General features: G+C 41.8%; 2 protein-coding genes across 3 annotated transcripts in view; both read right to left on the minus strand.

The window, feature by feature from the left end:
* Positions 1-1345, minus strand: part of gtf2a1 (general transcription factor IIA, 1) — an 11070-nt gene extending 9725 nt beyond the window's left edge. For both annotated transcript variants that reach the window (XM_067482128.1, XM_067482127.1), the window contains exon 1: positions 1127-1345. In XM_067482128.1, the coding sequence (XP_067338229.1) occupies positions 1127-1156 (30 nt within the window). In that variant the 5' untranslated portion in view covers positions 1157-1345. The remainder of the gene's footprint in view (positions 1-1126) is intronic.
* Positions 1346-4944: 3599 nt separating this feature from the next.
* Positions 4945-59530, minus strand: ches1 (checkpoint suppressor 1). Its single transcript, XM_067482155.1, has 6 exons — positions 59045-59530; positions 33956-34555; positions 23608-23759; positions 16099-16157; positions 10042-10150; positions 4945-8904 (listed from the first exon to the last, which is right to left on the minus strand). Exons 2-6 carry the CDS (start codon positions 34535-34537, stop codon positions 8349-8351), a joined length of 1458 nt encoding a protein of 485 aa, XP_067338256.1. The 5' UTR covers positions 34538-34555; positions 59045-59530; the 3' UTR covers positions 4945-8348.
* Between the last annotated feature and the right edge of the window lie 12559 nt (positions 59531-72089).

The raw sequence follows: 72089 nt of genomic DNA on the forward strand, positions 1-72089 counted from the left end.
CACCGTCCACGTTATCCGCAGCACGGACCTCGGAGTCGCTTTCCCTCCCCTTCGGCCTGCCGGCTCCTCCACTATTTAAAGCACACTCTGGTGTTTATATGTAGAGCCGGTGACGTAGCGTCGAGTAGCACCGTCCCATCCCGGGCAGTCTATATTAGAGAGCCAATATGGCTGTATAAAACCAGGCAGCGGAAAGGAGGAGGGTCAGACCGGAGAGCGGGCAGACGTGGAAGCCATTTTACGGAGCGGCGAAGTGTGCGCCCGACAGCCTCGTACTTTGAGCTTTTTGTGTTGCGGAATGTGAAGGATCTTTTCGGTGTAATATTCTTGTGAGTGGTCAGCATTTGACTTAGCAGCATGTTCTTGTCAGTAGGGAGGAAATGTAACAGAAGATGGGTAAAAGTGGTGGCTTGGGGGCGGCTAGCCTGCCTTCTGGTCGTGGAATGGAGGACAATGAGGCGTTTGACTGAACGTAGACGACTCAGAGCTTAAGGACACTTTTAATAAAGAATCAAAACCGGCTAAAGTCTTTCGCAGTGGATGATGGCAAGGTGCTTTGCGTACATTTGTATTTTATATAGTATGCGAAATAAACTACTGCGTTCGCATTTAGCTTACGTTACTCTTTAATAATATTACCGTCATCTAGCCACACAAAGCTTTGACCTTTAAGTTAAAAAGCACAAACATTAAAACCCGCTCATTCAGGCCCTAAACCATTTCAATCAAACCAAAAAATAAATAAATGAATAAAAATTCCAAAACCCCTCAGACTCTTGCAAAAACAACCAACTGACTGACGTATCAAGGTAACACACAGCCCAACTTACCACCTACAAATTGCATTATCACCATTCCTGAATTTCGAGACATAATTTCAACCATTTTCGGATTTTTTTACTTTAGTCATTGCCCCTGCAGGAAGGCTTCATCCTAAAGAACTAGTTTCGAAAACTGAATAAAATGGCCGATTGACTGAAGTATTCATTTTATTTACCATAACAGTGACGTGTTTTGTTAAAGCAGGTCCATTATACTGCAATTAAATAACACCAGCTCGCCCAGAGCTTTCTATTAACTTTACCCCCGTTTACCCCGCTGACAATCCGGAGAGATTGATCCTTACCACTGGGTTCGAGTTAGCCGAGCTCGCCATTATACGCGTAGTGTACAAACCACACGGGAATAGGCGAGAAATAGAGCCAAAAATTACGAAAAACGGCTTAAAACAACTGGGAGCGATATTCTAAAACAGCCGGCATCACTTTTGTAAATAAAACACAGTTTCAGCGGTCTTATTTACAATCCCGGGCTGCGATTACCCAGCCGTCCTCCTTCCGTCGTTGTCCTGCTTTATATACTGAGCGATGGAGCTGCGAGTGCGCGAGACATAGGGCAGGGTAAAGCTACACTTAGCGCGAGATCTCGTGTGGAATATGCTGACTAAGCAGTACAGCTGCTGCTGCTGGGAAATGTAGTCAGATGTGGCAAGACGGAAATAAATGATTGCATTCGTTCCCAAAAATCACATTTAACAATACAGGTAATAAATAGCTGAAAATAAAATGTAGTTTGTATACAGTTTTTTTAAATATTGGTAATACGTGTGTTATACATGTTTTGTTACTGTGGTAGCTTTTGTGAATAACATTATTTATAGTCAATACATAGTAAATGCATAGGCTGATATTTGATACTACAGAAACATAACCTCAAAAGGAAAAATACATTTAAAACATGAGCTTAAGCTTTATTGAGTGCTATGTGATAAAAGCCAACTGATTCAAAAAGAGCTGGCTTGTGACAGGAAACAAAAAGGGGGCACTGTAATACAATTTTGAAATCCCATTCCTGTGTAAGTGGGTTTAGCCTCACTTCGCACACAATGTGCATTTACTCCAACAAAGTAATGAAAATTTCAGTGCCAGTGCTGACCAGGGCTCCCTGGAAACATTAGGCTATAAGATTCTTTTTTTCAACTGTTTAAACTTTGATCCCACACTCAATGATTAGCAATGAAACTTGCAAACATAAAAAGAAAAGCCATCATTATTCTGCAGCAGAAATTCTCAGGTAAAACGAACAATTCTCAAAGCTCATTAATTCCAACTAGATTTCTGATTAAAAACGAGATGTATTTTAAACATTATAAAATGTGATGGTGTTGATACTATGACTATAAAGTTTATTGAAAATAGTTTACTAAATTAGGAGGATCCTGTTTCAAAGTGATGCCAAAAAACTAGTCCATGCATTTGTTACCTCTAAGTTGGACTACTGTAATTCCCTACTTTCAGGATGCCCCAGTAACTCCCTGAAGTGCCTGCAGTTAATCCAAAATGCTGCAGCAAGAGAGCTGACTGGAATTAGCAAGAGAGATCATATTTCACCTTCACTACCTTCTATCCATTGGCATCCCATTAAATTTAGAATATATTTAAAACCCTGCTTCTTACATATAAAGCTCTGAATGTTCAGGCTCCATCATATCTAAAAGACCTCATAGTACCATATCATCCCAATACACCACTTCGACCTTATGCAGGCCTACTTGTGGTTCCCAGAATTTCCAAAGGTACAATGGGAGGTAGAGCCTTTGCCTGTCAAGTTCCTCTCCTGTGGAACCAGCTCCCAGTTCAGATTCAGGAAGCAGACCCCCTCTCTACTTTGTCTAGGCTCAAAACCTTCCTCTTTGTTAAAGCTTATAGTTAGTTATAGTTATGCTGCTATTGGCCTCGATGCACTTTCCTCCTCTTGTCCCTCTCTCCCCTCCTTTCACCCCACACCACACCACGGTAGGACATTAACTCTGTGTCTTCTTTTCCCAGTAGTTGTCCATCTCTGTCTCCCTCTCTCTGTCCCTTTCTGCAGGTGTTCCCAGCTTTGGAGCTGTGTGTTTTCCAGTGTGCAGCTACTGGTCCCACCAACCTGCCCGATGTTTTGTTGTGAATTTTGTTGTTGCTTTTTGTTGTTTTTTTTTCTTTTCTCTCTCCACTTTCCACTCATCCCAGCCGGTCAAGGCAGATGGCCGCACACCCTGAGCCTGGTTTTGCTTTAGGTTTCTTTCATTAAAGGGAGTTTCTCCTCTCCACTGTTGCCTATGGCTTGCTCCAGGGGGAATTGTTGGGTTCTCTCTATACATCTTTATAATCTTGACTTTATTCTGTAAAGTGCCTTGAGATGACTTTGTTGTGAATTGGCGCTATATAAATAAAGTTGAATTGAATTGAATTGAATTGTATCTCCAGTGTAGATACAGCGTGGATCTGCTTGATGCTTTGTGAAACTTGTTTTACAATAGTTTTACACTGATTGAGTTGATTGGAGATACATTTTAACCACTGCGAGGATGTAAAAGCTGACACGGTTGTAAATAAAACCAAAAGTGTAAATGTTGGAATGAGTGCATTAAGGATTTTTTCATCCACCTATCAATTTTTTGTAACTGCTCATCCGGTTTAGGGCTCTGTGGGGGGGGGGCAGATCTCCAGTCTATCTCAGGACCACACTCACATTCACACCTATGGGCAATTTGGAAAATGTGGCACCTGTATTCGTCTGTAGGCATCTTTCATGTAGTGTCACTTTGCTGCCACTAGAGTGTGATCACACTACACACCACAACTTCAGAAACCAAACACATTTCCCAATTCCATGACACACACACACACACACACACGCACACACACACACACACACACACACACACACACACACACAAAACAATTCACTTTGTACAGCGTGCAACAATTTTAGATGGAATCGAAGAGGAGGTGTAAGTGAATCTGTGGATGAGTTGTGTCTGTAGGTCTTGTCTGATTAATCAAAAACACACCTGCCCTGACTACCAGTGGGGAAATTTCCCAAAACAATAAAGCTTTCCAACAAATGAGAGCTGACAAGAGAATGTTACCTCCACTTCCGTCTCCATGGAAACTTGCCTTTCTGGTCACTCTGTGGATGATATAGACCGGGGAACACGCGGCTCCCTTTGCATCAATTCACTTGGCACATCAGTGTGTCTGTTGTAAGAAGGAACATCACAGCGGGCAAATTCATTTCCTTTTTTTTTTACTGAGACAGAATTAAAGGCCTACCTACCGCACACTGATGGAAAAAAGAATAAAAAACTGAAGTGATGCGAACAAGAGGATTGGAGACTAATATGTCTAGTTGTTGCTTCTTAAACTGAGCAATGTGATCAAACATAAAGTGAGCCATGCTGTCACTACCTTTGAGTCTCACTCTCAGCAAGTGAGTAGTATGATGCCCTCTAAAGATCTAGAGAATGCACACTCCCCCTCTTTCTTTGCTGTAGTTGCATAGCAACAGAGGAGCTGCTGGCTCCAGTTGTGTTGGTGGTGGGAGCGTGCTGCACAGGGAGGCACTGGCTCAAGATTAAGCCTGTCTCGGCTTCAATTATGAATGGGCTTCCACCGCCACGCAGCTCCAAAATGGCACAACTCAGATTGATAAGACATTGAGGAACTCTTTGGTACACTTAACTCTTTTTGTTCTTTCCCAAAGGGGGAAGCTGAGTTGGACTTGAAGACAGGAGTATTGAACCTAAATGATTAGAGGAAGCAAATGAATAATTAACTGTCAGAAGAGGCATGGTTTTGATAAGACCCTTGTTGATGGGAATATGTGAGGTTAATGATTGGGGTCAGTGTTGAGAGCAAATTAAAGAGTCTCCGGTTCAAAGCAGGCACTTTGCCACTAAAAGGGGTCACTGTGTGTTGCGTGTTAAAGTAGTGCAAAAAACCTACATTTAAGCAAATGATGGTTAAACACGTCAAAGTTACACTGTTTACTGCTTTTGTCAGCCTACACAAACTGCTAAACAGCAGTGGTGTTATTAGCACAAGCTGTACACTTATCAATAACTTTGGCATCAATGCCACGTTGCATCTAAATACACCTGAATAAACAGCCAGACTAATCTTCTGCAACTTGAATTTTTTTTATTATTGCAACCAACTGGAAGACAATACATCACATAAACATCATTGTAGTTTTTCAGAAAATGGAAAACAAAATAAAACAACATTTATATATTTTTTTGCCACAGTATTGGACAACGTTGATATTTACATGTAGTGATGCAATAGGTCTTGAAATCATTCTTTGGCAATATGATTGCACAATAAGGAGGGAATTGAACATTTACTGAAGAAACAAACACCTGGGTGTACTCTGCATCACATCTCACAGATCAATAACAGTTTTGCATTTTGACATCTCTAACCTATGGCTTTCCAATACTCAGCTCAGACAGTCACTGCAAATAATGGCAGTATTGTAGATAATTTTGTCAGAGAGAAAACAAAAAACAAAAATGAAAATGTGCATAAAAACATCAGAAAATCATAAAAGTGGCAACTGTATCTTTTAGAGTGTTTCACTGTTTGGCAGGTTCGAAAGAAGCACTTGTTTTAGGAGCTTTTCAGGCAGTGAATTGTATTTCCTTTGCTTTAAAATGTCCTGGCTGTATTTTATGTGTTGCTCTGTTTTTCCAAGACTTGTAGGTCAAGAGTTCATCTTTCCTGCATGTCACTGAGTGAGTCAAGAGGAAAAAAAGCTGGTTGCTAAAGCAACACACTCTCCCCTCAACATGCCTTATACCATCTGTACACGTTATTAGTCAACTCAACAGTAGATTGTTACTGCAAATACAGCAGAGTGCTTGACCTGGGCTGCGGGAGCACTCAGACGGGTATCAGACGAGAGACGAATGGCACACAACAAGAACACTGACAGTGTCACCTTTTTTGCCTTTTTATATGTTGGCATGGATACCATACAAAATGCAGAGCCAGTGATGCATGCTACAGGTGGCAAAAGACAGTAGATGGGACATGCATTTGTTTGCCTGCTTGGCTTGCTGACAATCACGCCATGTGTGTTCAGCTTAACAAAAGCGTGTCTGAGTCTGCTGCTACAACCAAACCCAGCCTATTTTTTTCCCTACAAGGCTGTGTTTTTATACGCACCGTATCTGCACGTGTGGGAATATGAATGCTTTAATAATTTCCTGTCTTAGCAAAAGTATGTCGATTAATGTCAGGGCAGTATCTGTATCACTTCTGATGCAAGGAATGTCAAAGCTCACTACTGTCAGTGTGACTCAGGACTCTAAGTGAGACACGTAGACACTTGAGCTTGAAATCCATAAAGGCTAGAGTACCTTTAATCAAAGGTTTAACAATACTGTATGGAAATTGGAAAACAAACTTTTTTAAATGTTGTATGCCATCTCCAACATTCCTCTTTCTTTTCAATTTAACTCCCAAGTAGCCTATTCGGAGATATGAGGTTCCTTCAGGACATCTACAAAGTTTCCCATGCCCATCTGATCCACACATTGACACCGAACAATGTTGATGGGAAATAAGGACACATGTACATTTACACACAGAAGAGAAAAACCTAAACAAAACAATACTGTTATAAATTAAAGACAGGTAACGTTCTGTCAAAACATGTCCCAAGACATGACAACAGAGGTACTAAGGGCAGGCAGGCAGGCAGGCACAATGTTAAAGGGTGTGTGTTCCTGGGTGCACAAACTCACACACTCTACAGACGTGTTCTGAAAAACACGGGGGTTAACACTGAACACCTAAAAAAAAAAAAAAAAAAGAAAAAAGAAAAAAAAAAGAAAAGAAAACAAAATATCACTGTACAGGCAGAAGAAGACGGAAGCACACCTCCTAAGAGGTGATTCATCTGGCCTACGTAGCCTGAACCCGAAGCCCAAAGGTGGCACCCTGGGGCCTAATTGCAGAGTGATCTCCCACGTTCCTCCCTGAAGACATGTCTTTGAAGCCCGCTCAGGAAAATAAAAGAACCCAGAAGATTTAAAAAAATAAAATAAAATAAATAAAAAAACTAAAAAAAAAAAAAAAAAAAAAAAAAAACCCAAACAAACAAACAAAAAACAAACAACAACAAAAAAATCAGTATAATCACGGGTATAAGAATTGGCGGCAAAACTTTTTTCTTTCCTCTAGGATCAAGGTTTATATGAAAATAAGTCATGCTTCATGCTAAATACATTGTTTATCTTACATGATCTTTGAATAAAAAAGATTTGCTTTTTATCTTATTTACAAGCACCCATGCAATATAACTGAGAAAGTCCTGCAGGTCAAATTGCTTCAATTAAGAAAGGAAAAAAATAAAATATTTTCTAACCTTTTTACAGAGTTGTCCACACGGGACAAATTGCTTATATCTTTATGAGGGTAGAGTGAGGGTAAACAGACACAAACAGAAATCCAAACCCACAGTTTATGTATATAGTTCTTTGACATTGTCAAATGAAGAGGAAAGTGTGGTAGCTTCTGGTAGCTACTATATCTATACCAGGTGTCTACGTCTATGGACAGAAGTACTGGGAAAATTTTAGGGACGTTTACATTATGCAACAACAACAACAAAATGAAGGAGATATTGCCTCAGACCCGGCACACTATCCATCTCTATGGTGATAAACATGACCATTTTTAAAAATTTTTAATATATCTATTCTTAAATACTATGAGTGCTCTTGAAATAAAACCAAGTCTTTACCCATGATGCTTTTATTATAAGTGGCGTAAAATAATCTTAAGTGCATGGATATATATCACGTTGGGTTTTACAATTATCTTGACGCTTAAGGTCATTCTCTCTCTTCTTTACTACTATGCTTTCTTCTTCTTCTCTCTCTCTTTTTTTTTTTTGTCAGCTGTCGTATCGGCTACATGAAGCAACCTGGTCGCTTATCTTTGGCACAGTCTCACATTTGTGCTCGTGGATGTAGGAGAGTGATGCTAGTGAGCAGCCACGAGAGCTCTAAGTCTTGTTAAATAGGTTTCGTCTCGTCGGGCTCTGCCGTCTTTGCTGGCATCACTGCAAGATTGCTACAGATTCACATAGAAACAAAAAGGTAAGACAAACAGCCATCATGTACTGTACTGCTGCTGCAATGTGATTCGCTTTAGTCGCGTTCGACTTGTCCAAATTAGTGACAAAACATGCTTTTTTTTATGGCTTTCATCCCCTTTTAAACAACAAAAACAACAAAGACACATGAAAAATACCCATTGATGTTAGTGTTGCTGAACATGTAGGAAAACATAGATTTTTGATATTGCCACAAATAAGTAGGATTCACCTAATGCCCTGCAGATAGATAGAGGGAGATGAGAAGTGTCTGTTGAGACTAATGCTGTAGTAACGTTACCTGTTGACCTATTTGTGTATTGTATACTGTATGTGTCAATGTGTCTTCATGTGTGTGTGCGTGCTCTGAGCTGTCTGTGTGTGTTTGCACAACTATGTACTTGCTCTATGTGTGCATCTTAGTTTCTCAGGGCCTCTTTCTGCTCCTTCTGGCCCTTGGCGGTGCGGTTTGTGATGTTGTTGAGGCAGGCTCTGACCCCCGCCAAGTGGAGCAGCGACCCCGCTGCCTCCTTCATCTCCTCGTCATCGCTCTCTGGCGGCTTCTCCACTGCCGCTGCACGCCGCTTCTTTAGCGGTAGCGTGTCGCTAATGGCCCTTGCTCGGTTTTTGGTCCAGGGCAAACTGCATCCCGCCAGAGTCCCAGCTCCCACCCCCGAACTACGTCTCTGTCCGCGCAGGGGTTGCTGGGAAATGTAGGTAGTGGCAGCAGTGGTGACGTGAGAATCCAGTGGGATTTCCCTGGGCTCGGGTTTGACGTCTGATTGGATCTCCACGGCGATGATGTCGTCGTCGTCCACAGGGGAAGAAGGGGCTGCGACCTGGGAGGAGCACAGCCTGCTGGGGGATTTGGCGGTGCTGTAAGTGTGGTCGTCCTGGAGGTCCTCGCTGCAGGGGGGAGGTGAAAAGCGGGATGGGCTGTCCTGTCCCCGGCTCAGATAATCTCCGAGGGATGATCTGTACGAAGCAAGGACACAGAATGGGACAGAATGTTGTTACTCCGGCTGTCAAACTGCCAGCCAGGTGGCCAGCATGTAAACGCTTCACTCCAGGTTTGCATTTGGCTTCAAAGTGTAAAAAAAAAAAAAAAAAAAGTTCAAGTGATAATCTATCAACCTGAAATAGGCCCCCTGGGCCTCAAGTGCATATTTCTCAGGTCAGATGAAAACCTTGTATCTCCAAAAGAGTCAGCTTTTCCTCTTAGTATTGAGCAGAGTCATTTCCAGATTGCCACCTATGCATTTTTCAAATGGCACAGGGCACTTTGAGCAGCTTGCGTGCTCCCTGAGGTTGCGGAACTTTCTCAGCATTTAAAGGACCTTGCAAGCACAAAAGTCACAACACCACAGACTGAAACTGAACAATGCAGGGGGGCCATTTAAACACTGTCCGCTATATATCAGCGTAAACATTACATTGCAACACATATTTTGTTCTATTAGTCAGAAGACAGTTTTTTTTTCTGTAAGGGACAAACGGACAGGGGTGTATTCTGACAACCTATAAATCAAAGGGAGCTTCAGCAGCGTGTCCTGTCCCCTGGACATTTTCTCGCTTCAGAATAAGAGGGTTAGCATATTAATATCATATAATAAAAAACATGGACCCCTCACAACGATCAAACATTCACTGCATACCTTTAGCGAGCCTTTGGATATGTTTAATTCATTATGTGGTGCCGACCATCATATTCTTATGCTCCTATGATGGATGTGCATGTCCATGCATGCTCCGAATGTTTTTTGAATCATGAAGCCTCTCCCTCGATTAAACCTGTTTGTGTGAGTGTGTGTGTGTGTGAGAAACCGTTATATAAACACACCTGGATAAAATGTTCTGAACGGTAGGGAGTGTGTGAATGCCTCTGACTTCTAAACACAATAAAGATGTAATTATGTAAACTATCAGTGGAAAATTTCAGTGCCAGGTCTGTTTTGTGTGTGTGTGTGTGTGTTTGTTCGAAGGCCTCTGAGTGTGTGCATGGTGGTGAGGGTGTGTCTGTGTACGTCTGCAGAGGAATGTGTTTGTGAAGGGGAAAGCCCTGACTGACATTAATTGTAAGGTTGAGGGCAGAGGCGAGCAAAGGTTTCCCACCTTATGGCCGAGGTTCTGCTTCCCACAGGGCTTACAGGCAGGGGTCTGATCACAGGAAAGAGAGCCTGGCTCCTGACGCGGGCACCATTTTGGATCACACCACGAGGAACTAAAAGAAACAGAAAAAGACATAAGATATAAACACAGATTCATGCCACACTAGTCAAATGCAATACATGAATCGCTTTCAAAGCTAATCCTGAGGGTGGAAAGAAAACACACAGGGGGCTTCTCCAAAACCAGATCGGACCACGATAAGACCCGGGAGTAGCTCGATGAGCATTCACTGACTGTCTGAGGAGGCCAACAGGGCAATATTGATGAGCAAGGAGAGGTTAAATTGAGCGGGAAAGCGTCATAAATGAGTTAAGGCCGCTGCGAATCATTCAATTACCAACGACCGCTGGGCTCGGCTAAATCCAGCCTGTCTGATGCTGTGGGCTGAACCGGAGGCGGATGAAACTTAAAGGGGAGACCAAAGACTGTAGTAGAAGACAGTAGACTAAAAGAATTATTTACATTTTACAAGCCTAAACTGGACTTTGATTTGAGTTTTAGCTTTAAAAAAAAAACTATGAAAAAAATTATGAATCAATTATATAAATAGTTGCCAGCTATTAATTAGATAGATGTTAGAGACATTATTTTCTTTTATCTCTCTGGTGAACTAGAGAGGATTTATAAATATACACGTCTGTTGACTTTGCATTGCAACAACTTCAAGGAACCCTCAGTTGAGAAGCAACAGGAGCACAGGGCTCCATCAGGTCTATCATGACGGCTCTAACCAAGTTTCAATGGAACTGGAGAATATGACAGAAGGACAACAGTCAGCAGTTTATCTAAGTGCTTTTTTACTCTTCTGAATAAACAGGCATATGGCAAACCCACCTGGAGTACAGCAGAGTATGCTTTTTCAAATTTAATGAGACAAAAATATAACTCTTAAGCCTGAAAGCCAAACACTTTACCTGGCATAAACCAGGTGCTGCTCATGACCTGGCTATCACCTGGTGTCACGGCACTGCAGCACGATGATACCACCATCATACAAATGGAGCCAAAAACAAAAGACGAAAAAAATAAATAAATAAAACAACAACAGACAGAAAACTCTACAGAACAGGACATAGATACGCCTTCATGCAACACAACACCCTGAACCACAAAAGCACAATATAATGGACTGGCTCTGAAACAAATGTCAGAGTGGCCCGCCCAAAGCCTGGACTTGAACCCATTTGAAACTTTTTACAGAGAACTCCAGATCCCAGTTTACCAATGCTCCTGATCCAACCTGAGAGCTGGACTTAAAGCTCGAATCTCTTTAAATGCATTTTGTAGTTTTAGATTTTTTTAAAAGAAATGTAAAACATATTGACAAATACGCTTATTCACTTTCTTGTTAAGCATGAGATGAGAAGCTCTGCTTCTGTCACATCTTGGTAAATATGGATACGTTTCAGCCCATGATTTGGTCAAGTTTCAGGCTGTTCTCAATCTTTGATTCATTTTACATCTTTTGTGGCCATTTTGTGTCTTTTAACAGACCTCTTTGAACAAGAAATAGTGATCTGTTCAGTATAAATCCTCTCAACTAAATCACAGCAAGAAAATGAATAAATGTATTCTGCCAAATGATGACCTCTTTTTAACAAAAAAATGCCATAAATCTTCCTTTTGCTATTACAAATAAGGTTGCGAACAAAGAGAGATAACTAAAAGAAAAGTAAATTCAAAGATATAGATCAGTTTCCAGTGTTCCAGAAAGAAACTGTTACATTTTCTGGTTCAGAACCAACAATGTCTAAGTACAAAAACATTGGTTTCTGATACAGATTCAGATTTTCCATCAAGGTCAAAGCTGTGCTTGTGGTTTCCTACTTGTGGAACAAGTTGAGCATTAAAAACGGACTGAACTGTGACCATCCAGAAGTTAGCTCAATGTATATGCATTCAACTATGAGTCTAAACAGTCTAAACAGAAGAGAAGAGAAGAGAAGAGAACATGTGAGCATCTGAGCCAAAACCCTTTCATTACTCAGGGCTGGCTGCTCACCACAGCCATCCCAGTTCAGTAAAACAGCTGTCATTTTCATCTCTAGGGTCAGTTTGCATTTCACAAATGATGACCTGCTGTTTGCTTTGTCTGCCGCAGAAGCATTTGTTAAGGTGCAAACACTAAAAAAAAAAAAACAGAACCGCAGCATCAACATACTATAGCCAAAGCCATTTTTGGGTTTCCGCTCAGAGCCATTACAGTGAATTGATGATTGATGTTATGAGTAGAAATTTAATTTGCCCCAGAAACCACGAGCTCATTAAAACATACAAGTTGTCATGGTGAGAGCCCCCCCAGAAACCCATGCCACAATGTGTGTTTGGGCCATGTTGTAACACACGAAGATGAATTAAGATCTGTTTGTCATTTGTCATTGATGGTGTGTTTGTGTAGTCTTTCCCTGGCTGTCTGTGTCCACAGTAATCTTATTGACTCCAGTTAGTGTGGCTCTGCCCCTGATATCTCCAGCTCTGCTCTCCATAACCTTATAAGTAAGTCGCTGCACAGAGTCTCTTTAGTAATCTCGATCACTTACTGCATGGTTGTTTGTGTGTGTGTGTGTGTGTGTGTGTGTGTGTGTGGGCAGTGCATTAGGTCTCCCCGGGTTGACATACACCCACCCTTCCCCACCTCTTGCTCCTGTCAGGCTTTAGGTTGTCATAGCAACGGCTCCCCTTCTACATGCCACAGAGTGGTAGATCATGCATCAGCAGAGAAAGTGATAGAGAGAAGGAAGGAGAGACAGAGAGGGTGAGTGTGAGACAGAGGGAAATGGGGGAAAGGAAATACCAAGCTCTGTTTGACATGGTCTCTCATAGATCAGCGACACACTCCTGACCACTGCTGTTTACCCTAGATACACACACACACACACACCTCCCTAGCACAGACAGCTCTCCCTCCACTTACGTGTGAGCTCTATCTTCAACTCCTTTGCTTTGCTGTTTGAATTTCTTAGCAAAGCCTTTTCTTTGTCTTTCCAATTCTGTCCTCTCTTGTTGGTTTCTTTCCCTCTCTATCAATCTCACTGTCAGTCTATGTATAGTGGTGACTCATTTCTCCAACTGAGCATGCACGGCGGCTCTGCAGGTAAAAAGCCGGGGACATATGCTGAGGAGATGGGGTGACAAACTAAGCTGGGAAAATAGCAGGCAGCGCTCCCAAAGCCAGTCCTCACTCGCTGAGATTGAGCAATAGTTTTACAAGCTCAAAGCGATAAAAAGAAACAACAACAACAACACTGGGCTGGGTAGCAGAAAGCAGAGCGTGCTGAGGGAAAAAAAATGTAAATACAGAAAAGACGAGATGTCTGCCTCTCTGCCTTTTTCCTGGAGAGAAAATATCCTCTAGTCTGTCTTTCCTTTCCTATGTCTGGTCAGCTGCTCTGCCTTTTCTGTCTGCTTCCTACGTCTTTGCCTGCCGCCCGTCTCCCCGCCTGCCTGCCTGCCTGCCTGTTTTCCAGGACGAGCGAAAGCCCACAGCCTACCCTCCCCTCTCTGCTCTCATGTGCCGTATACACACTCAGCCTCCTCTGCTCTCTTGTTAAATGAGTTCCACATGGCCCTGCAGGCTGCAGTCTCCACACGGCCGGCAGAGGAACGGAGCAAACAGCCACCAAACACACACACAAACGCACACACACACATGCTCTCTGAATTCATACACACAGTCCAAAGGGTCAAAGGTCACTCCCAGCAGACCTTGAGAAAGCAACTGTTTGGAAGTGGCCCCTCACTCAGTCAAAACACCCACCCTGCCCTAACCCCTCTACAGTATCTGCCTGCTTGGCTGCTGTGTGTTAAACTGAGTATAGAGTCTGAGGGCAGGATGCATACTAATGTTGTCTGACTGACTGACTGACTGGATAGCTGGTGGGCTGAAGTTGCTGGCAGTTTAACTGGATGGCTAACTGGCTTGTCTATCTGACACTCCAGCTGAGTGTTTAAGTGCTTGGCTGACGGACATGTGCTATGACTTACAGGCGGGAGACCAAATAAAAGCAACACTTGACTTCATAAGTCTTTTAAACACGTGTACAAACGTGAGTCATATCAGGCTAAATGTTCATTGATAAAGTTTCCCTGAATATTGGAGCCTTCTCTATGATTTCCCCATGAGTCTATTCCCCAAAACATAAAGGACCAAATCAGCTCTGATAGACATGTTGTTCTTTGTTTTGGAGCCAGCCTTCCGTACAGATCTTTCACTTTAATAAAAGTAATTTGTACAGTGCTTGTAATCCACTTTACTTCAGATACTTTACGATGCTTTTTCCCTCTATTACATGGATTTACCTTCAGACTATTTCGGATTTCAAGGAACTCTGATGTACTCCTATAATGGAGTACATTTACATGTATTTAGTGTAATTTGAATTTGGTATACTTTATTGATTGTATGTGAGTAGTTTAGTGGACAGCTGTTACACTCAAGGCACTACTAATTATGGTTTCAGTGTCTTGCCCAAAGACACTGGATGTCCATGTCCATAAAATGGAATGAGTATGGGGAAAAGTACAAATTGCTACTTTGTTGAACTTCACATCAAATGACCATTAAGCTTTGACCTTGTGTGTCATGACACGGTGTTTCTCTGCCGTTAGATTTTAAAAACAGACATTTAACCCAGTGTGTGTTTGTAGTTGTAAGTAGTAGGAAACGGAGCAAACTAATATACTGCAACTAAGCTTGTACAAGGTGGCAAATTTTCAAGTGACTTGGAAATGCTTTTCTGCTGTAGCTCAGGGGTTAATAAAAAGCCAAGACCCATTTAATACAACAACAAAAAAATTCTTTTTAAGTGATAGCAGGTACCCACGTACTTAAATAAAATAAGAACACTTAGGCAGAGCAGATCCTCTATAATTTAGAGCTATTGAATGATGAACTTTCTGGGCTGTGGAGGTGGGGTGATGGGTTGGCTTAAGGACACAGCTGCCAGCCATTGCCCTTGTGTTCATCCTGAGCCAGTGCTGGGCCACGGGGAGAGGCAGATTTCAGACCACATCAGCTCAGAGCGAGCAGCTCTGAAAGCTCTGGGAACGGGAGATGGAAGTAATAACGGAGGGCACTAACAGCCCCAAACTCACTCAGTCTCTCCCTCTCTCTCTTCATCAGTCCACCTCTTTCCCCTCCGCTCCCTTTCCTTGTCTTTGCCTCTGGCTGTCTGTCACAGCTTTCTTTCTCTCAACTGCTTGAGAACATCACACCCAACCATTCTGCACCTTCCCTCCTTTCAAAAAACACATTACACATTTAAAATGTTTCCCTCTTCTCAACACATGCACACTGTGAATCGGCCTTTCCTACCGTCTCTCCCTCTGACTATCTGTCAGACACATCACACTCAGATTGCGTGTGTCTAGAGGGAGTCAGACACTCTCTCCAACCTCGGCTCCTTGACCATTACTACTCCATTATCAGCGGCGATGGAGGGCGCGCCGCAGATGCCTAATGTATCCATTTCCCCCTCCATTTAGGACTCGGCAGCCCAGCGAGCTCCTGGAGTGCTCCCTGATTGGGATTGAATGTCCATTTAAACTGCCGTCCTGCCACCAGGGAGGTGGTCGGGAGTTTGGGGGGGAGGAGGAGGGTGACGGGAAACAGAGGGAAAAGGTACATAGGAGAAAAAGAGACTTTCTGAGACTTTATCCCCCTTTCGTTCAGTCTGTTTCTCTTTTCCATCCTCGCTTGCTCTGTTTCTACCACTTTTTCCTCTCTTTTTTTTACTTTCAACTACACCTCCGTAGAAAAAGCATTCCTCCTCTGGCAGTGGGCCAAGTGTCAGAACTCAGCACTCAGTATTCTCAAGGTGTGCTTCTAAAAAGAGGGATTTGGAATTGAGATGATTGGAGTTGGCACATCCGTAGACGGCGGAGAGTGGGGAGGAAGAGAGAGGAAGAGGGTGAGACAGAGAGAGAGAGAAAGAGAAAAAGAAAGAAACAGGCGGGAGATCACAGACATACAGTGCAAGCCTTGCGGAGGTGAAACGGTACCTTGTAGGAGAACTCCTCCGTTCTTTCTGAAGAGGGGACTCCCTGACCACAATGGAGTACTAGAAAGGAAAGAAGAAGAAGGGATGGAGGGGGTGAGAGAGAGAGAAGGAGAAAACTGGTCAATCATTTGATCATGTTGGAGCAGCCAACCAGCTCAGCGGGCTTCATCACGAGGCAGATAGCAAGGCAGGAATTTGAGCCCATAAGCCAGTGCTTCTGATTATAGTGATTAGATTCCCTGGTGTCCCACTGTTGCCATTATTCCCTGTGATTACCTCAGAGAATTACAGCCTCGCTGCTGTAGTCCATGGGGGTAATTTCTCATGACAACCCCCCACCGCCCGCCACTAGTCCATTCACACACATTAAAGGGAAAAAAAAAAAAAAAAGCGCAAGAAACCTGTAAAACCTCATCAGCAGACACACATTTAACACTCACTAATGTCACACAGGCATGTTTAAAGTAGAGGTGTGTACAGCGTGACACATTAAAGCACACACACACACACACACCAGCACTCAGGCACACACAAAGGCTGCTACTCAGTTTAGGTGATCATTGCACCACTAATGAGGGAGGTAATGACAGCATTTCTCACATAGACAGAGACATCTTCACTCACACAAACGCACACACAAGAAGACAAAAGATACACTTCTGCTGGCAGGCCGACAGTAGGAGAAAGATGGAGGGATAAGGAAGTAGAGATTGAGAAAAAAAAAAGAGGATGTGAGAGCTTTTCCAGGTTGAGTGGTCTTTAGCTCCCCATTAGACAACACGTCTGAATGCTCCTTTTTTTCTCTCTAGCTAGACAGTCTGTTCTCAAACAACAACAACAGTTAAGTCTGTGTCGGACAACGCGCATCTTGGAAACGCACACACACACAAACACACGCAAGCACACAAACAGAAGAGAAAACACCTGGAGAGCTGTGAACTCTGAGAAAGGAGCCCCGTTTGTTTCCACTCATCAGGAGAGTTTCCTTTGTAATATGAGTCCTGTTTTATGTTGTGCTAAGCTGCTGAATGAGAGGATTTGGACGTCTGCACTTGTGATGTGGCTCTCACCTCAACAGATGTAGGGGAAAGATGGACTCTGTCTCACACACACAAACACACACATACACACACACACCACAACACAAAACAGCAAAAGCAGCAAACGCAAATTTCAGCCCTGAGCCACCTGCTGTTGCCATGGAGAGTTGCCACATTGCGTTGCCACGGCGATAACATATTTTTCCTGTGCTAACCGCCTGTCTGTTTTCCCTACCACCCCACCCCCTGCCCATCTCATTCTCCCCCCTCTCTCTTTACTTCGCCCTCTCTCTCTTTCTCTCTCCTTTTTCTCACTCCCTTTCTGTCTCTCTTCCCATCCCTGCTCTCTCTCTCCCTCAACAAATGGCTTCACAGTGCGACAGCACCTGCCTTAAACTACATGTGTTGCCATGGCGGCATTCCCGTTGCCAAGGCGACCCTGTCTGTGCACTAAATGTAGTAAGCGAGGGGCTAAACTCGTGGCAGACACTCATTCTGCATCCCCCTCTAACACATCCCTTCATCATTCTTCTGCAAGGGAGGGGAGAGGGAGGGTGGGGAAGAAAGAAGGAAAAAGAGAGGAAGAGAGCTCCTCCCTAACCCCCTTGAGACACACATTTTCCTCCTTCCATCCATCTATTCTTTCCTCCTCCTCTCATCCAGATGCTGATGGGGTGTGAAGGAATGCACCATAGAGCTGACCTCCTACCCAGCATGCTTGCTAGCTCCTCTCTCTTTCCCTCTTCCACACACACACACACACACACACACACGCACACTGGACACATCCACATACACCTATTTAGAAAACATCCGCTTGCACACACAGTTGGACTGCAACACATAACTGCACTGACTCAGACACACACACACACACGTACAGATGCACATGCGGACACACGCTTTGAGCCTAACTGTAGGTGGGGGTCGCCTGGTGTGCTGTGAGTTATTATGGTCCATGAAAAACAGAGAGGTGTGAACGGCAAGGAGTGGAGGACAAAGAAGTGTCATTGCTCTCCCTCTTGTTCCTGCTTCTTTCCATCTCTTCACTCTGCCACTTCTTCTCTCTTTAGCTTGTGATCGTCTGCGCTCACCTTACACTTGTGAGTGGTGTAGAACTGCTTGAGACAGTCCTTGACCTTAGTATAATATACATGCTGTGCTACCATTCACGGTCATTACGCTTCATAACATAATATTCTTGAGACTGAGTGCTCTTGAGAGAGATAGTGTTATATTGATTGGACTTCAAGCTCTAAAATACTTAAAGAAAGAAAGTGATAAAAATATTCCATACTTTTTCCATATTCCAGCATAGACTGGGCCTTTGTTTTAGCATAGATCACGTTTCCTCACCATCTAATCCAAACCGTAAGACACACTGCTGCTCACAAATGTTACAGTCAGTCCTAAAGAAATAAATAAATGTATTAATTAATAACCTTGACCTTTAAGCTAAAGGTGATGACTTTTTAACATAAGTTAAAGCCACAGGCTTTATGAAAACATTACGTAACTGACATGTTACACATGTCAGTTGTCTGACATGTCTGTTTGGTCTCATAGTTTACATAGTAGTATAGTGGTTTTCTGAATCTGCTTGTTCCTAAACAAACATGTTTTTATTTTTAAACTGAAGGATCAAATGGAAATATCACTTATATATTTATAATATTACAAGTTTGTGTATTGAAATGTTTGATACCTTCAGAAGCTTTGTGGTGTTGATCTTGATGTATTACTGTATAATGCAGCAGCAGCTCAATGTAGCCAAACAAATGGTTTTCATATTCTAGCTCGCTGGTAACAAATTGTGCATACTGTATATGCTGTCTATGTACTTTACATCGCTGCTGGAGCTGGATGATATCTAAAGCACACTATAAATACTTTGATTGATTTTCTACTTTCCAGGCAGCCACTGGTTTCCATTTATTTAAAGGGGACAGAGAGATCCTTGCTATTCCGTCTTAGTTGAAAGTGGTTTTCAAAAGCTCTTTTTTCAAGGATTCAAGGATGTTTTGACATCTGAGATTAGAAAAACATTAACTTTTTTCCCCCCCACAGGAAAATATAGGTCATCAAAAATCTAATGTAAAGTTGGCCATGTCTCGTATTAAACGCTATGCAGTAGCTTAGCATCAAGTATTAAGAGTAAGAGTATTTAATTAATACTTACAACAGCAAACAACTGTGCATGTTTTGTTTCCTGAGAAAAAGAAACAAAAGCTTAATTGTAATGGATTTTCTGTTCCAAGCTAATTTATTGTCTCTGCTAGTTTCTGTTGATATTCACATTTTAAAGAAATCGAAAGAAACCTAGAGCTGCGTTGGTTACTCAGTGATCAACTAAATCCTTACAAGAGAAAATGTAACAGCAACTATTTGAATAATCGTTAATATATTTCCTACCTCAGGTGGGAGGATTTGCTGATTTTCTCTCTTTCAGATCTGTAGGAATGGACTTCCTTTGGAACTGTTAGTTGCACAAAATTAACTTGGACTTTGAACAGTTTTCAATATTTATAATATGTTTATAATATGTTTTTAATATTTATGAAACAAACACAAACAACATATGATCTTCAGATGTTGCATCACAAGGAACCTCCAGCTACACTGTAACACAGACTTTTCTTCACTGAAGGTGAAGTTAAAGTTTTGTGTGCTGCGAGTTTGCAGTTTAAGCAGGTTTACTTACACAACCCCATTTTACTGAAGAAGTAGAATAAAAAGGAAACGGTGTAAACTGCATTTTAAACAAATCTCTTTTCAAAATTGAAAAAATGTATTTATGTATATATATGAACCTTGTCTGCTAGCAACTCCTCTATTCTACTCTATTTTACTTGTTGTTTCTTCCTTTACTTCTTTTTGTTTTGATCCCACCACCTGCCTTCATGATGTCAACTAATGACCTTGCTCCATGTGCAGCTCCGCAGCAACACATTGTTGAGATTAGGGAGGTGCGAGGCTCTGCGACCTGCGGTTACCCATAAAACCCTTCTCTGCATCCGCATATACATTTAAGCGAACCTACAGGGTAGCATAATTTCATCTTTATTCTATCATTTCCCATCATGTATCACAATGCAAATGTACCACTTCTCTTCTCTCTCACTCCTCCCCCACACTTCGACCTCTCCTCACTTCTTTCCACCTCCTCTCCCCCTCTCCTCATGTTCCGAATCCGGCCTCCAATTTGTTCCACTTCCCCATACCTCATTGTTCAAAATGACACTTTTACATTTTATGGTGAACCAATTATTCTGTCTTACACAGTCCACTGGCTCTGCAAGCCAACCTGCCCTGATCAACTGGGGAGTGGGGTGGTGTGGTAGTGGGGCATTGAGAGAAAGATAGAAAAGGAGAGAGAGAAATAGAATGAGAGAGGCAGGGAGGGAAGTGGACGAACGGGAAAAAAGACGAGTAAGAGCACCTCTTGCTGACATATCCGCTGGGATGGGCAGAGGAGCTGGAAACCGAGAAGTTAGCAAAAGGAGAGAATGGAGGGCTGAGGAGAGGTCAGCAGAGGGGTGAAATGTGGAGGAAACAATTCAGGTGGATGCCTCTGCGCTGTGAAGTGGAGAGGGTTGTGTGTGTGTGTGTGTGTGTGTGTGTACATTGCAGGTGTGTGTGTGAGTGCTCCGAGGGGTCAGAAAATGAAGTGAACATAGACAAAAGAGGATTTAATTGAATGATAAAGTGGTGGAGAGAGAGTGAAAAGAGTGGAGAAAGAGAGGGGATAAATCACAGCAGGGATAAATAAAGAAGACGGAGTACTGGGTGCCCCACTAGCTGTAATGTATGCCTGAGGATGAGCAGGAGGGTGTGTGGGATATTAAAAGAGGAGACAAGAGAGCGGGACGAGTAGAACGAAGGAGTGTTCTGAGCTGCAGGAAAGGCAAAGCAGGGGAATGGACATGGTAGGCTAAAGAGAGGGTGAGGTGAACATATCGAGACAAAAATGGCAACCAGAGCTTTTTACCTGTAATGTGCCTGAGGGGGAGGGAAAGGGGGGTGGGGGGTGGGAATGTTGCATGAAAACAGTGTGCAAAAAGATTTAAGTTAAGGGTCAGCTTTCTAATGCCTGGGGCCAGGTGGGTGGAGAAAGAGGATAGAGAGAGTAAGCGAGATGGAGGAAAGCGCCGTGTATGTTTAAGACAGGCCTCAGAGCAGGATCTACCATATATATTTGTTTATCTTTTTTTTTTTTTATTAATCATTGCTAAAACAACAGAAATGTGTAAAATGGCAATTTTTAAATGCTGTTTTTGTCTCATCAGCAAGTTAAAATGTCCTGAATAGACACTAATGCCTCATAAATATCTAAATACAAAAGTGCTCTACAGAATTTATCTTGGGAACTCCACAAGTAAGCCACAATTAAACACCAATCTTCCAGTTTCAAAATTGCAAAGCAAAACAATCACTCAGGGATGGGTATTATTAGGATTTATAGATTTAAGTATTGATACCAATCTTCTTCCTTCTTTCTAACTTTGCTTTATGGGGAAGTGCACTTGTGCTCAATCTATTATCGATTACGTCTATGCAAATTATGTAAATATGTTGTTAATAGTTGAGTGCCTTAATATCTAACAAGGTTTACGTTAATCCACTATGGCAGCTTACAATCCCAGGCATGCTGACAATCAGACTATTTTTCTGGAAAGCCTGAACCTTATTTTCAAAAGTGTGGGAAATCTTCAAACAGAGACCTAATAAACGCACCCTTTTGTAAAACGGAAATGGCTTAACGTTACCACAGCAGCCTAACAGCTATGCACCAACATCTCAAAAGAAAAAATCTTGGGGCAAAAACAAAAACGGAAGAGTTTATTACAGTGAGTTTTTTGTAATTGTTGGTTGGCATCAAGTGCTTGAAAGTAGACGTGTTTTGTTGAGTTTCTGACAAAGAACTCAGTGGAAGGCTCTTTAGAGCAAATGTTTATGGCTCGTATGGCAATGTGCTTTCCATTGCATTTGCAAGCTGGAAGCAGTTTGCTTTTGTGCATATAGTCCTAAAAAACACAAATATGAAAGAACATTACACTGTAGGAAGGTGTAAGCAACTTTTTGCAGATAAATAAAACAATTAAAGTCAGCACTAGCCACTGAAATGAATCATACTCAACAAGTTGTACAACACTATCTTTGGTAATTAACAGAATATAATTAACCGAATAACAGAATATGAACATTGCCTTTCCTAATTAGGGCTACACTGTAGACATTTTACCTTTGCGATTAAAGTATTCATTAGGTAAAAATGTGTAATAAAAAGTTTGAAATGGTTCCTTTATTTACAGGTGTATGAAGTTATGTACTGCATTAGCCTTTGGGACAGTAATACAGTTAAAATTCAAATTCATCTTTTACAGATTAAAATGTGTAACCGATTTATTTTGTATTTCTGTTACTCAGGAAAAGGGAAAGTTCTAGCAATAATCAACTAGTCATAAAAACCCCAATAGATTAATCGAAAGAAAATTTGATTAAAAATTGTTAAATCAGTACAAATATTTGTTAGTTACAGCTTTAAAAGTGACCATAACCATGGCGGAGGTCAAAAGTCGATGTTTATTTGTAGCAGTAATGTTTGTTAAGGAGTTTAATTAACTGCCTAATCTGATAAATTGCCTATTTCGACCTGCCACCTGTTTATGAGGTGGTGTGTAGGTAAGATTTTAATATAGTCGGTTTGCCTAAATGATCTTACACATGTGCCTCTCCTTGTGACCAAGTCTCATTCACAATGTCTTGCTTTCAGAAGTCAGCAAAAATGGTTGGGATTAGTTTTAAAGGAGACCAAAAAATAATTAAAAAGCACAATTAGTAAAGCAGTCTATGCCTTAGAATTGAGAAGTTCAAAGCAGTCAGATTGAAAGAAAACAATGTTATATTGTATATAGAAGGTTTGAATCCCACCCCACCAGGCCAAGCCCCAACCAGCCAACAAGGGCCACCCTGGGGCCGGTCCCGAGCCCGGACAAAATGGGAGGGTTGCAGCAGGAAGGGCATCCGATGTAAAAAGAACATGCCAAACTAACGTGCGGAACACGTTCTGCTGTGACCATCCCTGAAGGGACAAGCCGAAATCTTATTAGTGACATATATATTTACTTATTGATACATTTTAGTCGAATTCAACATCATCTAAATCCATCCACATTACAGAATTGCAGGCTGAAGAGTATCATTTCTGTACGTGACTGCTACGGCAGGTCTGGATTACTTTTGGATTTCACATATACCTAAGAAAAAAGTGTCTGAGATAATTGCTGAACGTGGCTTAGAGAGACGAAAGCAAAGACACAGCTGTGAACTGTAGCATATATCCATGAGTGTATGTGCATTTATACAGAACCCTCACTCTTGGATCAAACTCAAAGTATTAAGCAATAAATTAGGCAAATAACATATTAGCTTATCAAACAATTGGGCATAATCTGCCTAAGCCATCTTACCTGTGGTGAAATGTCTGAGGCAGAGTGGGAGGGGAGGTGGAGGGGGTGGCCAGGCCGGGCGAGTAGGGGTGGTACGGCGTCTTCTTAAGCGCTTGGATCAGGTTGTGTCTATACTCCGGATCTATGGACCACAGAGAGCCTTTGCCTATGCTCTGAAAGAAAGAACAAGAGATAGAAAGAAAAACAAGGGAGGAGGGGGGAGGTAGAGAGTGTGGGAGCAGTCGAGAGAAGACAGAGACAGAGATGAGAGAAATGTTATTGAAAGTGCTATCGGGCCCCCTCAAAGCACATCACAAACACAGCGCAGCGCACTGACCTGAGCCAAAGCCCAAACACAAGCTTAAAGTCCAGATTCTTATTTACCAAATCATCTGTACACACCGAATTCTGTGCATCCAATGGCTCAAAACAATAGCAGAAAAGACACAAACAATCCCTCATCCCCAAGGACGATAACACTCACAGGAATGGGAATTAATACATCTTCAAATTTATCTGGCTCAATCCTTTCCGAACCTCTGCCTCTCCTTGGAAAAAAAAAAAAAAAAAAAAAAGAATATTGTAGCTTTTTTTTCTTATTAAGACAGAAACAGGGAAACTTTTTTTGCACTCCAGAGGCAATGATGGTACCTACTTTTAGATCAAAGCTCCTTCCCCCTCACCTAATGAAGCTGTCGGCTACCAATCTGAGTAAAACCAGCCTATAGATTATAGGGAGGGGAGGGATCTCTGACAGGCCGCCATGAAAGCACACTTCCCATCTCTACCTCTCACAGCCTGCTTTCATCTGTCTTGTCATCTGATTGTGGAAAAATCGGGAGTTTGTGTACGACAAGAGACCGAGAATGGCGGGAAGGGGAAGAGGAAAAAGAGGTAAATATAAAAATAAAGCCGTTCTGCCTCATGTTCAGCTCACTTTGTAGTGCTCTGTGATATGATACAGGTACAGGCTACAGGGTGGGGAGATGTCAGGACTGCAGCCTTCTGATTTCTGCAAATACTGCAAGGAATCTATTAAGAGGGAAATGTCAGATGTGCCAGAGCCGTGCATTTGTGAGCTTTAATTGGAGACAAAATCTAAAAGTGGAGGTGCTTTTTGTGTTAAAGTGCATGAGAAAAACACACTTTAATGTTTCCACTACATCAGTAATTTGCAGTATTTTGGATAGTGACTACTTGAAGGGTCAGTTTGCCTAAATTATGAAAACAAACATTTTCTATCGTCTCTCTAAAGGGGGATGGCATTTCAGCACTGAAATATTTCATATCCAATGAAATTCAGCGTGTTTGTGCAGATGTAATGTCCCTGCTATTCTGGATTTTCCATTGGCCTCACTGTGAGCCGTGTTCCAGGGAAAAACTTTCTACCTAAATCATGAGAAATATGAGATATAATCATGAGATATAATCCCTTTAACAGACATAATGGACCTTACTTTACTTGTGGGAAGACATGATGCTATTTTTTGGTAAATTGTTTGGGCCTAATCCCAATTTTTCCCCTTGGACCTAAAATTTAACCCTTAGCCCTGCTTTAAATATTTCGGTCGTAAACAGACCCCAAATGATCAGGGCATTGAAACACATAGGCCAAAATGTAGAGCAGATAAGAGGATAAGTTTGTGAAGTAAGCCACAAGTGGGAAGTAACTTTAGTGTGGTGGTGCTGGCACACCCCTTGGAATGAGGTGGTGATGGGGAGGAGGCTGGATGTTTGAATGGAGCTCTGAAAGAAACTGCAAACTGATTGGCTTGAGGAGATTGGGAGAGAATAATTTTCAAAGACCGGATAGTTCACATATAAACTCTTTCAACGAACTATCACAGATTTCTAGGCTCTGACAGTCTGGGAGAAGCACACACCTGACAACTGAGGGCAACACACGGACTGACTAGTCGGAAACGGCTGGAAGTTCTGGACGGAGGCACACCCACAAATCCCCAGAAAACTGACCCAAATCTCAAGGGATCCCTAAACGGAGCCAAAACAACTATAACGCTAACCAGGAACTTTTAGTTTTTACCTTAACAGTTTGCGCCCAGAAACAAAAGAGTTACAAGAAATGACATCCTTTGTGTAAAGTAGAGGACAATGCTGCTCAATGATCTTAAATAAGAAAACGAAGGTAAAAACATCCTAAAACAAAGCTAAGTTCAGGTAAAGCTGTGGTTGCTATAGTAACCAATGTTTTAACTCAAAGTCAAGGGAGCATTTGAAAACAAGGTGTGGGGATTTAAAATATGAAGTGGCACTTGGCTTTACTTAATTAATAAAAAACCTAATTCTAAGACAAATATCTGAGAAAATATACATCCTTTTTAGCAGAACAATGCTTTCTATTCTCTTCTTTGGATGTTATCACACCATTCAATGACAATTATCTGTTATTACCATCACTATGGATATGGGCCATTAGGTCCCTCCTGCAAATACTAGTAAGTTCAGTAGCTCAACATGATGTTATATTGTGCACTGCAATGTCATCTGGTTTTGGCACTAAAAGTTTCATTGTTTTGGTTAAATTTAGGCACAAAATTGACAATGTAAGGAAAAGATTGCGAGGTGGGTTAAAAATCAGAAACAACAACAACTAAAGTAACAACACTGACTTGCAAAAAACAAATAGTACAAGAACTGGAGACTCTTATGTGTAAGTCCTGTGCTCTATAACCTACCCACCCATAACTATGGGCTGACAATGACCGATAACCTGCCAATCAATGGCAGGATAACACTGAAATCAGTCGTTCCTTCAGGATCACGTTGGCACATCTTTGTAACACCTTCCAGTAGTGTCCTGCAACGGTCTCTCTTTTTACCACCAATTAAAACCCTCAAAATCTCAATCAACTTGAGGCCATAGACACAAGAGCCACAAGAAAATTATGAATTATGAAAAAAAAAAAAAAAAAAAGAATTTCACTTAACTCCAAAATGCAACTTGAAGCAGAGTAGAGTCAAGATGTTGAATGTATTGTCCTGGCTACACTGGGTACTCTGTCTCTTGATTTCAGGATGTGGAGTGAATCAGTCAGAACTGTGCTACCACTCACTGCAGCATCTGAACTTGTAAGGCAAGATGCTAATAACATGTGTGTGCACTGCTGATTTGTGTGTTCCCCTGCCTGGATCTTTGCATTTGTATGTCAGTTGTGTTGAACACAGGGCATATGTACTGTGCTTTGCTGTGAGTGTGTGTGTGTGTGTGTGCGTGTGTGTGTGGCAAGTTCCCTAGGGAGTGTGATATTACCCAGTGTGGTCTGCTCCTGGGAGTGCTTCTATTACTGCCAGCAACGCCTCTCCTGGAGAGCATGATATTACACACACATACACTTGCTCCCACAGAGGTGACCCCCACTGGGCCAAATTTCCCCTTGCACCTCCAGCTCACCAGCCGTGTGTGCATACACACACACACACGCACATTTTTGCTCTCTATATATGTGCATGCGTGTGTGTTTCTCTGTGTGCCTGCTTGCCAGCCGATTAAATCAATGCTCGCCACAGAATTTCTCTCTGCTGGATCCCCTGCTGCTGCCGACCAGCCAGCCAATCAAAACACTCAATCTGTAGCCCACCCACCCCCAGGAAGGGTCTGTCACCTGGGTTAGAATGGTCGCCTTGGTAACAGGCATCATATGAGCTTTGAAGTAAGAAGAACTGATATGCACTTTTCATCTTATGACAAATTTGTAAAGTTAAGAAAAAAGCAGCAGGCCTCAAAAATGGATTATCACAAAACGTATCTGAGGTCAGAGATGGGATTTATGTTCTCTTTTTGATAAAATATGATATATATATTTAAAAAATAGGATACCTGCACACAGTAGGATCCTAAAGCCTTAATGCAGGCGGTAGAGGGCAGTGGTCTTGACATTCACCTGAAACTATATGTGTGATCTCCATTTTTATTATTTCCTCTGTCTATCCTTTGAACCCATCTGGTCTGATACTATTCTGAGATGAGTGCTGTTTTCTGGATGAGGTGTTCATTTGTGTTGCATCTATGTGCTGGAAAATAGTTCCATCACTGTAGTGTTTGCAGCTGAAGAGTGGGATTACACAACAAATAATCCAGTTGAAACATCAACCCCCTACTTGAAGAAATATCTCACGCAGTGGGAAACTAAAACTCACTAGACATTTCATTAGACTCCGAATTGCAAGTTAAAACAATATTACGCTAACTACAAAGAAATATATTTAATTATATGTATCTGTGTCACCACAGTAGTTTGTAGAAGTGTTGATTAAGGTAGCAGCAGTTCTTCTGTACCTTTATGTTTCAAACCACTGAACAATGACACAACTGACAAATGTACAGGTATGTGTGATGGACAAAACATACATACTGTAACTTGACTGGGACACGTCATGATGTGAGTAAAAGACAAAAGGGGAAGAAAGAGGAGACTAACAGGGAGGAGGGGGGGGGGAGTGATTTTGTGTTGCCAACATCTGTTTCCTGTGTTATATAAGCTGTGGGGGCTGGTCTCCCTTGGCAATGGGAGATATTAAACAGTCCTGCTGCCACTGACCCCGCTAGTAGCACTACACTACTTACTGCTACTGCATTCCTGATCTTTTCAAGACTGGTAAAATGCAGACTTATCATACAAAAAAAAAACATGTAAAAACATGAGAGTCCTACGAGCATCCTACGAGCATTGTCTGCATAGCCATAACCTAATATGTCTTGTCCTTCTGTGCCATAGAGCTCCATTATTATACACACACTTTTAACACTATGAGCATGCAGCCATGCTGTACCAGATGTGTGGGGCTTTGACCTAAACACTAATCTCACCATGGCAACCTACTCACATGAAGAAGTCAGTCAGGGCATCACTAAAGTATAACACATTATCCTTTGATAGAAATGAATGCATGCACCACATGCCAATCCATTCAACAGCTGTTGAGTCTTTTTAATAATAGGTAAACCTTATGATGTTGATGGTTCAAAAGTTAGAGTATCACCTAATTCAGTAGGAAAAATCGGTGTCATACACATTTCACGCCAACGCATCTAATAGCTGAGATATTTTCATCTGGACCAAAGTGGTGGACTGACCAATTGACCAGCTTTGCCATCTGTAGAAATATGATATTATTTAGATAAAAACACATCAATAAACTAGACAGCTGCACTTGTTGACGTGCTGATGTGTAGTTAACTTCTTCAGCCTAAAATAAGTGCACCTCTCTGCAGCTGAAAATAGCCTCTAACAAATACATTACTCACTTCTGTTTGACTAATGGCAAAAAAAAACCCAGTACCCAGCTACTTTAGGAACTTACTGAGCCTATTTAACAATCATCCTATGACTCTGAGGGAAAACTACAGTTTTACACCATTGAACCATGACATCCACATACTGTAGAGTTCATATTGGCTAATGAGAGGAGAAAGTACATTTTATTGTCCTACTGAGTAATGAACTCAGATAAAAAGACATGTGATGGTCAAAGAAGCATCAGTGTAAGAGGATTTGTTTTTCACTAAAGTTTCATGTGAAATATGACTTTTACCAGTACTACAAATCTAAAGGTACTACAGCTGCATACAATTTTATGATGGACACAGCCCCAGTTAGAGTGAAAGCATAACCTAGCTGTGTTTAAGCCTGATTAACCTACTGTAATACAAGGATCCATCATAACTTACTTTACATCTACAGATAAACAGATGATTTCTTATTAAAGTATATTTTAGGAGTAGTGGACCAGAAACATGTTTGAACCACATCAATTAAGATATTCAGTACAGCTGGAAAAAAAAAAGAGGTTTGTTGTTCAGAACTGAAGCAGAAGCTTTAATACATGTACAAAGAAATGATAATTACAGCAGAGGATGCAAATGTTGTAACACAGAGAAACACACAGCTTTTCAAGAGAAGTGAGGCAGAATATGAAAAAAGGAGGGGTCCAAAAGAGTTGCTTGATCCGTGCTAGTTCTGGTCTTGTCAAAGGCTATTTGAGTGCAAATACACAACAGGCTATTTTTGGTCAGCATATCAAAAAATGTAGTAGAGTAACGTGGAAATTTCTTCTACGGGTGTTAAATATACTTTTCTACTAAAAGTGCCAAATCAGATTTTCATGTACTTTTAATTTAGTCTGAAGGTTGCCCCACTTTAGGCTTTTGATTATCAGTATTTTTGCAATGGCGATTACAACAACTCACAGATAAGCTAATGTTTACCTCCAAGATCAATGCAGAGCAAACTTTTAAAACTCGGCAGGTCATTTGTCAAGACTTGCAGATGTTTTTAGGTCATGTCCAGATTCCCAAATGCTGCTGGTTTGATTTGATGCACATTTGTTTTTCAATCACACCTCAATTCAAACAGCAAAAATTTAACACGTAAATCACTGAAACATGGGAGGCACAAACTAGGCATAGGTCAATGTAAACACGTATCATATGTTGTCACTTGCATTCAAATTAAATAAATTATTTTGAGCTTTTTGTTCTTTCATGGGATTTTTTTCCAAGTATGAAAGCACCAAACTTAGATATAGACCGACAACAAAGCTTATCTTCATATTCATAGCTCACAATGACAGAAACAAATATGTTACACAAAAAAGATTTTAAACAACACAAGAGCAAAGACAACATAAACAGTGTTGTCTAGGTATATGCTGCATCATTTGGAGTCACATGGTAACCATCAACTCACAATATAAATATTCTGCTCAATTGTCTGCGAACCACAGGGTCCGTGGTTCGAATACCAGTTCCTCCATTACAGTACCATCCACTAGGCTCCACTAATGTCAGGTCAACTGTTATCATCAAATTACAATAAATGAGACAAAAGAATAATTGAAATTCTCTCCTTGGTTCAAAGGGTGAGTCTTGCTTAGAAACAAGTGCCTAAGTCCATGTTGATTCTACGTTGAAACCACACAGATAACAAAATTAGACCTTAAAAAAAATAAATAAAAAGAAGTCACAACCTAAAGAGTAGCTCTCATTTGACCAAGGCAAGGTTAACTTAGAGGTGACGCACTTAAGTGCAACGCTGAACGATTTCATAGTGAGTTTTAGATTACAAAACTGCCAGCTTGCTCTGCTGTGCTTTCATAAGAGGCTTTAAGAGATATATCACTGTGCAACTGTGTGTTTGTGTGTTTGTGTGTGCTGTGGTGTTACAACACTGATTTTCAGCGCTGATCCAGAAGTCGGAGGGCAAAAACTCTTCATTAAGTCATGTCGTTCAGCACAGTGAAGAATTCTGTTTGTAAACAAAGCCATGGCAACCATGGGACTCACACTCTCTCACGCTCTCCCTCGCAAGTTTGCACTTCCACAAGTTAACACTGACACGTACATACACACACAGAGCACCAAGCTTATTCTAAACTAGTCCTCATCTTATCATCTGCCTGGATATGACCCAGAAATACAGTCACTGGAACAAATAGGCCACTGTCATATTAATCTCCACCTCTGCAAATTGATGGAAACATGATTTGGTGTGTTCACAGCAAGCCCTGTCTCCCCGCCTCCCCCATTTCTTTCTCTGTGTGTCTCTGTCTATCCATCACGGCGATAACTTGACCTCCCCTTAACCAACTCCCTAGATCTTTCTGCTTTTTTTCACAGTGAGCAGTGAGTAAAACATAATGCAATATAAAGGAGAATATCCTCAACCCTGTAATTGCATGCTCAATTCAAAAAAGAACATAAACAGGTAAACCAAAAAGCAAAGCAGGGAGAAAAAGGGAGCATTCACATGCAGATATTCTCAGTGAAAAGCTTTGAATGGTGGAGTCTGACTAAAATTACAGAGATTCTGTAATTGCAGCTTCAGATAAAGCACAGCACTTGGCAGGTAGAGTAGGAGTCTGCAGAGATGTGCCCTCATTTCTACACCAACACTGCGCTTGTGTGTGTGTGTGTGTGTGTGTACATGTGTATGTGTGTGAGTCATTTTAAGCATTCATGCATACTTGCTTGTGTGTGTAAGTGTGTGCATCTGTTTGTTTGCGTATCAGACAAGCCCTGTGTGTGTTTGGAAGTGTGTCTGCGTGCGAGAGAGGGGAATAGGTTTGAAGGGTTAATTAGTGCGCTGTCTTAAATGGTGTGCAGTGACAGGAAGACAAGACAGGCTGTCCTTGCAAAAATCACCTCTATCCATGCTGCTCCACATGAGTGCACACACACACACACACACACACACACACACGCACACGCACACACACACGCACACACACAGTATGCACGTATACCGCAAGATGAGAATATACACTCATTCTACCTCCACTCAGCACCTCAGTGCCCATGTGAAGCTCACACGCGCCCAAGTCAGTAAAGCCGAATCAGTTGTGCCGTTGCTACAGCAACAGCATACTTTTATGTCAACTGCAACCTAGTTACTATGGAGATATGTATACAAGAGAAACTCTGTGCCGTTGTAGTCAAGGGCCAGATGTCAGCATAGTGTCAGGGTTGGTGCACACACATACGCACACACGAATAGACACATACAACATGTCATCTTCTTCCTTCATCTATTTTGTTCTTCAACACACACAAACACACACACACACACACACACACACACAAACACACACACACGTAACTCACTCAAAAAGGCGAGTCCAGGTTCACACACTGGTCAAGGAAAGCATAAAGAGCTCCTGTGTCCCTCCTTCAAATCTCAACCAGCCAAACATGCAAAGCTGCCGTTGATCCTCGCTGTTTGTCCCCCACCCCCAACACCCTCAGGCGAGATAAAATCTAAAGTCTGCTGGCATCTGTGTTATTAAATCCTGCAGTATTAATTTAGCACTAATTGAGTGAGGGATTCATTCCCCGTTTACCCCGAGTCTTTAATGGAGTAAAATCTGGATGGGAAAGCCGGTATAAAAGACTGTATCAAGACTTAAATCAAAAGCGAAATGCTGTTCCCACTGGGGCAACGCAGAACGTCAGAGTGAAAGAGAACTATGAAAGCAGAGATCATCAAGTATTGATAAGGCCGAATCTGGTACAGCTGTAGACAAAATACAGAATATGTTTGACTTCAAGTTGGATATGCCTGCAAAGCGCTGATAACTGTCTAGCTGTGAAATAAGTTCTAACCACACATGATAGAGTGAGTAATGGGTCTGTATTTACCATGTGACTGCAGTATTACTTTACCATAGAAGTATTCCGAATATGATGGATGAATTCTGATTAAGAAATCCCAGAACTGTCTTGAATTAAGCTTGGTAATCATTTGAGAGTTTCAATACCTGGGTGAGTGTTGGAGCCAGGATTGAGAAGGTCAAATGGGATTGTTAGTCATTTTCCTTAGAGTCACAGCTCCGACAAAGGAGTACAGAAAAAAATACTTGAAAAGAGCAGAACCTACATGATAAAATGGTACAAGAACTGATATTAGACATAATATATTAGACATTGTATATAACTAATGATCAAAATTACATAAACAAAACTCTGTATTTCGAACCTATAGAATCACAATTGTTTCACAGCACTGAAATATTTTACCTATTTTACTTTATCTGTTTGCAGGGTCCTAAAATGTTGATGCGACATATTTAAAAGTATAATGGAGACATTCTTACTAGTCTCCAGTCGGCTAGTGTTAACCTGTTAAGACAGACCTCTTTCTATTTGATGGCAGAAACAAAATAAATTACTCACCATCTTTGCAAAATGTGACAATCCATCTTTGAGCACTTGGACATCTCACATAACAGCCAACTATTTTAGTTTGTAGTGGCTAAATGATGTCTATGTGTCAGCCCTGTGATAGACAGAAGCCCTGTCCAGGGTGTAACCTGCCTCACACCCCAGCTGGGATGGGCTCCAGAGCCCCCACAACCCTATAACGGATAAGCCGGCATAGCTAATGAATAGATGGATGATTACAGCTGATAAAATCTAAAAATGAGATGCCTGGTAACAGCTTTTCATTCTGCCCTTGATTTAAAGGAGACAATTCAACAAAGGGAGGTCACAGTGGAACGTTTCATGTTTTAAGGGTCTGACTGGCTCGGGATCAAACCCAATACAGCAGTGATACTTTCTTAAAAGCTTATTTTGTAGAATATAGTCTTTTTTTCTTTTAACAAAATACAGTAACTAATAACAATAACAATTATTAACAACAAATTCATTTAAATAAAATTCTGTCTAAAGGTTTTCTGATTGAACATAAAGAACTGAGGAAACAAAGGAATTACATCATATTTTGAAATCAAATTTTGATTTTTGGACACATTTCAACTGGAACTAATTGAATGAGGTTTAATGCTTAGCCCATATTTTAAAGGAAAGTCATTATTATCCAGTATTTCTCTACATAAATGCTTGTGTCTTTACCTGGCTGCGGTCTTTATCCACCTTCTTGAAGCACTTGTTGAGCGATAGATTGTGGCGCACTGAGTTCTTCCAGCCTGTAGGGGCACTTGCAAAGTAAGGAAAGTGCTCCAGGATCCAACCATAGATATCCTTCACCGGGAGCCGTTTGTTTGGCGCATCTTCAATTGCCATAAAAATCAGACAGCTGAAGGAGTACGGCGGTTTTCGGTTCGCCCCTGCTGCCAAGTCATATGCTGAGTGTGCGTCGCCGAGCAAAGGGTCATCTGGGGAGGGAGACGAGGAAGAAGGAGAGCGCGGATGCTGGCCGTCAGGGTCCTGCAGAGGAGAGACACTACGCAGCCCCGAGTGGCTGAAGCTGTTGAGGAGGTCGGTGCTCTCGTGAAGCCAGGAGAGGCTGGTGAGCTCCTCGTCCTCGGCCTTGGAGAAAGAGGCGGACAGAGACAGGGAAAGGTCAGCCGCCTCCGCCTCAGATGCTGCCGTGGCGGCGTCCCCCTGCCGATAGGGTGGGCTCATGCCCTGTGAGGCACTGGCTCCACTACTGGGGCTCTGGGCCTTCTTACTGGGGGGCATGGTGGGTCCCATCCAGCCCAGGGCTCACTCCTGAAGAGGCACACAGCAAAGAGAGGAGGACAAGAGCAGCGGGAAGGAGGGGTCACAGAATGGGTGGAGAGAAGGAGGAGTGGGGAAAGGGAAAAATCAAAAAGAGAGAAAAGAAACAAGGTCAGCTTATGAAATTCAGTTGGCTTCTCACATAAAGCCTTCATTTTCGTCAAGGGCCAAAGGGTGGAGGCACGCAACACAAGGTTCTGACCACATTTTCAATTAGGCTGTGTGTGATTTGAAGGGGAAGTATAAATCATCATATTTCTCTGAGGTTTTCTACCCAATTCTGACCTGGCCAGAAAATGTTGCGCTTCATCGGTTGAGGAAATCTTGCCTTGTACAACTTCTCTCTAATTACTAGTGTGTCAGTTAGGTATTGACATTACACATAGCTTCTGTCATAACATGTGAATACAGTTAAAGGTCTAATAGTCACAGGGTCACATATCCGATTCCAGTGCACTTTCACTACAACAGCAAGGGGAAATTTAATTGTCAAGGTTGGATCTATGAATGAGTGCAATGTAACCTTTAACTGCCAGACATTAAAAACAGTTAACTGTCCAATGGTCAGGCTTAATTCCACTGTGCAATATCTGTGAACACAGATGATCATATTCATGAGATTTGCCAAGAAAAGAAAGAACCAAATTAAGAGAGTGAATTCAAATCCATCCCTAGTCTAATCAGACCATTATTCTCCTAACATGAGAGCAATGCTGTGGGGGAATGGGTCTGACTATCACACCACAATCAGAAGGCTCCACAACTAGGCCTTTGATTGTCCTCTAGCACAGACAGCTGTGGGAAGGACCCAGGCAGCAGCTATGGCAAAATGTAATCTGCTCCACTCACCCTGTGAACATGTTTTAGAGTCTGGACACATGTACACCACATTGCTAGGACCCACATGTGCTAACACACACACACACATATCACACATGCAGACACAAGCATGTGAAGAAGCAATGCTAAATTTGCATGCACAGATACATTTTGGTCAAAAGGTCCAGATGCACGTACACATAGATGCAATCAGCGGGTAAAAAAAAAAAAAAAAGGGTGCAGATCTAAGCAGATCTAACACGTGCAGACACACACACACAGTATAAAATCACACATGCACACACCCAAGCGCGGCACCATTAGTACATGAGGATTAAGTCCAGATATGTTCTGGCTTGCCCCTGTGTGATGCGATCGCTCTCTAATCCAAGGTGATCATCGGCCGATCTGTCCCCTCACTCTGCGTGATTGACTGACAGCTGTCACCCATGGCAACCCGCTGTGCCGTGACAACTGTCAGCTCCCTACAGCTCTGGCCGCCGTGTCACCATGGCAACTGAGCAAAACAACTCAGCTCCTCTCTTGTTCTGACACTTTTTTCTTTTTCCTCCCTGCTCGGTTTTTGTTGCTCCTCTACTGATTTCTGCATCTCCTCTTTTCGCCATCTTTTTTTGTTTTTGTTTTATGTTTTTTCGCACTTTTCAACCAGCGTAGATATCTGTGCTTAAAAGTGCTGATAAGCTCTAGTGGAAAGGACTGAGTTAAATATAGAAAGGTGATGTATAGTTACTGCGCTGTTGCTCTTCGTATAGTCAGCCAGCCTATAGTCACCCCACTGCTCCATCAGAGTCTCTTCACGGTGCAGGGAATCGCTCGCTGGAGCTGAATGTCTTTGATCTCCTCTCCACTTCTTCTCCCCTCTCTTTTCTCATACTTTCTGACAGCCTGCATACTCATTCAACAAGCTGTACCTGTCTGAGGTACAGCGCGGTTGCACCAATATTGACATTGAGCGTAATGAATTCAAATTGCCCTGGTGACGATAACACTGTAGCTGAAAATAGTGAGCGCACAATCAAAGGACTGGACGAGATAGAAAGGGTGTCTGACAGGCTTTTCAAGGTGCGAGTGTGTGTTTATGCATGTGTTTGACAGGCTTGTCACGATGTGTGTGCTTGTATTGGGAAGGAAGTAAGGGCACGGTTGTGACATTGTTCTTAGTAGGAGTCCACTGGAATGCAGAGATGGCTCTGATACTATTTCTCCCCATCTCCTCTTCCTCCTCCTTGTTATGTTGCCATAGCGGCAAGGGGGCCATGAAAAATTACGGCTGACAGTAAAGTCATCTCATTTTACTGTTGCTATGACAACAAACTCCTCACTGTTGGTTGGGGCCAGTGTGAGCTGCCGCCCAAGCCTCGTGCCTGAGTGTGTGTATGAGTGGATGCATGCATGTGTGTATCACCATGTCTCCCAAGGGCTCTCATAAAGCTTAACACACTTGCCCAGCTCTAAACAAACTTTCATGCAACTTCTGCAGCAGCCCCTCAGGACCAACTGCTAAAGGACAAAGGCAGATACCGCTCAAGTTCAGACTAAATGATGCCTGTGTGTGTGTGTGTGAGTGGGAAGCATCCTCACATTTGTTTGACAGATGGGACTGTGCTATTCTCTCTGTCTTCTTCATTCTCTGGATCTCTTTGGTGTTTGCATTCTTTGTTTTGATTTGTGTTCGTCTCTGTTTGGCATGTCCATATTTGTGTTTTCTTGTGTGTGTGTGTGTGTGTGTGTGTGTTCATGTGTGTGTGCATTAGATTGTAAGTAGACTCTTATTATCTGTCTCTAAGTACACTCTCCATCTCAAAGTGTTGTGCATATCAATGAAATTAAGGCAGCTGTAATCTGCACGGTGTGTCTCTCTTCTCACTATGACCCTGGCACCACACCAGTTCTGTTTGCACTCTGTACCCTGATAACGTGGACTTTAAAAGACACAATTCAATTAGAGTGAATGGCTTTCTCCATTTGAATCACCATTCTTGAACGGTTGGAGGTACACTTAAGTCAGATTGTTCCTGTTATTACGCTGCCATGAGTATGGGTTCCATAAGACAGGTAACAAAGGGCTGAAAATTACTGTGCCAACTGGGACTGAAACTGCATTCAAATCCTCTCTCGCCACAAGTGAAACAGCCTTTCATTTAATTACATTATTATAAATGAGTTTTAAATAAATTTTGAATCTGTGGCAATTCTCTGAAAAATTGATTCATTATTTAATCCTGTAGGATTAATCCTGTAGGTTTTGTCCTTTCAGTTTATGAACATGTGCTTTTTTTTAGTAATGAATTATAAAATGGGCATCAAACAATTAAATTGAATATGAAACTTTAAACAATCGAAGCATGTGATCAATCATATAATACATTTTTTACTTTTTTTTTAATTATATGGCTGTATGTTCATTAGGACATAGAGTTGTTAAGGTGGACCTGTTGTCACCAAGCAACAGTATTTCCTACAGGTTTAATCTACAGCAATCATGTAAATTAGTCAACTTTAGAGTCGTACCCTTTGACTAAGCCAGCCACCACATAGATGTAGCTTCGTTTTTACCATACAGGTATGAGTGGTATCATAAGATCTAATTAGTACCAAAATGCTAAACTATCAATTTAAGCCCTAACATGTACGTAGTTTTACGTCATAAGTAGCTCGACTAGGGAGCCAGTTGTATTTACTGACGAAGAGGCGGTTGAAACGTCTAGAAAAGATACTGATTTCTTAGGTTAAAATACTTTTGTCAAAGGTGTGTTCAAGGGCAAAAATGAACTCTTTTGCTCAAATATTCTTTTAATAAATAAAGAGTACTTGTTATTTTAAAAATTAATTTATAAAGTCTCATTTAATCAAATATTAAACTAAACAGCAGCAAAATCCAGAGTGTCCATGAAGCTAGGCAGACACTGTTTGGGCTGGATTATTGCCCTCACGCTTGACTGACAAATTTTGGCCTGATCGGTGGTCATTTGGCATGCAGTGCACCCTATTAATCACTTGAAAAATCAATGATCCTTCTCCTGGACGATCAAATTTTGGTCAGCTGTCTTGGAACATCAGCAATTTTAAGGTCCTGTTTCTGTTTTCGCTCAAATCTACAAAAAACAAAGTAAGAAAGGTAAATGAGAGCTACATTTAGTTTTGGAGCAATTGGGATTTTGTTGTTGTTTCCAGCTGTACTGAGCCTCAATCAACACTGATGCACCATTAAAAGCAAAACATTTTCAGATCAATAAACCTATAAGTTTGGGAGTTGATGATGCACCCCTTAGCTGGATCCAGTCACTGGTTCAAAAATGCTGTGTTGACAATCAACCTAAAATCTCAAAAACTTTGGGTTTTTTAAGATTTAAAAGATGCGGAATGAGATGAAACACAAACCCATGAAACGTGTTCATTTTGAAGAATGTCACTGACCTTGTTGTAACCCTGCAGACCTTTGACCAGCTCCAAACTGAAGCCTTTATGACCGCAGGCTGAGGCCACCGGTGTTTACACAGAGGGGAGGTTAACAAACCCCTCTGAGAGCGGAGATGGTGGAGGCTAATTCATGTACTCTAATTGACAGTGTAATCATCTTACACTGCATTCATGCTCTCACAGATACTCGTCTAAATCACATGTCACATTTGCGTAATCCTCAGAAGATCTACATTCCCTGTTGGCAGCTGTTTCTGTCTGACTTGCAGCATTTTGTGTGCTGAATCCAGAAGAAACATTTCAGTAATGTACTTCTTTCACTGTCTTGCAGTGGAGTCTGCTAAAACATTAGCCAAACTCGCTCGCAGTGAAACCTTTAAGTCATCGCGTTACAGAACCCCCCCCCAAACCACATCAATGCTGAAATATTAAAATAAAACAAAGATCGGCTTGTGACATTCTGTCAGCAGCAGCACATTTATGCTCTGCCCTGGGCCTCGTTGGACTGAAGCGACTATTACAACTTTGTCAGTTTGACTGTGACATATGTTGCACGCCACATCCTCCCGCTTCTCACTTTCCTGTCAGTCTTCCCTATACAGCCCAATAAAGCCAGTGCCATGAAAATAATCCCCCCCACCGCAGAATAGAGTAGTAATAGTAGTGTAGGAGATAGCGGCGAAGAATGGAATAGTAGCTGGTAGGAGTTATTACTTTGCAGAGGGGTGAGCTGAACCTTGTGGCTTCTCTGGCCACAGTGATAAAGCAAAGAGTCAGATGCACCGAGGCAAAACTAATCTGGAGTTTTGATGACAAAAGGACGACCTTTATCCCTCCTACACATGCACTGGATGGATGGAAGGGGAGACGAAGACCAACAGAGAGAAAGAGAAAATGAGAACTCTCTCAGAGACCGGAAAATAATAACTTTTGCTACATATATGTCAACACCAGTGGAAGAAGCCTTGTGATGTTCTCCATTTTCAGCCCGTAAAATCGTTCTCTCCCTTTCTTCTGTATTTCCTGCTTTTCCCTGACGAAAAATATCAGGGCTCCAGAGGGGTTTAAGGCAGCTGAGCAGGACCAATCACATCGTATAAGGTCTGAGTGTGTCCACCTTTTATGTCATCCACAACAGCAAAGAATTATGGAATAGAGGTCAGGGGTCACGGCGTCCCAGTGGACAGTTCCTGAACCTTTTGATGCTAGTTGCTACTCTTAGCTGCCTTTCAACTCATAAAGTTGCACATGTGCACTAACACACACATATGTAATCATGCACACATTCCGACATAAACACAAATTTGCAGGATTTGCAGGATGTCTTTTTCAGTTCTGGACATTTTTGGTATGTGCATACTGGCAAAGTAGACACTAAATTTAAATAACCTTCAGAGTCTCCCGCAATGTTTGAGTAATCAAATTTACAAAAGCTTGATTTACACCTTTATTCAGTAAATTGCTATTGATCTTTTTTTAAATCTAATTTTCACAGATTTACCAGATTTAAGATGATTTGACTCTCGGAGATGTGAACTTTGTCAACCGTAATGCACAGCTGAGGCTGATGGGAATCAACGAAATGGACAAATTGAAATTTTGGCTTGATGAGAGACTAGATAAAATGTTAATAGATCAAGTTTATTGTCATAGGAACATGGATGTCTGTGAAAGAGATTGTCCCAATTCAATCAGTGTACAGTAAGTTGAGATATTTCACTGGAAAAACAACAACTTTGACCTCCTTGTGGCACTAGAACAAAAGTCACGAGATCACCAAATTGATTAGGATTAATCCTCTGCGCACAGTGAATATCTGTACCAAATTTACTGAAAATGCATTATGTAGTGTTCGAGACATTTGTTACAAATAAGAATTCCATTGTTCTATACTTGTGGCATGTTGGGCAATGATCAGCAAAGTCACTGACATCCATCCTCTAGGTACAAATACAATATAAAATTATGCAACTAGCTTGACCAATACTGGCAAACGTGTCACTGTTCCAGCCTCTCAAGGGTGACAATTTTGTTATGTTTTGGTCAGATGAGCAGAAAAAAAACAACCAATTTTTACATAATGAAAGAAGAGAGAGAATGTAATCTTGGCATTAAAATCGTTATTGATTAATAAGAAAGTAATTGAGATATTAAATGATAATGAATAATGTCCATTTGTTTAAAAAAACATGGATATGAGCAATGAGAGCAGAACGCACATCAATGGGGCGACTGCTTGTGCAATAAGAACAACACTAGGCTAAAAAAGTTAATACACAAAGAGAAACTAAGGGGCAAAAACTCAGAGAGGACATGTGTAATGTATGGTGCAAGAAAATCAAATATTGCCAGTGAATAATTCAAGACAACACACACACAAACAGACACACACGGAGCTTCCATCGTCCAAACTAGACTAACCAACAAAGCAAACAGACATTTGCATCAGGCAAACACAGAGTCAGTTTGGTATGATTCATCAGCAGCCAGCGATCATGAAGTCACGCTCAGCCTCTCTCTCTGAGGATGGCAAACAATCAGACGCAGACAAGGAACGCACACATGCAGACATGCAAACTAAGGTTGGAAATCTGGATGCTTAAAGGTGATGTGTATGTGTGTGTGTGTGTGTGTAGCCCGGAGGTCCCTTGGTGGAATACGGGGATAGAGTGTGTATGCATGTGGTGGAGTGACTGCGACGGTCAGGTCAAGCTTAAAAAAAGTCCAGGCCCAGGGCTCTAGACTTCCATGGTAATGGCCATGACACACCATGGGTCAACATGCAATCACACAATTACACAATTACACACACACACACACACACACACACACACACACACACACACACACACACACACACACACAGAGAGTTACTAACACACTTGGTTGCTCATTTGGATGGTCCATTATTTCTTATTCTGCAGTTAAAACCAGATCATTGTCCTCTGCTTGTGGGAAATTCAACATGTGCTGTATGTGTAATGCGTTAGAAAGAAAAAACAATACTGCTTGATACCAGCAGAGTTAGGTTTTGTTTTGGATTATGATCCAGATGGATAAAATACCCATATTTGATATGATAAGGCACAAACTATCTGTTATAGCAAAGAGGATATGGGTGTACTGGAACAATGACTCACACGGGCTGTGCTCAGGTTCTTATAGCTCAGCAAGAGCAACAAAGTGAACCTGTTTCCACTAGTGAAAACATCAGTTCTTGTCAGCTGTTTTGTCACTGTCACCGTTAGACTGTACCAACTAGTTATTCATGTGTCATTTCAAAAATATGCTTATGAGTTTAAAAGATTAGAGGAAAATGTTTTAACTATAAAGACACACCTGTAGCAAGGTGTGTCTTGTCTTTTTAATACAAACTCAAACAGAAGAAAAAAAACGTATTCTAAAACAACAAATTGTTACAGTGTATAATACTAATACTGCATCCATTACAACAGCATGGCTTCACAGGAGAAGAGTCTAGGTGCTGAACTGGCCTGGCTGCAGTCCAGACTGTCACCTATAGAAAACATTTAAAGCATCAGAAAACCAAAATCTGTCAACAAAGGGCCAGGCCTACTGGTCTCCTCACTTCCCAAATGTTTACAGACAGTTGTTAAAAGAATTGAATTAGGTTTATAATTAATTAGCTGTGGAATTAAAGTTTTGACAGTTTCCCCCAGATTCAAGTGTTAATGCTATGTTAGTCTAACCACACCCAGAATTTACCACAGGACAGAGTTAAGTTAAACTAACTGCCTGGCGACTGTGGCGCAGGAAGGTAGAATGGTTGTCCACCAATCTCACAGTTGTTGTTGTCCTTGAGCAAGATACTGAACCCCAACTTACTTGGTCCCGGTGAGTGTTTGCCAGCTGCATAGCAGCTCCCCCATCAGTGTGTGAATGGGTGAATAAGAAGCAGTGTAAAGCGCTTTGAATGCCAATAGGCAGACAAGCGCTATATAAGTGCAGATCATTTACTCTTAAATTCAACTCTGACAGAAAAAAATACAAATTTGCCAGGAAAGTGATCGGGCAGGTACTAATTCCCCATGCCACCATGTTTTATGAGTTCTACATTACTGTTTGTACACAAATAAGTTAGAAATGATTAAATATATGGTTAAGATGTGTTGTTAGCTGTTAGCTGAGGGAACAACCCCCTGGGGTATGGTATGCTAAATTAGGCTAAAGGCCTCCTGGCTTGAGTTCTGTACTTAATAAACCCACATAAGCTCATTTCCAAAAGGAGTTTCTTTGTTTGTTCTGAATTGGAGCCTCTAGCATTTGGAACAAACAGCTTGTGAAAAATAAGATATTTGTTTATCTCCAACTTAACTTATAAAAAGCAATAAAGATTTCAAAAGCATCCTTCAATAACGAGCTAATGACAAAAAGATAATACAGTTTCACCTTTTCCTGCTCAGTTTCCTTGCACAATCCCTCCCTCACTCCCTGTAAGGCCTCCCTGTCTTCTGTCTTTGACAGTGAGCAGGTCCCTGTTGGCGCTCTGTGCTCTTTTACAATATTGTGGGAAAGGAGAGAGGCAGTGAAAGAGAGTGAGAAAAAGAAAGAGAGCGGGAGACTGCCAGAAACACTATACAATATCAAAGCGGCCAGTGCACAGCCAAATGAGCTTTGATAGCGGGCAGGGAGGGGTGTGGGTCAGAAAAATGTAAGGAGAAGGGCTCGGTGAACTGTTTAAAGAGGGGGCCGTGATCTATCGGGATCCCCACATTGAATGACGAGTCGGGAGGAGAAAAGCTTTGAGGTAGCTGGATGTCCTGCAGTCAAACCAAAAAATAAAAAAATAAAAAAAATTAAGCAAGGCTCCCTCTCTGTGTCTGTCTGTTTCCCTTTCTCTCTTTCCCCTCTGGCTTTTCCACTTATCTTTAACAAACAGCAGCTCAGGCTCTCAGCCACTGAATGACAGTTTGTCCTGACACCAAAAAACCATGGCAACAACCACAGGGAGAGCCTGTCCAGTTCCAAAGGTCCGCCTTCTCTGGCTTCACGGCCTCGCTCTGCTCTTTGAGCCTTCTGCAAATTTGGCTGATTGCAATCAATGAAGCAAATGAGCAAAAACTTGGTGATAGAAGTTTGTGATCGGGAAACTGCATTGCCTCATTTTGTCCGATAAAGCAGATCAAGATTGAAGCGTTCATCAGATCATCTTGGCAGAGAAAGCCAACTGGAGCACAAAAATGTGTTCTGGTTGAAAAGTCAAAGTGGAATTTGGAAAAAAAAAAAAGTGGAAAAAAAGAAGGACAAGGGAGTGAGGCAGCAGTTTGTCAGAAGGCTATACAGTCCTCTCCAGCATGCCTTTGCTGACGACACTTACACCGCTTCTGCTGATGATACAACTCTGCTTACATCCTTCACTCCTCCCTCCCACTCCTACAAGCTGTTTTTAACACTGCACACGATACCTTATGTCAACTGAAACGTGTTCTGAATGCTGACAAAACAAAATTCAGGCTGTTTACAAACTCACAAACTGGGCAAAAAAGGAAAAATGATATGAGGAATCACCCTAGAAAATAGATTTCAAAAGCCCTTTGGGAAGTTAGACTTTTAGGGAAGGTAATGTTGATGTTTTATCTAATTAAATAATACATTATATTCTAAATGAAAGGATATCAGTCTTTTTTTAAAAGTTATCTGAATATTTGCACAATCCCAACCTGTGAATCACCTTCACATGTAAACATGTTCTAATAGTAAAAGTTTTGTTTACTACAAATCTGCTGGCTACTGCAGCTCAGTAATTTCATACCTGGCCAAACTGTGTCTAATTTGGGATTTTGTCTTCATGGCGCTGGAATAAAGCTGAGCAATAACTTTAATTCATTTTATCTAAACACTGACAAAGAAAGTCCTAGGGACCATAGTGACTTCGTAAAAGAGCTCTGATATAAATCAGCGTGTCATTTGCAGCAGAGGCAGCATGTGCAGGTAGACACTCCACGTGTCCTGGTTATCCACTTTTTAAAATAACCACTACAATGCATCTCCCACATTAAAGATATGATCAGAAACAACTGAAGACTGCACCTGTTAATGAACTACTTGCCCTGTAAAGTAAGTAAAGTGGTTGATGCGTGAATTGGATGGACTGAAATAAAGCGGGACCAAAATTATTTACTATTTAACACATCTCATTCAACTTCTTCATCAGTGCAGTCTTCTGCAGTCAATCTAGTCTGAAATCTAAAATGCAATTTACATTTAAAAAGTTAAGTGAACTCGATAATTTATCCAGTGAAAATAAGATTGAACTTTGTTGCATTGTAAATATCTTAAATCACTCAAGCATCAGGACAGTTACAGATTAGATTATTCTGTCAAAATAACAAATGCCTTAAAGTCAACTTGGAAGTTTACACGATGTGTGGATTCCTTTATCAAAGGATAAAGCAAGTTTGACAAAAACAGACTTTGGCTGGATGCTCACCGTGATGGATTGCCTATCTCGAGCAAGTTTTAAATCTGTGCAATTTGATTTCTCTGCAGCCTAAGCTGAATGGAAAAACATGGCTGCATGGAAAGTGGGAAAAATGTGTGTGTGAGAAAGTCAGGGCGATCTAATGCATAAAAGGTTTGGTGCCTTAAAGCTGAAATAAGGTTTTATTTAAAGCGCAAGTGATGTTTTCTTTTTGCTGAGACAGAGTGGTTGCTGCCATTACCATGCACTTAATTATGTTGTTTTATATTCACATGCCAGCAGCCTTTCTTGTTTTAGCCACTGTAGCACTGAGCTATTTTGCTGACTGTACCTCTGTCTCTCATCAGTGTCACCTACCACGCTCAAGCCGACAACCGCCTTATCCACTGCTCGACTCATCCTTCGCTAAAGCTTTTTAAATCTAAATATATAAGGCCACTCTGGGTTTACTAATTCAGTGTTTCCTTACATCCCTTATTAAAGGCCCATGATTTGTTTGGTTATCTGTCCCTGAGGTCAGAGCTGAATGAGGCAAAAGTGACTTTATGTACTCTGCTTCCTCTTCATGGAACTGGCTGCAAAATTATTTAAAGCGGAAAGCTCTCTCGGTGAGTTTACACGGTTAATGAAGGTTCTTGTGGCAGACTCAATAAGGAGCTGTCTTCACTTTGTTTAGTCAAGATTTAAATAGGTTTGGCAATGAGCCTGCTGGTTCCAGACTGTGTTGCCTATTGGAGTGCTTATAAATTGCTATTTGACTTTGATTGTATTTTGGGTATTTTGTGTGTGTTTTTCTGTTTTAGACTTTTATGCTCGTCTTGGCCAGCTTCCCTTGATAGAGGGGAATTAAATTTCTGTGGCTGAGCAGTTTAAATAAAATAGAAATAACACTTTAACAGGTCATCCTCATATTAAAATCTCAACAACTTTTCTTACCTTTGTTGCTTTTAGACATTCAGTTTCAAAATGTAAACTAAAACATTGGCACGATTCTTTGTTTCCACTCAAACCATTTTCCTTCCTTGTTCTGATCAAGAGAGTAGGAGCGAATGAGATAGAGGATGGCCGCGAGTGCAAATGACAGGAGTGGACAAGAAAGAGTGAGGGGGAGTAAAAGAGAGAGGGTAGTTATATCCTAGGGTCATTAGCAGCATTTCAAAGTCACCCCGTCTTTCAGCGTATGCTGTTTGACAGGGCCTGCCAACAGAATTAGGGATGAGGGATGATGGTGCCGCGATTAGATGTGTAACTCAGGGGAACGACAGGGCCTGATCTATAGTTACAGTACACACACTCCCATATATAAGTGCTGTAGAACGAAAAGGATCATGGAGAAAAGGGAAACGGATGCAAGAAATGATAACCCCAGTCTTAAGATGTGATCAAGCATTGATTAGATAACCCCAAACCCTCTATTTCAATGTGAGTCTGCCTGATAAACACTGTGAGCTCCCCTGGTTCCCCCCCAGAATGAATTGAATTCCCAAATTACCAGGCTTAAGATAACATACCTGGCTAAATTGCCGCTCTTTATAATTTTCAAATCTCTTTGTAGATATTCATCAAAGGCTGTTTCACTCCTGATGCAGAGAACACAGGAGATGGGAAACAGGAGAACAACACACAATGTGGTTCATGCTATTAAGGCCTCTGATCTTCTATCTCAAATCCCTCGTTTTCCGCTACATTCTTCTAGCCAGGGGTGATGTGTGGGAGAAGAGGAGGGGGCGCTGGTATTGTCTATGTAAGCACTCAATATGTGGTGAAGGAAAGTGGGGGAAACCGATGCTTTATGTGCCTCTCCTTCTTTGGCCTTTTATTGGAGCATAACATGATCTAGCTTTGCCCTAACTCCACTGCAAAGGTTGAATGTCCTTGTGGCTTTCTTCACATTACTTAAGGAGTGGACTTCTAACCAAGTCGGAAGTCTCCATCCGCCCAGTGCCAAATAAACACAGTAACAGTTGAATTTGTTAGTCAGTCTGTTGGCTGCAGATACGCCCACTCTACCAATAACCCTAAACGCAACCAGCAACAGACTGACCTTTAAATAGGTGTTTGCGAAAAAGGGGCTGTGCGATTGTGGATGTGCTGCCACAGGTGCAAGTGGGACAGTAGCTCCACGGATTTCTCACTAGACTCCATCACAGTGCAACCTCAATATTATAAGCATTGATTGTGTGGAATTATACAGTATTTTATCCTCCATCTGCACAATCATGAGGTAAATACATAGTAAAACTGCACTGCACTGATCATTAGAACTAGAGCCACTGTTTTCCACGAGAAGAGCTGAGACCAATTTTACACCTCTGTGTGTAACTCAACAGTAATTAGAATATTAATGGTGGATGCTGCTGACCTGACCTGGGGTTTGATGGTTTATGCAACACACTGTGCAGCATTTTTACAATACTACAAGGAAGACTCTTTAAAAACCAGTAGAGTTATCACAGTGGCACCTCTTTATTACCTTTTGAGACCATTGCAAACTAAACAGTAGGAATACATTGTTATAATCACGTGTTAGACTGTCCACTAAGTTGCCAGCTTGCACTATGGTAAAGTGTGTTTAAATATACTGTATATGTCTCTACACTGACATCCCCGCAGCTTGGATGAAGTAGCATTGTACAAAAATAAAAATAAAAAATAAAAAAATTAAAAATAAAAAGCCCAAAATGTTTTGGTTTTTCTTGACCAATAATTTAATACTTCTGAGATGCATAATATATTTAATGAATCCGTTTTGAGCTGAGCTGTCAGCACAGAGTTTGTGGCAAGTGTACCTCATACAGTTTTTTTGTGTGTGACTCTATACAAAGCTGGGGTGGCTGTAGCTCAGTTTATAAGACAGTCCTCCTGCATGGCAGCTGCCATCATCAGTGTGTGTGTGGTGTGTGTGTGGTGTGTGTGTGTGTGTGACTGTGTAAGAGAAAGACAATGGGTGAATAAGAAGCAACTTTGTAAAGCACTTTTTCAGAGCATTTACCATTTAGCTGTCTGTAAAGGGTCTCAGTCATGCTCTGCAGTCTGCAAGAAGCAGATTCAATCAGTACAGTTTACTAGCTGATAACTTTAAATGCTTTTATACCTTATCCATGCTTTGGCCTCATCTCAAACTGCGATTCACTCATGCTCGTTTGATCCACTCAGCAGTAGCACTTATTTCTTCATTCTCTAGACAGAACACTAATATTAACACATATTTCAATTAAGAAAATGCATATTACCCACAGTATATGCTACTAGCAGGCACATTTGTAGTCCAGCTGATAAGATGATTACTGTCAGGTTTTCTTTTTAGTTTAATAGTTGTAATAAAAAATGAATTTCAGTCACTTCTTGAAACAAATTAAAAAAACGATAGGCAGGAAAAAGTTCTCCTGTGTTTCCCCTGTACTTGTACTCTTGTAAGGATGAAAAACAGTCTCAGAGACTGCAGCTCTTCAGTGGAACCTGTACTGATGAAATATGTTTAAGTTTGCTGGAAGCTACTTAGATAAAAAATAAACCCTTTAAGACTCACTGAAAAATGAAATGTGGTCTTTTTTGTTTGAAGATGGATTTTATTTTGGACAACTTGATCTTTGTTGAGTTTCTGAAGTCTACAGTTAGCACCAACACTGGCAGAAATAGAAGGCGCACACATTCCTCCAGTGGCAGCATCCACAGCACACCATAATGCAATGTAATCATAAGACATAAGGTGTTTAAAAGGTGCAAAGAACTTTTTCTGAACTAGTGGTGGATTCGGACTGTCTGAGGGACAGGGGTGAAAAGAAATCTAAAGGGCAGCAGAGAACAATGATGCATGATCACTTGAAAGCCTACATCACTTTATCATGTTTGCTCATGGGGGCAATTTACAGCATTTTCTGTTCTGTGGGGGCACTTTACGGTGCAATGTAAAACTTACAAGGCACTTTATCATGTTTGTTTTTTGGAGGAACAATAAGCTGGATTCATGCCCCATGGAGAAAGTAACGCAAAACACTGTACCCTGCAATTACGTCACCCTAGCCCACGAAAGGACCCAGAGTTCTGAACCTCCACAGCGCCATAGTGCATGCCCCTTTGTTGATTATTGGCTTATCCTTCCACACATAAAACAATATAAAAGTAAGACTCCGCACACATGTTGTATTTTAACTGTAACATGAATTTTCTCCTTCTACAGCAGCCTCCTGTTTGCTGCAGTAGACTCATCCATAGCACCAACTATGGTTTTGGACATCAGCAATGGGGGCTGGCCCTCCCCACGTATAAACACAATAAGCATGTTTGGGCCCTTACAGAACACTATATTGCATTTTCTCTCCTGTGGGGAAACTTTGCGGGGCACTTTATTGTTTCTCCTTGTAGAGAAAATGATGATGAATGATGAATCCACCAGTGTTTTTAACTATGAGTGAAATCCTGCTCCACTGCTGCTATAACTCTCACTGCACATGTGCTACACCAGCTGCTGAAAAATCAACAAGTTACACATTCTCAGGCTGCGGAGAAAGTGCGGAGCTGGGACATCAAAAAGTATTCTGGGAAATGTAGTGGAAACTCTGACTGAAGATGAGGAGACACCCTCAGGGAAAAGTGCATACAACACACACAAAAAAAAAAAGGCAAATGACAACTGCTTATTCAAAAAGTAACAGGATGTGTTGGACATCCCAGCCTGATGATTTACAAGAGCGTAGGAGCAGCCAAAGATGGAATTTTCCTCTGAGGCAGGGCGTTTCACTCTTTCACCAAATGGTATGGGAAACTCCAGTGTTCACACTTGCCCACACATACACAAACAAGAAGACAAAACCAAGCACATTTGTATACAGTTATGCTTACATGCACTTGTTCTCACTTTCTTTCTATTTTGCTCTTTTCCAGCCGTTTCCTGTGCATACTGTACACCTCTCATGCTACATTCAGAGCATGAACAACAGGAGTCAGCAAGTCTGGACACAGCTGCTGAATATTTAGCCCTGCACTCCCTCTTTCTCTCCAGCCTCGTCTTTTCCCACCTTAGCTTTCCTTAGTTTCCCTCCGCTTGTTCCAATCTTACTCTACTTGTAGCTAAGTTTCTCCCTCTTTTCTCTGTAGCTCCTCTCTACAGCTCTGCTGCCGCCACCGCCGCTGCTGCCTCTGCTCTCTGTGCTCCACTTTCATTAAGGGGCTCTCCTCTGATAGCCCTTCATATAACACTTAATCATCATAACAATAAGAGCACTCTCTCTCTCTCACCCCTGACGAATCACCTCCGGGGGCCGGTCCTAAACATCCTCCGCTAACTCCTGTCATTAACTGCCAGACCTCCTGATTGGCTGGAGTGGCATGGGAGAGCCCACCCCAGGTGTTCGACAGAGGACTCAGTGGGTGCTCACAGGTCGGACAGGCCAAGGACATTCCTCTTATGGAGATGAGGGGACAAAATACACACACACACGCACACCAGCACATGCTGCCGTGTACATGGGCATAAATGTTCTTGTTGGGAAACTGAAGACAAGGCGTGTTTGGTTTTGCAGTCAAGAGAGAGATGAATAAGACGATTGAATAAGGGGGAGGGAGGTTTGAATAACAGTATTTTACATGAATGGATCTTCAGGGAAATGACTGCTCCATCGCTCCCTCTACTCTCTATTTTCGGCTGTGATTTGACAACAGGGTTGAGTGTGAGTGAGGGAGTTTGTGTGCGTGTGTGTGTGTGTGTGGGAGGAGTAAGGGTGTTCATTTTGGCTGATTGAGTCTATGCTGCTATCACGCTGTGGAAGTGACAGTGTGCCATATTATGCTGTTGTGTGCATAGATGAACACTAGTGGCGGCTCCACGCGACAAGAACTCACACACAAATCTGTACACACGCTTGGTCCAAACCACAGCGAAATCACAGCTGTTCTCAGTTGCTATGCGGCAGCCGTGCCATCGTCTCAGATAACATACACACACGGACGTACGAGTGTGAGACGGGGACAGTAACACCAGACTTGGCAGGGTCGGAAGGTCACAGGGGTATTGTGACAAAGTTGCCTAGCAACAAACACAGGGCACATATCCTTTCCAGTGTGGTCTCCTGTGTGCCCCTGACCATATCTAAATGTAATGCGTTGACAGTTGATGATTGTTTTGCACCTGGCTCTTAACGTTGGGGAAGAAATGTGTTGAATGTGCTGGAGCTTCATTATAGACCGCAATAAATCTTGCACCATTGTTGGCGCACCACAGCGAAATCAAAGGATGCAGCAGCACACTAGCTGCTGTTGGGTAAAAGAGGAATCATATATTTGGGGTTTGGAGTCCAACATATTTTGTTATCTGAATTTCTGTGTAAATGACTTACAAGCTCACACTGGTAAATGTTCAGTGGACACTTGTCAAGAGTGACCTTACGAAAAGAGAAATAGCAACATCCTGCAATATCAAGTCCCATTCCTCCTTGTAAAGATTCCGATTTACTAAATGTATTATTCCTGATCATTCTGTATTTACCAACGTTGTCCCATGAGGGTTGGTATACTGCTGTACAACAATCCCCTGCAGACAAGCAGAGTGCAGTTACAGGAAGCGACATTGACTATAACTTAAAAAAGTGTGTTTCATCAGGACTGCAGGTAGCTAAGCCCATCTGTGCACTAAATTCTTTATAGGTTATCACAGGAACAAGGCTCCTGTCCTTTATACTTTTGTCCCTTGTATGTTTTAAAACATAAAGCAAATTCTAGCCTCTGTTGAAGCTGAAATATGAACCATTTTTTAGATAAAACTAAACTTGTCTTACCAGCCTGGTTAATTCAGTCTGCAACTATCAGTAACACTCGACTAATTGTGTTTTATGTGATAAGATCATTATGAGGAGTACTACTCACCCCATGGAAACAGTTTCATAATTTAATTTCGGAACAAACGACAACAACAACCCCTGAATCAAAGTTATCTTAGCCTGGGCATTAAGGCTGCACCATAGGGTTTTAACAAAAAGCCTGGGGGTGCAGTGTTTAAAAGATGAGGTTGTTTTCTAGGAGAGGATAAAAGGAACAGATTCTGTTGAGCTGCATTCTGGGAAGTGTAGGAAATGTTGAAGCCTTATGCATGACAGATACCGAAAGGTTTCATATTGCACCTTCTGTTGTATCAGTTTTCCATTCCTTTTTAATGTGGCTCTCTCAAGCTTTATGGAAGTACAACACCAAATCATGGGAGTACTTTTGCAGCCATTTATTTGGCATCTCATCACAACGTGGCGGTACAATGTGATGTTTCCCTGATTTATATTAGGAGGTTTATCTTCAATTGATATACTGTATTTTTAGATGCATGAGCCATCTATGACAATAACCATCAGTTTGACATTTTCTCTTGCACACAAACATAACTATTTAAAATGTAAATCCTGTACTACATGAAAACCAAAGGTTAGAGGCGTGCTGATGACTTGATAATTATATTTTCTATAAAAACAGTAAAATTAATCAGCACTTATTGGGCATTACTCAAAACAAAGTGCTGTCTGCACTAAAACTATCATAAAAGCCATAGAATCCATTTTTAAAATGACTTAAAAGCATTGGCCTCTTGTTTTTTACCTTAGCGCCTGGCTTTTGTTAGTGATGTCACATGTCTTCCCCTCTGTGTGCTCCGTCTCTGCCGTCTCTTTCCACTGTGCGCAAGTGGAACAAAGCAGAGATGGCAGAGAAACATATCTTTAAAAAGAAACTGCATAGTGTTGTGGAATATTTGGAGAACTGTCACAGAGAGTGAATCCTATCTCAGGGAATGCCCGTCACACATATACTCATGCTTAGAAGCATGCACACACACACACACACACACACACACTCTCTCTCTCAGGGACACTGGTGTTTACATCATATGGGAAGGTATTTTTTCCCCTCATACTGCCAGGGAACAGGCCCACGCATGGACACACAGACGCTGACTAAGGCCATAGGACTCCTGGGGGATGGGGGGTGTTAAGAGTGTGCATGTGTACAAGAGTGTGTTTGTGCATGTGAATATAATTACTTTAGCTGTGCATCTATGTCAAACTTGTTGAGGTGAAGTTCAGACAACATTTGGACTGAATCTGTGATTTATTTGTCTTGTTATGGTCTGAAGTGTATGTGTTTGTGTGCGTATGTGTGTGTGTACACTTCATGTTTGTGTGTGTTTGTATAGCAGTATTAAATCATCCTGTTTAGTATTAAGCTCTTGTGTGGTTAGTGGAATATACAGTAGACTGTGGTTTGGCCTTAGTGGGGCTGATTAGCGAATGCTAATCAGTTTATCTGCATATTTTTGTTTCTGTGCATGTGCAAGTGGGTGCGTACTTACAGCCTTTGTGTGTGTTACTACTCAGTTCACAAACTGTTAAGTCACCGTGTGGTGTGATTTCCCACTGGTTTAGGGTTTGAGGTTAGTGAGAAGAAAAAGTGGGAGAGGACGGCAGACAAAGTGTGTTTGTGCTCCTTTGTGTGTCTATTCAGGTCTGCTAAAAGCTCCCAGTTCTCCCATCCAACGCTGGCTGATGCCTGATGTTCAGAGCTTCAACCACAATGCTTGGAGAACGCAACAGGTGGCCTATTCAACCCAAGACACAAATAGAGCACTCTTCATCTGTGCTTAAAATCCAAAGCTCAAACAGTGAGCTAAAAACAGATATTTCTGACAAGAGCTGAAGAAGCTCAACCACCCAATCTCTCCTTTCTGCATGACGCTATGTTTTCTTTTACTAAAATAAGAGCTGGCACGTACAGTATATGTGGAGATGACCCAGCATCATCTTTTTTTTCTCTGTTCATTCAATGCCTGCCTGGGATTGTTGTAGCTTCTGCGAATGAGAATCACCAAAGGTCAGACATTCGCAGACGGAGGGCAACAAGGAGATGGAGTTACCAGTTGCAAGACACTGGGGTATCTATTTCCAACTGAAGCCATTCTCAAGGGGCTCCAACAAGCTGCAGCAGTCCACTGCTGCAGCCCTGCAAGAGCATCGTTAAATGCCTCAAATTGCTAGCACATCACGAACAACAAAGTATCTCTTAGCTACAAAGTCTTTCCATTTTAAGAGAGAGGAGGAAGGGAAATTCGGGGGAAAAGGAAACACGTTATATAAATCAGATTTGTTCCTGAGGTCATTTCTGTCTCCACACATGATTATGCATGTCAACGCACACACGCACACACACAAACACACACACACACACACACACACACAGACACAAACACACCGCGTATGGCTGCATCCAACTTATGACATCACTGTAGCTAGCCAGAAATACAGGACAGTAAGAGAGAGCCAAGCTGACGTCATCTTATTCACTCAATGTCAATTACGTAATCACGGGGTCCAACGCCTGTAGGACAGATATGCTGTGTGTGGGTTTTTTTTGTTTGTTTGTTTGTTTGTTTTCTGGGACCATATTCAGAACAAGAACACATAATTGCAATCTCATGTGTGAGGGGGACATAAATAGGGTGTGCTGATGACATCATGAGCCTGGCGTGAGCGTGGCGGCTGTGACACACAGAGAGAGCGTCTGGCTGGAGAAGGAGGAGACCGAGCAATTTGAACAGACCCAGCTAAAGGAGTTATGCAACACAAATCCAACTCAACAGAAGAGAAAGTGCTTTTTTTGTTTTTTCGCTCTCTCTTTGTGTGTACAGTGAATACACGATGTGTGCATGGGTGTATGTGACTTTTCTGTGGAACTTTTACTTGAGGCAAAGAGTGAGATAGAAACACACAAGCACTGAAGCATAAAGGAAGAGGCACACTAAAATCTACAAACATATGCATATACATCATACACACACACACACACACACCTCCCTACTCCACTTATAAACAAAGCTTCCTAAGGACAGGAAGTCCTTCCACCCACGTTCCTGTGTTGCTTGGCAACCAGAGCAGCGTCACTGTGTGCATGCCTCCACCGCTGAAAACAGCACACAAGCACAAACATGAAGAAAGACACACAAACACACACACACACACACAATCAAGCAAGTCCTTGAACTCCGCTCCTTTAAAAGCACCAAAACAAAAAAAATCACCAGAGTGCCGAGCCAAAACTGAGCAGGCTAATACTCGCCACAGCTGCCCTCCAATTCGTCAGCTATGGATCTAAACCAAACATGAGATCACCCCTTGTAAACATAAAACACTTTTTCCCCATTTATAAACTCTATTTTTACACCAGCTGACGTCTTTTATGCACGACAGTGCATGTGTGTGTGAGAGTGTATTTCTGTGCATGCACTTTGTGTGCCACCTTGTGAGGATGCAACCAGCAATAGCTCAGCACGACTAAGTAGAGAGAGGCTAATTGAGCTGAGGTGCCCAGCACTGTGGACGATGAGTCCATTTCAAATCAGCAGGAGGCCTATTGAAGACAATTATAACCTGGGGGATACAGAGGAGCATTATTCTTCTTAGAAACCTTGGCCAATTTAAAACTGTGCTCTGGTTGTTTTAATACATAGACCAGTACATGAAAGTCACAGCTCACCAACCACAAAATTAGGAAATTCAATTAATGGCTGCAAATTCACATTGTTACTCATTCATAAGACTGAAAACAACTGAATGAGACACAAATACAGAGAGAGTGGCTCTGTTTTCTTCACTACAGTACACTCACTCTCTCCTGTGCAGCATAATTCAAGCGGTCTGTAGTAAAATTAAGGCACTGTGAAAACCAAAGCAATACACTCAGTGATGATGCTTTTTTCTGGAATGAGCCAGTGCTACTTTGCATCACAGCTGCACAGCTGCAATTAACAGTGAAGCGGTGGCATTAAAGATGCACCGTTGTTGCTACAGCGCCTAAACACTTCCTCCAGGCTCACTGTCAACATCCTGCAAGTCAACAGAGTTCATAGCTGAGTTTTAAAATATCAGAAAGTAACTGTAGCTGGGAAGACATTTTAGCATTAGAGGGTGCTGCAGGGTACCAATATGATTGCTCATTTGGGAGTTAAATATTTGACTTTAGAAGCCATACTGCAAGTATTAAGCTACACCTGGGTTGTGCCACATGGGCTGTTGGGCAAAGTTTCAAAACATAAAAAAAGTTTCCTTTTTTTTTTTTTTTTTACAAAGGAATTTGTTGCATGTTGCCTGTAGCAGGGAATCATGAAAAAATGTGCCCCAGGGCACAAACGAGGGAGCCTCCCCCCCGCCCTCCCCGCCTTTCTTTCTGGTCCTTTTGAGTCTATTTGCTGTAATTTTACATTTGCCTTTTGGAGTTTTGAAGTCATTCTGAATTTGTTTGCGGTTATAATACAGCAACGAAAGAGCAACACATTATAGGTATTGCAATATATATTGTCTTGCTGTGTCAAAACTAAATTGAAGTTTATTAATTAGATTCCTCTTTCCGTGCAGTTCTACAAATTTTTCCAGTGAGTTAAAAGTTTTGGACTTTATCTCTGATCACCTTCTTCCAGTACAAGCAGACGAACTAGTGAGGCTTACAGAAAGAATAAAAAGTTGGGGGGGTTGTTCGGAGCATTTAAATAGTTTAACTATATTTAGGGGGGATGTATTCAGAGGGAATCAAACCTCAGACATCAGAAGTGGCAGTGCCATGATTTACCGGGCTACTGTGAATGCACACTGACTTCACGTCACTGCGGCTTTGAAAAGCACAACTCATTATATCATATGACTGCAAAAGTACAGTAGAGCATCATGAACCCTAGCAGCCGCATACGACGATACAATGTCAACGCTGTACCTGATGTGTCTCTCTTTTGCTGACTAAACACACTACAGCCCCATCATACTTAGAAATCTAAAGAGGTCAGGATATTTTTATCACTTTTGCTGATAAGGTGCACTTCCATAGTGTTTACCTTAGAACTAAATGTACAGTGCCTCTCTGCAGCACACATTTGTTCTGACTGTGCATTTTAGACACACTGCCATATGGCTCATGGGCCACAGCTGACCAGAGCACAGCAGTGGCTTATAGTGTAGCTCCAGGCACGGCTAATACAATCGGAAATATTAAAACAACCATTTGTGAGCATTTATGCTGAATAAATGATGAAGAAAGCTGTCTGATGCTTTTATTCCAAACACAGACTATTCAATTCATTCACACATGAATTATGGATCCATTATGGACTGTTTGCTGAGGGGATCAGACTCACAACAGCTGTACTCAGAGCACTAACCCACTGAGCCATCCATACCAATTATCTATGTCTGGGGTGGTGTCTGACACTCGATATTCAATTTACGCGATTCAATCTCACATCAACTTCCAACTATAGTCGAGAGCAGCGTAGGTTTTCGGTGAGAGCGTCAACTGTCTCCAAAGTGGAAAAAGAAGCGGGCTAACTGAACGTCGCGCCACAGGGGTGTCCATTGAGAGACAGAGGGAGGCGGAGGGGCGAGAACTCCATTGAGCGCAGCCATGGGGGGTCAATATGTGAATGAACGTTTGCCATGGAGGTGAATTATGAATGAGCAGCACTCTGAGCACTCCTGGAGAGAGCATGTCAGCCTCCGTCTCCTTCACTCCATCTCCTCCACTTTTTCTCCCGTTCTCCTCCTGTCCTAAAATCTCCAACCTCCTTTCCTTAGCTTCCAGATTCATCTTCTAATCTGCCTCATTCTACTTTATTCTTGATCATCTGATTGCTTTTCCTCCCTCCAAAGCCCCCAAACCACTTTCCACCTCCTGTCTCCAGACCAGGGGGAGAGACTAAGGTAGACACATACTAACACACACACACACACACACACACACTGTCTGTCTGAAGAGAAGGCAGAACATTCTTTCCTTGCACATACATATTTACATAGCCTTACACACACACACACACACACACACACACACACACTCCCAGTATCAAAAGCTTATAAAAAAAGCAAACAGTCCTGCATGTGCAAAGGCAGATGCGTGCATTAAGTGAAACGCTCTCAGGCACTGACACACACTCTTTTCTCCCAGCTGTTCTGCTTGCCACAGAGTGTGTGTGTGTGTGTGTGTGTGTGTGTGTGTGCCTGGTGTGTATTCGTCTGTGTGTAATCCAATGTGCTGCTGCTCAGCGCCATGCTCTCTCCTCTGTTGCTGTGCGTCTTTTCAGATCTGCCTCCCTCAACCTGTTTGCCGTCTATGGCACACACACACGCACACGCATTCACACGCAAACACACACATGCACTCAAATGCACACACGCTCTCACACGCATATAGAAGCTGCTACTACTTGTCCAGCTTCATTCAGTGTCAACCAAGCTTCAGAAAAACACAAAATCCATTCAGCGCTGCTGTTGCAACCTCCAAGCAAAGACTGTATGTGTTACCTGCTGCACAAACAATAAAAAAACTCCTGAACACACACACGCAGAGTGAAGGAAAGGTGGATAAAAATGGACTCTGTGCTATCCCCTCTTTTTCTCTTACTTTACTTAAAGTACCGTACTGGAGAAGTGTGTGCATATGTGTGTGTGCTGGAATAGGATCACGCCGTTCCTTAAAAAGTATCCACTCCTTTTGATCCCTTCACTCCAGTTTACAGTGGTCAACTCAGCTCGCTTACACACTTTGGCCCCTTTTTAGCTTGTGGAAAAACAACCCTTAAGACTCTCACACACACACACACACACACACACACTTGACACCCCCCTTTACACACACACACACACACACCTCCACTATTCCCTTTAAGTGCAGAGACATGCAGCACATGTCAACACCCTGCTCACTCACTCACCCCCCCCCCCCCAAACACACACACACACACACCTCCAAAAGCCCCCAAAAGTCACCTCTTAGAATCCTTCTGTGTTCCAGACGAGTCCGTTCTTCACACTCTTGCTCTCCTCTGTCAGACTTCTCTCTCTCTCTTCTCCTCTCCTTCCTTCCTTCCTTCCGTCCTCTCCGTCCGTCCTTCTTCTCTCGTTCTCTCTCTCTCTCTCCTTTTCGTTCTCTTTCTCTCTTGTCTCGGTGCTTGGTCAGTTCCCAGCGTTTTTCCCGAACCCCTCCATATCCGCCCCGCCAGTCGTTTCTACCGCCGAGCGAGCGTACCTACACACACACACATACACACAACGCGCGCGCACACACACACAAGCCGCTGCGTTCCTATAGTCTCTCTCTCTCTCTCACTCTTCCTCTGTTTATCCCTCTGCGCTCGCACTCTTACACACTCTCTCGCGCTCTCTCTCTCTCTTCTCTGTCGGAGAAGAGCTCGGTGAGTGTGTGCATGTGTGTGTTTTTGTATGTATGTGTGCGTGGATGCGTATCTTTCTGTGCGCTGCCTTGCCCCGCCAGCAGCAGAGGACTTCCCCCGGCGCCCGCCCTGGGTCCTAGCGCTTGTTCAGTTCACTAAAAGAATGCTATTGTGTACGGAAGGCATCACCAAAGATCGTCTATTTGCTGGACAGGACGATTCACAAATGTTCCTGCCACTGATTTTTACCTGTAACCACGTCTAATTATGGCCAGAAAAGAATAAAACACCCAAAATAATAGTTAAGATTAATAAAAAATATTTACGACTAATCAACTTGTGTTCAGCACAGTCTATTTTGGGATGTAGGCACTCACAATCATGCAATTATTTAAAAGCAGAAATTGAATGCAAAACCACAAAAGAATATTTTCACCTTAAGTGTAATTACAGTGTTTTCCGATCTGAATAATTATAAAATTTTTATATACATTAATATGTTAATGTATAATATATACATTAATATAACTACAAACATTTGCAAATTGCATCCAAACAAAATCTGCCTGTTATGCTGTCTTGGTCTGAGAAACAATGAGATTGTCATGCAGATGCACAGCATGCTACTGTTCATTTCATCCACAGAGGCTTGTGCAATTATGCACAGTTAACATGCAAAGGTAAAATGTAGGGTGTTTTTTTTTTTTTCTGTAAGTTGTTTTGAGTCTGCAACCCAGTGGTCGCTATGGAAACAGCAGGGCAGAGGCAGAGATGCACGCAAGGGTGTAGGAGCAATTATAGATGCAGGGTACAGGGGGACATGTCCTCTGCACGATCAACCTGGTTGTTAAGATCGTAAATCATTTTTGTTTTGGTGTAGTTGTCTGCGGGGGGAAGTTAGAGTCCAGACCAGCTGCTAATTATCTTTCTCTATGTTTATGGAAACTGATCACAGTTTACGCCACCATTCCCTCTACCACTGCACACAAACAACTACAGTGCCCCCCCAGCCCACCCCTCTTTCCATTATGGAATTAGTTTATAAATGCTCTGCTGCCTGTGGCACAAAGACTGCAGATGCCTGAGACGACACATGTATGTTTTTTCCAACCGAGTGAGTCATCCTTAAAAATATACTCAATCTTTGGTGCAGCTACCTTCTTCCTCATCTGCTTTCCCTCCTCCCTCTTCTCCCTCCTGTCCCTCCTCAGAGCGTCATCATGTTACCATAGCAACGGCCCGCCTATGGGAGACAGAGATCAGATCATTATGGACCATGGGATCCAGAAACTGAAGGACATGATTTTTTTTTTTCTTTCTGTGAACACAGGAAGTGGGAACCCTTAACAGGAAAGCTGAAGTCACTCTCAGTTAAACACTTAGTGCAGCACTGACTGGTTTTATAGAAGGAAGTTTTGCTGAGTGCTGTTTGGGGTGAAAAAGGGGCCCTGCTGATCTGTTAAAGCCCTTCAAAAACATTAGTAATGCATGTCTACTAACCCAGCATGTTGCTAAAAATAAACCAAATTTGATTAGATATGCAAAATGGCCTGCTTTGAGATGTAAACATGTTGCCTGGAGAAACGGTTAACCAGAACTTGCTCGCACACTTCTGAATTAATGGATCTGACAGACGTGGCAGTGATCGGCCTACTGAAAGCCCACAGTCAGGAAATCCAAATGTGCTCTCATTTTATTTATGGGTGGGGAAATGGAAGCGGGGGAAAATGCACTGCAGCATGTTCAAGTTGAGAGATGGAAGCAGAAAATACACCAAGGAAACTGTTTTGTTTGATAAACATCAAAGGGGATTGTTGGGAGAATGAAGTGTGTTTACGAGTCCTCAAATCCAGGCTGCTTCTCACTGCCCCTATTATTAGTGTGAGGCTGTGTGTGTACGTGTACATATTATAGGCCTTTGCGTGTTTGTACTCTGAGCCCACAGGGCTGCATTAAGCTGAAGTGACAGTGGGGATCTTTAAGATGTCTTCCAAAGTTTGCTATTGAGGGAGATCTTATCTCTGAGCCCCCCCAAAAAGGAGAAGAGAGGAAAGGATGAAAATAAACGGAGTAAGGACAAACACAAGACACAGATACAATAAAAAAGAAAGAGTCCAGGTAGTACAGTTAAACGTAGACATAATTGTGTGGTCAACAAGTGACAACAGAGATGTTACTGATTTGTGCAAGAAAAACCAAGTTTAGATTTCAAAAGGAAATCGAGCCTTCCAGAGTATAGTTGATGCAATTCATGCTAAATTTTACATTAGCATGTCAAATAACAGCACAATACCACCAACCTATCCACCCACCTTCCCCCCCCCCACCATCCTGCAGATTTTGCCATGATAAATAGTTAGTTGCCATTTGTTTGTGAGCTCTAAACATTTTGCTCCAATATACAAAATCTCAAGAGCGGTTGGTTGTCAGCCTGTGGTCTCACACACAAAAACTCTCTGTCCCTTGTTTCCCACAAGTGATGTTGTTTCATTTGTTATTGTACCAATGGCAGATGTTGGACCTTGTGGATATTTTGTTTATCAGTTCATCTGGCTGGTTGTTTATGTACAGACTCCCTCGCTTTTTCTCTACACTCAGATTTTCAGTGTAGTCGAAAGTATCAGGGACGAATTTGGCTGATAGCATTATTAATTTAATTTTAATTTTCTTTGAGCCAAGATAATCATGTAATAGAAATCTAATAATTTGACAGCCATAAATCAGGACAACTGCAACAATAAAATCATCAGGTTTTACATTGAGTGTGACACCGTGTCCGCCACATCATGGGCCACACTTTACTCCAATACATTATTCTTATTGATACTAATGGCTCAATGTTTACCATGTTACATGCTGTGGTATTTGCTGCAAGGCCAGCAGGGGGTCTGAAGCTGTCAAATGATCATATGACGCAATGATGGATTATGTCATCATTTTAAGTGCTTTTGCATTTGATATCATCTAAGAAATTTTGATAAATTAATTAAGATATACTAAATAAATATATTTCCAGTTCTTGCATTCTACACATTACTTTGCTAAGTACAATGTTAAACCTAACTAATATCAAAAGACGTGCACGTGCTCATTATAAAGTTGCACGGTCATATTCTGGTTTGATGGTGATGGTCACAGATTCTGAAGTTGAGTGTGAAAAGCAACTTAGTTTTCAGTAATGAATAACTTTATATTAATGTCCCTGTAGTAATGTAACATGATTAAAATGGTTTTGTTTTCCAGTTACTACATCCTGCCAAAACCCACTCTGGCAGGATTAAGAGTTGGCAATTAAGGCTAATGGTAACGTGGGGTCAAATTCAGGGATACAGTTTGCATTACTTTAAATACAGACACACTCACACATGCACATAAGGCCCAGTGACAGTGAGTACAGTGGCCTGGGAGGCGTCCGTGTATTCATGATCCTTCATTCTTTAAATGGGACTGCCATCTTAGCTTGTCTATCCAGAGGCCTCAGCTGGGCAGAGGGGTGGGTCAGCAATCATATGTGTGACAGGAAACAGGCAGGCGTAAAGGCTGTCATTTACACAGACTCTTTATTTCCTCTCTCCGTTCTGTCTCTCCATGACGAGATTTTCACTTACTTTAAAGAAGGCAAATAAGTAAGAGGGAGGTGTAAGAGGCTCATTTTACCATTCCCTCCCTCCCCTTTTCTCTGTGTCACACACAAACACGCACACATAGCACACACATCTCACATGTCTGAAAGACAGTTAGCAGTGGTTTGTCATTGTAACACTTTAGTGGACTGTGTTTCCAAATCATCCCTTACACTTTTTCTGCAGACAGGCAGACACATAACATTCCTCAGAAGACAGGGCGAACTAAGTGAGAGAGAGAGGGAGAGACAGAGAGCAAGAGAGAGAGAGAGAGAGAGAGAGAGAGAGAGAGAGAGAGAGAGAGAGAGAGAGAGAGAGGGGAAGTTGTATACTCTCTCTTTCCAAATGCAACTGAGTGCTCCGCACGGATCGATAGTAATCCTCAGTGGGAGCCGTTTATTTTGGAATGTGTGTGAGGCCCAGTGGGTGACAGAATCCACATTCACACTCACACATGCGTGCAACATTATAAATCTCGCTGCAGCTGGAGTCAGTGCAACGCTCGCACACATGAGCACAACACTGCACGCACTGGTGCAGACTAAGTGACACACAAACTTCACGCACACAGACTAGCGCACACTCAATACACTCAGAGCCTGACAAGCAAAGTCTCCTGTCGGGCTGGGCTCTCTTCTCTCCTCCACTGAGCAGAACTCACAGGGCTCCAGGCTGGAGGAGGGGACCCAGTGTGTCTCAAGTCCATCCCCTGCCAGGGTCTCTGTTTCTGTGGATGGCAGCTCTCAGCAGCTGGCTAGACGGGGACTCTCTTTATGCTGATTCTAAGCCACTGGCTGCCTGGTCCTGCCAGGAATTTTAAATTCTACAGTCACAGAGGAACCTGTTTTTTGACTCATCAGTACGAGCAGGGATTGAATTGTTTATAATTCAAAGGCAGAACAAAAACTACCCAAGTTCATGATTGCAAACAGTCAAAATTATAAGTAAAATCCTTTCAGCGTAGTGGATTTGCTCGGGGCGGTGGTGTGGGGGCCTCTTTCAACTCTGGGGACATGAAGTAACTGGTTCCAGAGGGATTTTTCTTTCATTTTCTTTAATAAATATATTCTAAATATACTCCCAAAGTTACTTGTTTGCAGTTTGAAGTGTCCTGTCAACATTTTACAGAGTTTTACAGACCAAAATGCATTTTGAGCCACAAGGGGATTTTTCTCAGGGACAGATTGGCTGAGTGACTTATCGGTGAAGTATCCAGTTCTCTTAATACATCCATGGTGTAGAGAGTCATAGCCAGACAAATTGTTTTTATTTTGGCTTATTATCTGTATTGCTTCATACATTTCTATATAAAAATTGTGTCTTGCTGTACAAACTGATCCAAGAATGGTTTTTAGTTATGTTAGTTAGTTAGTTAGTTATGAGACTGAAGTAAAAATACATCTTAGATAAAAACCATCTTAGCATCTTATGCTATTAGGATCCAAGCTATGCAATGTCCAATATGGAGGCAAACAGGTTCAGAGGTTGAGCTTATTCTCTCTACTTCACTTTTAGTGAATAAAAGAAAATGCTATGTGAGGAGTAAAAAACACAGTAGACAGAAAATAGAAATGTGCTGGTCCATCACAATAGCTCGATGGACCAGTACATTCCCAGGCTTGCTTGATTGTTATGTCTCCAAGACTCTACCACCACCACTGTCCCACTTTCTGGTGTAGCTGCACTGCAAGACAACATCATAACTTTGTTTGTTGACCACGCTGCTCCATTGGAACTTTTACCAATTAACACCCATTCCCAGCAGGTGATTTAATAAATCATTGCAAATGGGCTTTTAAATTTGCAGATCTGATGCTGATAATGATTTTTATTGGGGTCCAATAATTGCACCAAAAGCCCTGGAGGGTTTGTTTGGCAGCGTACTGTGAGGGCCTGTCTGGGCTTGCTGTTGGACTTTTTTGGGGGGGATCAGTTTGGATCTCTGGACAGAAATGTTCTCCTTAGAGGCACTCTGGCAAACCACACACATACAGACACACACGCGTGCACACACCTGTGCTTTGCCTGAGAGCATTGCATTATCCGAGGCAATCTAGCAGCGCCTTGAATCCTGCTCCCATTTCTGTGGAGCAAGGTGAGAGCAGTAAAAATGACCAAAAGCCGGGAAAGCACCATAAAGTTGAAAAATGGTCATTTTCAACATAAAATTGTATGTTATGGAACGACACGCTGTGGTAAACACTGATGTGGAAATTGCCCCTTGCTTACGTGAATCCATTTAGTTAATGCTTTAGGCTGAATGGGCAATACAGGTTTTAAACTGAGATCCACTTTGAATATTATCTGAAGCTAATTTGAAACCATAATGTGATACTATGATTATAAGAGCGTTACAATGCTGACTGGCCAATATCTCCTTCTAATACAAGGTCAGTGATGTACTCGGTCTTCGTCAGATATCAGGCCTTTCTATTATCAGATGATGTATCTAGCCACAGAGCAACCGTAGTGCCCTTAAAAACTTCAGTAAGGATACAATAATGGTGCAGTGGAGGCATATGCTGTATGTAGCTCTACAGGCACATGGGACCTGACCACTCAACTATGTCTAGGCTTTGCAGCAGTCAGCAACCCAGACATATCCTTAGCAATACACCCTTATCCTCAGCAATACAGCCAGCTCAATAGTGTACCTTTTTCAATGCAGTATAATCACCTCTTGTGACAGCATCCCCGGCTCCTCAGGAGTTTCTCTTTCAAATACCCTCACACCATAAGATAAAGACATTAGAGGCTATGGGATTTTGGGAGAGTAGAGCATTGGGTCTACAGTCTGCGATGCACAATGAAACAGACGTGGAGGCCGAGGAAGTTTGGGATCTCTCTAACAGATTCCAATCAAATGAGCACAGCAGAGCAGCAGGGCAGACGGGAGCAAAGCTCAGCGTGTTGCTGAGTTGGTTAAAAGGGTTTCTGTTGTTTGTAGCTGAGCTGCTACTAGAAAAAAAAAGGAAAAGATTTTACAACAAATGAGAACAGAGAAGGAATCATCTATGAGACTCCACGTGGGACAAGTGGAGGACAAGGATGTTTGCTGGAAATAAATAAATGTGAATAACTTTTCTAATGATACATTCAAATAGGTTGGTAACAAAAAATGGTTTATGCCGTTTATGTCACGTCTTCTCTTGAAATCTATAAATGAGTTATATCCTCTCCACTGTTCTGTCACACACTCTCCTTTCCTTCTCCTCCCTCACCCTGCCTCTCCCTCACTCGCTGTCCCTGGGTGGGATGAGTCATCGAAGACAGAGAAGAAAAGGAAGAAGAGGAGGTGTATCGTGTGTACTGTATATGTGTGTATGTTTGTGCGTGCGCATGTGTTGTGTCATTCCTCCTGAGGTGCAATGCCCTTCACACTCCTTCACAGCTTCATGTCAACCTTGCTGCTAGATGTACACATGGTACACAGACACATACAGACACACAAACACAACTGTTCTCTCATGTCGCTATCTCTAAAGTCTCTGAACACAAAAAGCACATTTGATACAAACACAACAATTCAGAAAACACAACTTTTCAGAAAACAACAGAAAACACATAAAAAAACACCACAAAAAAACATTTGCACACCAACGAAAAGGGACAAAAACACAACAACATCTCAGAAAACACAATGTTTCACAAATATTTCACCATTTGTTTGTTTCTTTCTTGTAAATATATATCTCTGACAGACAAGCACAATAAACACCATCCTGTGATTGCAAATCTATTCTTTTAAAGTGAGGAGAAACAGAACCCCATCACAGTCAGGACAAAACTGCTTACTTCTTTTTGGACAGAACCAAAGACAACCACGATCATCAACACACTAACAGGAAGTAACCCCTCACCAGTCATGGGCTTGTGTCATGACACGAGTTGCTTTCTTTTCTCTGTCTTCTCTCTGTTGTTCGGTTTTGCTAAATGTCGCGTTGTGTTTTCCCTTCGGTGGTTGTAGTTTGTGAAATATTGTTTTTTGTCAATTGTTTTTGTTTCCTGAAATGTTGTTGAGTTTTTTCTTTTGTTGCTGCATTTTGTGAAATGGTGGTTTTGTGAAATTTTGTCGGGTTTTTCACCTGTGGACCACCATACTAAAGTCTTAGGTAAGCCCATAACCAAAAATTGTTTTAAAGACAATTATTTTACATGTTATTTACAATAAGAGTTATTTATTTATATTTACACTAATATATATTATATATTTACACTATAATGTAATTTTTTTTTAATAGGATAAAAACATGCACAGTGTTACCAAATATATTTGTTCTTAGTAGATAATAAAGTCACCCGCAAGATTTCTACATTTGCTTCCCTTAATAGCCACATGATAGAAATACTTTTAATAACAACTTTAACATCAAGGGGTTTTAACAATTTATGTTAAAAAAAAGCGCGTTGAATTCTTTACCTTTTTCATACAACATTTGCCAAATGAAGAAAATTACAATTAAGTCAAATTACAGATCCACTGATACCTGCTCAACATACAAACAATACAAAGTATATTTCGGCTTTTGGCAAAGGCCCTACAAGACCTTTACATGCTGCACACATCATGTCTTTTGTAGAAAACATGAGGAGGCTATTTTTCTTATCACACTATAAGTTATAATACGAAATAAGACTAAAAGAGACTAATAGGAAATCATTTTGCATTTATAGGGCAGACAACGGAATAAACACCTAAAATATCACATCAGTATTCTCAGAATAGGTCTATACATCTCTGTCAGTTTACCACATGTTTTGTTTTCCACTTCTGACACACTGACTGAGATGAAATTTATATGTCCTGTCACTGTGGCAAGTGATGGATTAGAACTGATATTTTCAAAACGACAAAGGTCCACAAAGTAGTGATAATATAACTATATAAACATGTTTCTGGAGAAGATGTATGAGCCAGCCAAAAGCAAGTGTGTGAGTGTTTAGAGAAGTAAAAGTGACCAAAAATGGTGTTAAAAATTGCAATGACTCCGATCTTGTGAGGACACTGTTGTAACACAATGCAACCCATGAAAAGAAAGGGGTTTTGAAAACCGATAAATGTTGCAATGCAAGGAAAATTCTGATCATTTCACCAACCTTAAAAGAAGCAAACATGGCCTTACATACATAGTAAAGCCCTCTAGCGATTGTAATGTCTTACTAACAATTGCTTATTTATTGAAGAACACTTCATCAGACCATCTATCCATCCTCTTTAACCACTTATCCTGTTCAGCTGTTATAGGGAGAAAGGTGGGGTACACCCTGGACAGGTCTCCAGTTGTCTCCGGGCCAACACAGACAGAGCACAGAAGCATTCACACTAATATAATAAACAAACCCTGCCACAGTAAACGTAAATAAAAACAGAATGCAAAGATTTGCAAATGTCATCAACCCATATGGATTCACAAAAGAACATAAACAACACATCGGATGTTGAAACTGAGACATTTTACTATTGCATAAAAAATATTGGCTGATTTTGAATATGATGGCAGCAATACAACTCAAAAAAGTTGGCAGAGGGTGAAGTTTACTATTGTGTATCATCCCCTTATCTTTTAACAACTGTCTGTAAATGTCTGGGAAGTGAGGAGACCAGTTGGTGGAGTTTTAGCTGAGGAATGTTGTCTCATTCTTGTCTGATGGAGGATTCTAGCTACTCAACGTTCCTGGGCCTTTTTTGCTGGATTTTTGGTTTTATGATGCACCAGATGTTTTCTATTGGTGAAAGGTCAGGACTGCAGGCAGGCCAGTTCAGCACCCGGACTCTTCTCCTGCGAAGCCATGCTGTTATGATGGATGCAGTATGTGGTTTAGCATTGTCTTGCTGAAACATGCGAAACCTTTCCTGAAAGAGTCATTTCTGGATAAGAGCATATGTTGCTCTAAAACCTCTTTGCACTTTTCAGCATTAATGGAGCCTTTCCACATGTGTAAGCTGCCCACAACATAGGCACTAATGCCCCCCCCACACCATCAGAGATGCAGGGTTTTGAGCTGTCTGCTGATAACAAGCTGAATGGTCCCTCTCCTCTTTAGTCCATGGAACAGGACGTCCATGGTTTCCAAAAAGAATTTCAAATTTTGATTCATCTGACCACAGAGTAGTTTTCCATTTTGCCTCGGACCATTTTAAATGAGCTTTGGCTCAGAGAACACGGCGGCGTTTCTGGACTGTGTTCACATATGACTTCTTCTTTGCATCATTCAGCTTTAGCTTACATTTGTGGATTGAAGTGTTCAGGAGCCCATGCAATGATGTCCAGTAGAGAATCATACCCGTTCTATTGACACTTGAGAATATCTTTAGTTGGACCTGTTCCAACTTGAGATGTGTCGCTACCATCAAATTCAAAATGAGCTAATATTTTCCATGACATGTTAAAATGTCTCAGTTTCAACATCTGATATGTTGTTTATGTTCTACTGTGAAAAAAATACGGCTTTCGAATTTTTTTGGAATTGGGGTTGTAAATATTGTTGTTAACAGAGTAAGGTTCTAAGTAAGGACAGAATTTAGAGTGTGTAATTCCAGGAAATGTTTTTGCTGTGTCGAGTCCTCCTGACTTTTTTGTCAACCTCCCATTGACTGATAAATGTATAGCTTTGGTCATTTGCTATATATCTAACTATATATTTTGATACTTTTACCAAAGCTGAGAAATATCATCATCAACCATCATTAGCGACTAGTCATGTCCGTCTGATTGGTCTCATGACCATACTCACCCTTGTTTAATTTGAAGCCAATGTATCCTGTGTAGCTGTCGCTCTTGGAGGCAAATCAGTCTAAATATCCACTGATAGCTCTAGATGATAGGGATGATGGGGAGACCGATCTGACTGAACTGACGGATTTGTCACAAAAAGACAGGGGGATAGAAAAAGAGACAGACACTTAAGCCCTCTCCCCTTCCCTCTCCTTCAGCCCAAGTGGATTGACTGTAAGATATTTGGCTTTCATTTGCAGTGACAGGTCAGCCTCTGTGCACTCTTCCCAAATGTGCAGTGAAGTCACAGCTCAGTCCAGTGCTGCAGACCCAGCTCTTCACCCAAAAACAAAGAAATAGTCAACCACTCATCATGACAAACCAAACACTTGGACACACACCTCATACACTCGCTGATAATCACACAATAGAGCTTTCCCCTGTGTGCACACACACACATGCACACACAAGATACACACACAAAAATACATATTAAGCAACCAAGTAGCGTGCAGGCCTCCAGAGTGCTGTACTGTCATTTCCATAAATACTCTTAAAAGGTGCAGCCAAAACCATGGAAGGGTGCGATTGCCTCTCGGCTAGAAACGCACAAAAAGGCTCTTTTCTCTTTCAAGAGACTGTAGGAGAGGATGACCCACTTAATCCAACAATTTGGAACGCCTGCCTGTGTGTGTGTGTGTGTGTGTGTGTGTGTGTGTGTGTTCACGTGTGTGTGTAAAAAGGCCTCCCAGCACCCCAAGACAAACAATAAACAAAACCAACGAGCTTATGGAATTGCAGAGACATGATGTAGTGGCTGTGCTGTATGAGTTACATGTGTGTCTGTGTGTGTGCTTCACATTTATCAGTCCCCACTTTCACATCTCCATCTACTGTGCAGGTATGCATAATGACAAGTGGTCGGAGGGCAGCGCAGGTTTTTTAAAATTCAATTATTATTTGCAGCATCCGTGTGTGCGTATTTGTGCGTGCGTCCGTCCTTCTCAGAGCTAATGATGCTTTCCATCTGCTGTTTGGGTCCGGGTAAACTGGAGTTAGGCTGGGGTGGGGGGCTTGTCTACGAGGAAATCCTGGTTCGGCCTCCAACTGCTCTTAATTTGACCCATAGCCATTTTTGCTTACGTTTCCATCTACTTATATACAAGAATCACATAGGTCCAAAAGGTAATGGTCTATTTTCATTACTGGCTGATGAAAAGCTTTCATTTAATGGCAAGGCATCATGCTTAGGACATCGATGGACTCTCTCAATCCCTCTCACCATTATTCTCTCTTATTTTCTTGTTCTTTCCTCTATCACTCCCCCCTCTCTCTCTCTCTTTCCAGCCACTGAGACCCACTTTCATCTCCTTTAATACAGCCATGAAACATCAGGCAGCAGCATAAATCTAAAATGTGATTGCTGTAATGACCAGGAGCTGCAGCATCCTGACTGACAAATGGATGGCAAGAGGAGCCCGGTGGATGCAAGTCTCATACAACAAATGCCGGGTCAAGGTTGCAGTATCAGTTCTATAGCTATACACACAGATAATGCAATGCAACTGAATCTGTTTCAACATAGCTGTGTAGCTTGACATGCTCCTCATGCACGGGGTGGCAGAGTATAAGACATGCCATAGAGGAGCAAATCTCGCAGCTCAGACAGTGCTGTATATACATCCACAGACACAGTCTGAATAGAACACTAATGGGATTCAATTTTCTTGGTCCTCCAGAGTCCTGATACAAGCTGTACAGCCTAACACAAATATCACTCACAGAGAGCACAGAGAGCCATTCACGAGAGAAAGGACAATGAATGCAGGCGCTTTAAACAGCTCGTCTTCCTACACGCTGTACAATTCAAGAGAAACACAAGCTCTGTGAGGCACCAGCCGTGTCACAGAGAAACCTCATAACGCTGTAAATCGAAGTTTGACAAATATAGAATTATGTCATATGGTTTAAGTGCATTTTTTACAGTTAGCGAGTGGCTTGGAAATAATCTGAGATAGTCATTAAAATGGCCAGAAGTGGCCAAACGCACTGGTCCACTGTGTGGCATTTTTCTTTATTCAACCAGGTTTGGTTGGAAAACTTTTAGATGTATTGCCCCAAAGGTTCCGAATCACCATTGTTCCACTGAAGATGTTGCACACGAGCAGCTGACTCTTCCCTGCTTTAGACCGCTTTACAAGGCTATGGAGATTTAGAGCATTTGGGGAAACATTTGTTAAAAATTTCTCGACCAAGTGTTTTGGAATGAAGAAACATGTTACGCAAAAGAGCAGTGCATCTG

This window comes from Channa argus, chromosome 17, assembly GCF_033026475.1.
Source record: "Channa argus isolate prfri chromosome 17, Channa argus male v1.0, whole genome shotgun sequence".
In the NCBI taxonomy this organism is placed as follows: Eukaryota; Metazoa; Chordata; class Actinopteri; order Anabantiformes; family Channidae; genus Channa; species Channa argus.

Bases quoted from the DNA above. Each gene is read 5' to 3' on its own strand.
- ches1 (XM_067482155.1), bottom strand. From the start codon at position 34,537: ATGGGACCCACCATGCCCCCCAGTAAGAAGGCCCAGAGCCCCAGTAGT. The intron at 16,158-23,607 runs GTAAGATGGCTT...TTTCCTTTCTAG, and splicing joins CCTCAGACATTTCACCACAG to TACTCCATTGTGGTCAGGGA. The intron at 10,151-16,098 runs GTACCGTTTCAC...TGTTTCTTTTAG, and splicing joins CGGAGGAGTTCTCCTACAAG to TTCCTCGTGGTGTGATCCAA.